General features: G+C 40.5%; 1 protein-coding gene across 4 annotated transcripts; it reads left to right on the forward strand.

Annotated features, from left to right (window-relative positions):
- Window positions 1-34,895: 34,895 nt before the first annotated feature.
- SYPL1 (synaptophysin like 1) lies at window positions 34,896-60,636 on the forward strand. 4 transcript variants are annotated; one of them, XR_010656200.1, is made up of 7 exons: window positions 34,896-34,987; window positions 35,241-35,312; window positions 51,053-51,177; window positions 52,491-52,698; window positions 53,855-53,864; window positions 57,429-57,617; window positions 59,198-60,636. XR_010656200.1 is itself a non-coding variant. In XM_065883794.1 (6 exons), the coding sequence occupies exons 1-6, from the start codon at window positions 34,937-34,939 to the stop codon at window positions 59,330-59,332; spliced, it is 780 nt and encodes a 259-aa protein (XP_065739866.1). In that variant the 5' UTR covers window positions 34,896-34,936; the 3' UTR covers window positions 59,333-60,636. The 4 variants fall into 4 exon arrangements, 3 of the variants coding, with proteins under 3 accessions (XP_065739866.1, XP_065739867.1, XP_065739868.1); XM_065883794.1 differs by lacking the exon at window positions 53,855-53,864; XM_065883795.1 differs by lacking the exons at window positions 53,855-53,864; window positions 57,429-57,617 and having other exon boundaries at window positions 34,937-34,987; window positions 59,198-59,332.
- Window positions 60,637-70,139: the final 9,503 nt, after the last annotated feature.

Consider the following 70,139-nt stretch of genomic DNA (forward strand, 5'->3'; position numbering starts at 1 on the left):
ATATTTTGAGTACAGAATTCTAGTTTGAAAGTTATTTTCTATTAGCAAATTAAAGCTATTGTGCTACTATTTTCTGGTTTCCATTTTTTTCTGTTAAGAATTAGGCTTCTCTAATTGCTGTTCCTTTTTAATATGACTATTTTTCAGATCTCTTTAAACTGGCATTCTATGGTTTGCTTATGATGTATCTTGGAAGATTTATCTATATTACTTGGGATTTCCTGGCCTTCCTGAATATGAGGATTGGTTGCTTTCATCGGATGTGGAGAATTCTCAACCATTGTCTCTTTGAATGTCACCTCATTGACACTGTCTCCTTCTAGAACTCTGGCTGATCATCTGTTAGATCCTCTCTCTCCTCCAAGTCTTGTTACCTGTCTCATTTTTTGTCTGTGTGCCTCTGATCTGCATTACGGATAATTTCTTTGAATTTCTTTTCCAGTTTATCATTTCTCTCTTCAGTTTCCTCTAAAATCTGATATTTAAACCATCCCTGAAATTTTAATTTTTAATGATTATCTTTTTTGTGCTAAAATTCTATTTGTTCCTTTTTCAAATTTACTTACAGTCTCTTTTCCAATCATATTTGCAGGCTTATTTTATTTAAACACATTAGACATAACTATTTTATAGTTTGCATCTGATAAATTACAATATCCAAAGTCTTTCAGGTCTGTTTCTGACATCTATTTTTCCAACTAGACCTCAGTCATGTGCCTCATATCCACCAGCCCCTTCTTTAAAAAAATAATTTTTGACCTTGAACTGCTCACTTACTTAGAAATGAAGAAATTCACTATAGAAAATCTCTGGAGCTGTTGAGGTTGTATTCCTCCAGAAAGGGTTTATGTTTAATTCTACCATTTTCCTAAAGACACAATCAACCATGAACCATTCTTAATTTATATGTTTCACTTTTTTTTTTTTAACCACACAGGTTACATAAATTTGGATCATAACTCTATGAAAACCAGCTTGTCATTAGAGATTCTCACGGGAGACTTTTTATTCCTTCCTCGTGGCAATGTTGAAACAGGCAAGTCTCCTTGCCATCGTCTGTAGCACATCAGGTTTATTTCTTGTTCACACTTACCCTTAGATTGTAACCTGTTGGATTCCCAGCCTTAAGCAAAAGGGTCTCCTAACAAACTTCCCCCTTGGGCATGCCCTAGCCTTATGCCCTATCCCTGAGCCACCCACAGTTATCAAAGAGGAAAGTCAAGATCTCCACCCTTTAGCAGAAATTCTCTGTGCAAGCAAAGGAAACAATAAACAAAATGAAAAGACAACACACAGAATGGGAGAAAATATTTGCAAACAAAGCAACCAACAAGGGATTAATCTCCAAAATATACAAATAGCTCATGCGGCTCAGTATCAAAAAACCAAACAACCCAATCAAAAAATAGGCAGATCTAAGTAGATGCTTCTCCAAAGAAGACATACAGACGGCCAACAAACACATGAAAAGATGCTCAACATCGCTAATTATTAGTGAAACTCAAATCAAAACTACAATGAGGTTATTACCTCACACATGGCAGAATGGCTATCATCAAAAAGTCTATGAATAATAAATGCTGGAGAAGGTATGGAGAAAAAGGAACCCTCCTACACCGTTGGTGGGAATGTAATTTGATACAACCATTATGGAGAACAGTACGGGGGTTCCTTAAAAAACTAAAAATAGAACTTCCATATGATCCAGCAATCCCACTCCTGGGCATATATCCAGAGAAAACCATAATTCAAAAAGATACATGCACCCTAATGTTCATAGCAGCATTATTTACAATAGCCAGAACATGGAAGCAACCAAAATATCCATGGACAGAGAAATGGATAAAGAAGATGTGGTACATATATACAAGGGAATATTACTCAGCCATAAAAAAGAATGAAATAATGCCATCTGCAGCAACATGGATGGACCTAGAGATGGTCATAGTAAGTGAAGTCAGTCAGACAGAAAAAGACAAATATCATATGATATCATTTACATGTGGAATCTAAAAAAAGAATACAAATGAACTTATTTAAACAGAAAGACTCAGACTTCAAAAACAAACTTATGGTTACTAAAGGGGAAAGGTGGGGGGAGTGATAAATTAGGAGTTTGGGATTAATATATACACACTACTACATATAACGTAGGGAATTCCTGGTGGCCCAGTGGTTAGGACTCTGTGCTTCCACTGCAGGGGGCATGGGTTCTATCCCTGATCAGGGAACTAATATCACACGTGTCTCAGGGCTGGGGCCAAAAAAAAAGATAATCAACAAGGACTTAGGGAACTCTACTTAATAATCTATATGGGAAAAGAATCTGAAAAAGAATGGATATATGTATATGTATAACTGAATCACTTTGCTGTACACCTGAAACTAACACAACATTGTAAATCAACTATATTATAACATAAAAAATTTTTTTAAAAAAGAAAGAAACTCTCTGTGCAGAAGCCAGCTTTGTCACTCAATTACCTCACAAGATTCTTGCTTTCTTTTCATTTTTTTGACCCTTGCAGATTTTAGGGAATCTCAACAACATATTTTAAAAATATTTCCCTAGCATTTTGGTGTTTTCCAACTGGAAGATCATTTAGAGTATCTAATCCACCATATGAACAGAGACAGCTATCCCACCCCACAAAGAGTGGGTCACCAAGGGGGTAGGGATCCTTTGATGCTGGGTCCACAAGTGGCCAGTGCCACACAAGGACTGAGCCAGTGTTTCTAGGGCCAGTTTGGGCTCTACGAAGTCCTGCAAGAGATGACTGCTAAGGGGTCGGACTTAGGAGGGTGTGAATATCCAAGGATTACATGTTAGCAGTACCCTTCTCTAAAGAACCACTGCCATGGGAAAGCATCTCCTTATAGATGTAATCTAACTGATAAATGAAATGAAAAAGAAATGATAGTTTCAGAATACCACCATTTCGTAACACCCAACAAATTAGTGGATCTAGATATTGAGAATCAATGGTTACTAACATCACAGTCAAAGGTTAGGAGATAAAAGAAGCTTCACCACCTGGCATCTTGCCAAACAGTTCAAACCCAAGTGGGATCCAGCCTCTGGATCCAGCTGTCAATCTGCAGGGAGCACGGAGGTCAGAGGAATACAAGACATGCCATGCACACGCCATCACAGGGTCAAAGCTACAGGTCAAGGGACTTCACTGGCGGTCCAGTGGTTAAGACACCATGCTTCCACTGCAGGGGGCACTGGTTTGATCCCTGGTCAGGGAACTTAGATCCCGCATGTCTCGGGGTGTGGCCAAAAGAAAAACAAACAAAAAAAGAAACAAAACCCGCGAACTACAGGTCAAGCGGCCCAGGCTCTAACACCGATATATATATTTTTTTTTTTTTGCGGTACGCGGGCCTTTCACTGTTGTAGCCTCTCCCGTTGCGGAGCACAGGCTCCGGACGCACAGGCTCAGCGGCCATGGCTCACGGGCCCAGCCGCTCCGCGGCATGTGGGATCTTCCCGGACCGGGGCACGAACCCACGTCCCCTGCATCGGCAGGCGGAGTCTCAACCACTGCGCCACCAGGGAAGCCCATACCGATAAATTTTAAGGAAAAGAAAAGGATGGAGGGGGAACCTGTAGATTAAAAGTGACTTGATATATCAAATAAACTTTCAAAGGGGAGACACTACTAAACTACAGTGTCTAGAATTACATACCTGGTTGACAAACTAGAAAGACAAACCTGAGGAAGTATGGATAAATGCTATAGAAGAATAATGGTTACTTTCAGGGGGAGGAAGCAGTTGTGTTTGGATGTTTGTTCATACAAGGTGGATATTCACTTTGTAATAATTCATTAAGCTATACTTCTGTAGTTTTCTGTATCTGGTTTCATTTCACAATAAAAATATAAAAGTGGGGGGAAATGATTCCTATCTCAAAATATTATCTCATTGCATAGCCTTTACTGATCCAATCCCACATGAACTATTTGATAGATCTCAGCACTAGTCTCTAAGAAAGCTAAGACAATCTCATTCCACTCTTTTACTAACATATGGGCACAGATATATATATATAGGTCTCTTATACTTGTGTGTGTATGTGTATATATATATATATATATATATGCATGTGTTATGTAAGTGTGTGAGTGTGTGTGTGTGTATAGAGTGACAATAAGTAAATTCAGTTTATTAACCATGAACTTCAAACAATACCAGAATATGGAATAAAGAAAGAAAAAAGAACTACATTCCTACCTGCCTTCCCCAGCTTTTCCCCACCACCCCACATGTGCTCTACTCTCTAGACACACTTGACCACTCTCCAATTCACAGCTCATCCAAGATAGCCCATTCTCCCCTCTGTTGAGACCTGTTCCTATTGTTCATTGTCACTGGAACACTCACACCTCCTCACAGCCTACCTGCATTTGCTGCTTGTCTGAAAACTCTCTGATCTCTAACTGAACCTGAGCACTCCGTCATCTGAGCCCCATCACGGTCTCGTACTGTCTCATGGGACTTACCTTGAGCCGTCTGGTTTTATAATTACTTCCCTTCCTCCTGAATTATGTGATTATAAACTCACTGCAAACAGAAACTGTATAATTCATTCTATGTGTCCCTTTAAGGATGAGCACAATATCTTGTATAGTATAGCCATCAGTAAGCATTTCTTTTAAGTTCAAGAAATTTACTGTCTCTTTTTTCTTTTTCTTTTTTTGCGGTACGCAAACCTCTCACTGTTGTGGCCTCTCCCGTTGCGGAGCACAGGCTCTGGACGCGCAGGCTCAACGTCCATGGCTCACGGGCCCAGCCGCTCCGCAGCATGTGGGATCTTCCCGGACCGGGGCACGAACCCGTGTCCCCTGCATCGGCAGGCAGACTCAACCACTGTGCCACCAGGGAAGCCCCTCTTTTTTCTTGATTGATAGTTAAGTTCAGTTAAAAAGCAACCGTCTTCATCAGTTGCTTGTTAACAGTGATGTTACTCATTCTGTGTAAATATAGCATTGATTTTATTTAGTATTCAGTTATAAGTTACAGAGGTCTGTAACTTGTATGTCAGTTTCTCTGTTATAGACCAAAAAGAAGTATCAAGAATTGACCAAAAGCTCTAGAAAGCTTTGAGAGTAAACTCTAGTGGTGCTGGCAGTAACATTCCAGCAGAGGGCAGAAGAGGGCCGAGCGAAGGGCAGTAACCTGTTGGAGGGCTCCAGTATGCATTTGGGAGATCGATGAAGGGAGGAGGGCATTTTAGTTCGTTTTTTTTTTTTTTTGGGCCGTGGGGCACGCAGAACTTCCCCGACTAGGAATCGAACCCATGCCCCCTGCGTTGGAAGCATAGAGTCTTAACCACTGGACCACCGGGGAAGTCCTGAGTTTCCCATTTCAAGGCAGAAGTTTTCCAGAGTTAGAGAATAAGCAAAGCTAGAATGCTCCACGAGCCTCTTAGATCTCAAAGCGATCACAGCCCTGATGTGATCTGTACTTATTCTAAGTTTAGACTGCAGGGGATGAGGATGGGTTGCGGGGGGAGTGGAGTAGAGGGCTCCGTTTCCTCTTACGTAACATCCTGAAGCAACCTTCCTCCTGATTCAAAACTGGCCTAGAAAACCATCTTCCTTCTAAATCCTGCCTCTCCCTGGGAATTCCTCCTAGGGGCAGCTTCCCTATGCTCTCTAAGAACAGGGCCAGTTCGTGAAGCAGCCTTATGTTTTCTTCCGTGGACTGCCCCCTGCCTTACCTGATTCTGGTCAGCAGGTTCTCTGCAGTTAAGGTCTGTCCCACCCAGGTTTTGAAAGGGACCATCATTATTTTCAGGCCCAGATAATGTATATTCGCACAATTTTTTCCCCATACTTTAAGGAGTACATGTTTAAAAGAGAGATTCCATGACAGTTCTTCTTTCTACACGAAGCCCATCTCTGGCCATTGGGGGTCCCTGGGTCTCACTGCTCAAGGCTCTCCCCACCCCCAAAAAGGGTACAGTGTTCCCTCTAGAAACTGCAATGCCAAGCATGTCTGCAATTTTAGTGACTGTCAAAAGAATGCCAGGGGGCCCAACCATATGTGAATAGAGGGAGCAGGGGAATGACAAATAAGAATCTCCTGCTCCTGTGCTAGCTCTCCTTGATCATCTGTACCGAGACCATCGAGCACTGACAGATGCCAGCGCAGGGGCGGATCAGCTACACTCTGCCCTGAGGGGGAACATGGGGCTGACCAACTGCAGCAAAAGAACCATCTTGCTGAGCAGGCTCTTCCCAGGGGACTCTTTGTGACACCTTTGGTTTTCCCCAGTTTTTCCAAAGTCCACCTTGATCCTAAGATCTCTGGAACACTATAAATTATGGACTTTGCTGCAAAAAAAAAACAGAGTTTTTAGGGACTTCCCTGGCAGTCCAGTGGTTAAAACTCCGTGCTTCCACAGCAGGGGACAGAGGTTAGATTCCTAGTCAGGGAAGAACCCACACACTGCGCACGGGAGTGGCCAAAAAAATAGATAAATAAGCTTTTAGAATATCTGAGACTGCTAGTTGCCTGCCTAGGGCCTAGTCTCTCTCCTTCTTTAGTAACAGACCTCAGGGCTATGTGCCAGGTTGTTTGTCTACCTATATAAATATTTAAATAAAATAAATATTTGTTTATCTATAAATAAATTAACTAAATTAACAAGTCTGAGTCTCTGGTGTGGATTGGATGTCACCAGATACAAGTGCAAGCCTTGGGGTGAGGCCTCTTGGAAGGCATGTCTTCCTCTTCCCTCGTCCAGTCCCAGCCTAAACAAGGACACAATGGCTGAAGGTCCAGCTGTGGTCTTGTGAGCCCAGTGGTGAGGCAGAGACAATAGGAGCTTGGGCACTGAGGATCTCTGGAGCCACCACACCAGCCCTGGACTCCTCCCTCCTTATGCTACTTGAGAGAACAGACGCCTGATTTTCTTGGGTCACTGACATTAGCCTCCACTATCAACTGCAGAAGGCAATGCTGACTGATGTTATAACGAACATCACTGCCAGATATTGAGGATAATTAGACAAAAGACGCCCCCTTAGTCTTTCCCCAATCCAGATAGACATAATATTCCGGTTTTATTTTTTTCCCATATTGCCATGCAAACAACCTTAGCCAGAACCTTTAAGGAGTCGGGGTCGGGGGGAGGTCAGGGGAATCTTTTGGCTCTCACCCTAAAACTGGAAGGAGCCCCACATTTTAGCCGCTGGTCAGTGGCCAACATGTGGAGGTATGTTACAGGTGTGTAAGTGAATGATACTTATTACGTGTATAATACGAGTGAGGCTTGATTCCAAATGCTGATTCTAATGGGAATCCACAAATCCACCCTCATCCCAGACAAGTTAAAGGAAACGTCCTAATAATGTTCCTTCCCTTTTTATTCTAATTACAAAAATAATATAAAAACCCATTTAACTACAGAAATCTGCAGATACATACTACAAATGCAGAAAACAGAAGGATATAAAAAAGCACCAATAATTCCACCCAGAAACAGTAACTTTTATTTATTTATTTTTGCGGTACGCGGGCCTCTCACTGTTGTGGCCTCTCCCGCTGCGGAGCACAGGCTCCGGACGCGCAGCCTCAGCGGCCATGGCTCACGGGCCCAGCTGCTCCGCGGCATGTGGGATCTTCCCGGACCGGGGCATGAACCCATGTCCCCTGCATCGGCAGGCGGACTCTCAACCACTGTGCCACCAGGGAAGCCCAGAAACAGTAACTTTTATGCCATGGAAATAACCTCTCGGATCCTTTGAGACAGACAGATGCACATATCAATACATGCATGTATCGTTAGATAGGATCATGCTATAGGTATAATTGTGTAGCTGCAACCCCTGTTCAGGGCATGGCAAATATCTTTCCATTTTATTGCAACAAGTGCACACTCCTCCGTCCAGCTCCACCCAGATACTGGACCTAGAACTGTCCCTCCCATACCGCCACCTCCCTCTCTGTTTCTAGAAGGGCTTCGGAGGTAGTGGAGACCTTCAGGGGATGGCCCTGAGGCCAGGACAGCCAAAGCCACTTCTCTGCACTGTTACCAACTGGTATGGCTTGGGGGAGGGGCAGGCTGGCTGGCTTGCCCCTCGGCATGTAGGCTGTTCTGGCCGACACCAACTACGCAGTGCAGTTCCTGACCCCAGCCCCTCGACTCCCCTAGGATCACATCTCTGCCCTCCTCCAGGCCCTTAGCCCTCTCCAGTGTGCTCCAGGGCACGCCCCCTCCCTGTCTCTGTCTCTCTCTCTCATTGCTCTCCAGACAGAGGTATAATCTCATTGCTCTGCTCCACAGGGCTCTTTCATGTTGGTTCCCTAATAATAAACTAAACGTACACTCTATGTTTCTCCCTGACATATATAGCAGCCCTAACAACCCTGACTCTCCTTGAAGCGGTGCACACACCCCTGATGTAGGAGAGCTCCCCGGGGCAGTCAATACCCCACTGCACCAATAAGTAAGGAAGGGCTGATCTGAAACTGCTGTTGAACAGGACCCTGGGGCATCACCCTGACTCTCTCCACTTGTAATTTCTATGACCTTGGAAACATTAAGTTCAAAGAATTGAAGGAGTTGAGTGTGCTGGGTAGTTTTCAGCCAAGGACATAAACCAACTGTTTTTTCCCTTCATACTGCTGAATGACAGATAGTAATGTTAGGCCACCTTGCCAATGACTGTGCAAAGAAAAGCCCTCTGCATCTAGAAACACAAGAGGAATGTCGGTCCTCCATTCTCCTATGTGAGTCTCAAAGACCTGGGAGGGAAGAGGAATTCTTCTCAAAAAGAACAATGGCTAACATTTACCAAGCACCTATTCTATGCTAGGAACTTTTCATGTATTATCTCATTTAATCCTCACAAACACCCATGATGTAGATACTATTATTATCCCATTTTACTGATCAGGAAATTGAGGATGGGGATGTTGACTAACTTGCCCAAGGTCACAAGACTAGCAGTTGGTATACCCGAGAAGTGAACCCAAAAACCTGACTCCAGAGCTCATTCTCTCTCCAAGGTGCAGTCCCCAGGGGAGGATGACCTCTCAGTCAGCCATCCATTTCCAAAGATCAGGTGCTTTGTCCTAAAAAGTTCACCAGCTATTTCAGATTCAGTTGCTACACTTCAGCCTGTTCCGAGAAGTAGAATGTAACAAATATGGGGATTCCAAACATCGGACTTGCATGGACTCAAATCAGATACTTATTTAGGACACGGATGGCAAAGTTCCTGGAAAGGACCAACTGGGGATTTAGGTAAATCACTTCTGAGAACATAGCCCAGGAAAGAATAATAACCCCATGATCCTTATTCCAAAAGAGAAGTTCCAAATTGGAGACAGTTCTTGTGCAAAATGTCAAAATCTTAGCCAAGGCATTCTCGAAGTAATATAGAGGGAGAACTTGAACATTTGGATGTCAAAACTTAGTATAAAGCTAGAGTAACTAAGAAAATGTGTTGGTGCAAGGGTAGAAAAATAGAACAATGGACAGAATTGAGATCTCCCAACCCACACACATAGGGACCCTTGGGTCATGACGAAGGTAGCTCTATGGAGTACCTGGGAATGGACCATCTTTTTAATAAACATGGTGTTGTGGGGAGGAAATGAAATCTTCCCTGTACCTCAAACCATACACAAAAAACACTTCCCAGAGGACTTTAGGTCCAATGATTAAAGGCAACTGAGGAGAAAATCTAGAAGAATATCTTTTTGACCCCAGGTTAGGAAAAGTTCCTTAAACAGGTCATAGATATATTGATAAATTGGACATTAAAGTTAAAAACTTAAGCTCGTCAAAAGATATTCTTAACAAAAGTAAAATGGCAAACAACGAAATGGGAAAAGATATTTTCAACTGTTGACAAAGAATGTCACCTGCCGTATCAGTAAGGCCATCAAGCCATCAGCCACTACTGCCTGGACTGTGCACCCTCAGGGGATACAGGATGGAAGAAAACAGGACACCAGTCCTAGAAAGTTAAGGAGCATATCAAAGGAATGATTTCAGTGAGCCCAGACTCTTGCATCTTCCCATACACAGAAAAGTGCTACATTCATTAACTTGAGATGTCTGTTTTTTCTTTAGTTAGAATAATTTTTGATGTTCTGACCACCTGGTTTTTGTTGCAAAACCTCCTGTGTATCCTGGTTCCTCCCTTACCTCTTTGGAACAGTCCCTCAGAGCTATCTGAGGGACTGTCTCCTGGACTTAAGTCCTCGGTTTATCCACCAAATAAAAGATAATTCTCAACTTTTAGGTTGTGCATTTTTTTTCAGTTGACACAACGCATATCTAGAATAAGGAACTCCTACAAATCAGTAAGAAAAAGAGAAACAACAGAGCAGAAAAGTAGGCAAGAGACTTGAATAGACACATCACAAGGGAAGAAATCCAAACGGCCAACAAATATATGGAAAGGTGTTCAGTCTTGTTAGAAATCCAACACATGTGAATTAAAACCACAATGAGACTAGCTTTATCAAGCCTTTACACCTAACTTCCAATGTATAGAAAACACCAGGGAAGAACAAGTGAGACATCAAGAGGCAACATCAGACAAACGCAGAATGTGACGCTTCTTCAAGACAACTTGCCTGGACATATCCAATGACCTGGCAATTCTCCTCCAAGGTATCTACCCTACTTAAATGTGTGTACTTGAGTACAGGGAGACATCGATGAGAATGCTCAGAGCTGATGTATTCATAAAATCCCCAAATTGGTAACAAGCAGATGTCTACAACTAGGTGGATTTGTAAACACCTGTTGATTACTCAATCCAATAATAGTGACAATGAATTAACTACAGCCGTGTGCAACGACGTGCAGGAACCTCACAAACACTACGTTGGTAAAAGCAGTCAGATACAAAGAACACACACTATATGGATCCACTTCTATACACTTAAATCGTTTGATATAAAAATCAAACAACAGTGTCCATGGATGTCTATTTACCTAGTCAAATTTTAAAGAAAAGCAAAGAAGTGAATGACTGTAAGAGTAGGGACAGTGATTATCTTTGAAAGGGGGAACTACAATGGAGAAGGGATAAGCAAGAGAGGTCCAGGGGGCTAGCAGTGTTTTATTGCTTGACTTGTTACATTTACTTTACATAAAAAATTAAATCGTATATTATGTTTAATATACTTTATCTATGAGTGCTATAGCTCACAATGAAGAGATTTAAAGTAAATTGCAAAAACCGTCTGCAGAAAAAATTAAAATCTGGCCTAAAATCTCTCAGTGTCATTGTGCAAAAGTCCTTTGCACCATATTTGCCTGGCAGAAGATGGCTTTTGAAATGAAACCACAGGTTTCTGGACTCCTTCAGGGAAAGCTTTTCCACTGGCCTTGCTACAGAGGAATAGGATAGCTGTCACCAGACTTTGAGTTTTGGTGTCTAGGAAGTAAGCTCAATTATTTCTTTTGGAATTGTGCCCATCCTACGAGAGAGGTAATTCTCATTCCTCCAGCCTATAAGCTTTGTGAGGGAAGATGAAAATCTCCCGTATTTGTTATACACAAGGCCTGGAGCCCAAGGCAAAACAGAGAGGACATCACCCCACTGAGGGGGGCTGGTGCTCAGAAGAAGGTGGTCCCGCCTGCACATTGGGCACCGGGGGTAGAGTGACAGGCTCAGGGGCACAGAACAGGATAACAGATCGGGACCTCAAACCCAGGCCAGATGTATCATCCATGCTCCTAGAAGGAAAGCTTCTCTCCTGTTTCTGTTCCCTTGGAGATCTTCCTTAATGTTTTCATTCATCATTAAGGAATTTTATTCAGCTGTGGGTAATGGAAACCAGTGGAACCAGGTGAGGTTTTCACTTTCTTTCATCTAACAATGAATCTTCAGGTAAGTCGTTGCTGGTGTGGGTTCAATGATTGGGTGGGGTGGGGTGGGGTGGGGGACAGGATACCACTGCTATTCTCTCAGCCTTTTCTTTGTGGCCCCAAACCAGGGCCAGCATTAGGACATGTGGCGCCTTTGTGCAAAGTACAAGAGAGGCGTCCTTCTGAGCAGGTGAAGCAGGACTCACCCCACCCCTGGATGAACGGTTTATTGATGGACACCCCACCAACAAAACCTACTTTTATAGCTGTCGCTATCATACTCATCAAGGTGGTCAAGACATCTCAAATGAACCTCAGGAGTTTTTCATATAGTACTGAAATCTGAATTATATGAAGCCTAGGACCTAAATTCTGAAGTTAAAATGACCACCATCCCAAATCCACAGTGATTGCTGGAAATTAAATAGTTAGAGGTCCATTTCCTGGCAAAACCTAGGCAATGCATCAGATAGGCTCAGGGTTCACTCCGAAGTTGGGTGTGTGAGGAGAAAGGGAGTGTGGCAGGTGTCCCCGCAGAGGCAGGTGCCGAGCTGTTCAGACACAAGTTCAATGGCATGGCAGTTTCAGTGCCTGTGGACATGTACTCTAGGCTATGCAGGGTACAAAATGTCACCTCTGCTGTGGCATCCACTTTTACACTCTGGTCAGCTTGCTCTCGGACCTCAGGGGGGCAAGTTCCTTTGCTAACAGGAAAAAAATCAGGAGGGGAGTGGTGTTCATTGCATACAGGTGGAGATGGGGCTAGTTTGGGGCAGGGAGAGCACACAGAAGGTTAGCATTTGAATCCCCATTCGTCATACGTGTAACTTATAGCCCACCAAAGCTCTAATGGGAAGGAATCTGAGTAACAGGCAGTAACTCGGGGAAGCACACAATATTTTCTCTCTTAAATCCACATCAATCCCTAAAAAGGACTTGAGAGAAGTCCTGTTTGGGTCCATTTCTGGAAACCAAACGTCCACCCTCTCTGTGATTACATTTTACCCTATTTTCAAGCTGATAAGTTAGCCTGTTGCTGTTTCTTTCATGCTGCCAGAAGACAAGGGACAGATCAGAGATAGGAGACCTAATTACATCATAGCATGCAGCGTAAACATCAGCATCACTGCATTGGGCCTCCCCCAGCCTCATGGGAGCAGCCAGATGACATAACCCAGAGGGACACCACGCACGCAGCTGTGTGCACCACAGCCGAGGAACACTGAGCTTGGGGAACCCACTGGTTTTATAGCAAGCAAGCCTGCTTTTTGTCCAGGAGGAGAAAATATCTTGTCTCACAAGGTTACCAACCACATAAACAGGCTGAGAAATGGCTGAGATAATACACCGGTCAGGACTTTGCATTCCGGGCAGGCACAGCCCAGCGTGTGAGCACAAGAAGCCCAGGGAGGACCCTGTCTCCCAACACTGACCACCTCTGTGGCTGGTTAGCCAAAGCCACCTGATTAACAGCCCCACTGGAGCCTCATGGAGGAAAGTGGCAGCTCCCAAAAGAGGGGTTGCAGTCATAAACAAAAACGAAACATAACAAAATCAGGTATGGCCCAAGCCTATTTAGCTGGAGCGGGGTCGTACCTTAACCAGTGTCCCCTTGTGAGCGCACAGCAGATCCCGTCAGGAAATGGAGTGTCCACTGCTCTCTTCCTGCCCTGGCTCTCTCCAGGAATACCCTCTGCCAAGCCCTTTGCTCCTGCTAAACTGTGCGAATGGCCTTGCCGCTGCCTCCTGGGGCCACAGAAGAGCGGCTGCCAGGGGAATCTCCGAGGTCCTCAAACGTGATGTCTGCAGCCACAGGTGGCCACCCAGGGAACACGGAGCTCCCGCCCTTTTCTTTGCATTCCAGTCCATTAGGCGTGGCCAAAACAGTACTCCTTTTTTTTTGTTTGTTTGTTTTTTGCGGTACGCGGGCCTCTCACTGTTGTGGCCTCTCCCTTTGCGGAGCACAGGCTCCGGACGCGCAGGCTCAGCGGCTATGGCTCACGGGCCCAGCCGCTCCGCGGCATGTGGGATCTTCCCGGACCGGGGCACGAGCCCGCGTGTCCTGCATCGGCAGGCGTACTCGCAACCACTGCGCCACCAAGGAAGCCCAAAACAGTATTCTTATTACCCAGGGTCGGACAGCTTTCAAGGAGCAGATTTTGCCGTTCTTATTCCAGCTCTCGGGCCCTCCCCTCAAAGTTGAAAGCAGACGCGGCGCGTGGGGGCGGCGAGGCCTCGGGGAAATGGGCGAGGCCGAGCGCGAGGGAGGGGAGGAGGCCTCCCGCGCTCAGCTCCTAGTGGCCCACACTCTGCGCTCAGCAGGTTAAGGTCAGCTCGTTTGAGGCGCTCTTCCCGGATGACGTTTCTCTCCCGGGAGATTTCTTAGCCTCTGTGTAAGGACTTAGGCTGGTACCTTACAGTTTGTGAGAACTGCCCAAACGCGACAGGGGTGGACTTTACTTAGGTTCAAATTCAACCACGTTAGTATATATAAACACTTTTAATATTTCAGAACATAATTATCTGTTATTTTGCCTTCCTTTTCTCTTCACCTCCTGTACCAGCTGTTACTGATTCTCTTCTCTTTCCTACTTGCAGTGGCTGAAGCCAAAGAGGAAGGGGTAGGGTAGTGTTGTCAGAGTTGGAAACTGTCCGAACTAGTGGAAACAAACCATTTCAGTTCCTTTCCCAATTGCTACCTCAAATCTTGAATTTAAAAAAATTCCTCTTGAGAAATTTAAACATTTCGGCACAGATTCCCGCGGCCCCTAGTTGATGTGCAGCGTCTTTGCAGCCCTCTAGCGGCGGAGGCCTGCGGGCTGTTGGTGCTACCTGTGTTGAGGGGCACGTACATCCACCTGGAGGCAAGTAGCGGAGGGTGAAGTGGACACTGCTGACCGTACTGTGTAGGACATGGACTTTAGGTGACCAGTTTCAACCACACTCACTTCTCTGTGTCCTTGTGACCAATGGATTCTATTTCTAAGAGAGCTAGCAAAGATTAAGTACCTACAGAAGACAGCAAGGCCAAACTTGGCCTCTTTAGCACTATGAGCTATTCTCTAAACTCTAGCCTAACTCCAGAGCAGGGATGGCACACCAGTGTACCTTTCATTACCAACACACAGTGATCAATACTGGCTTCCTAGAGCAGGGATCAGCTTTCCTGCATTTCTGTAAAGGGTCAGATGATAAGTATTTTAGGCTTTTGGACTGTATGGTCTCTGTGGCAGTTACTTAGCTCTGCCACTGGAGTAGGAAAGTGGCCACAGACAATACATAATCAAGTGAGTGTGGCTGTGTCCCAATAAAACTTTATTCATAAAAACAAGCAGTAGGGACTTCCCTGGAGGTCCAGTGGTTAGGACACCATGATTCCACTACATGGAGCACAGGTTCAATCCCTGGTTGGGGAACTAAGATCCAATCCCACGTGCTGCAGGGCGCGACCAAAAACACAAAACAAACAAAAAAACAGGCAGTAGGCAGGATAAGGCCTTCCAGCCATAGTTTGCCAACTTGCCCCCCTTCTAGCAACCACTGACCACTGTGTTGTAACGGAGTATCAAGATGCCTCTAAGCTCAGGGGGAGGGTTGTAATCAGTTAGTGTCTGCGCAGGTGCTGTAAGGAGAGTAAGTTTCTAAATCAGTGGTCCACAAAGTGAGCTGTGCTCCCCCCCAGGATGTGTACCACATGATTCATTGAGTTATGTGAAAAAAATTAGAATTTCTATTTATTTTTATCTAATCTGTTTTCATATTAGACTATTGATCTTGTCTACTTCACCATGGATCCATGGAATTTACAGTGAGTCAGTCCTGTATAATTAGAAGTCAGGCTTACAAATCTCTGAAGAGAATGTCACAGCAGATGTTCCCTCGATTGGCAAGACCTGCCCATTGCCTCTCCCTGCTGGTCCAGTCTGAGCTATGCATGTCTCCCTGGAATTTACCCAAGAGGAGAGAGCTGTGGTTCCTAATTCCTCGAAGGCAGTTTCTTTGGGGAGTATGGTGGACTTGTCATACTAGAGGAGTCTTAGACTCACAGTCTTAAATCTGATCAGTGGCTCAGCTATTGGTCAGAACCCAAAGAAAGGGAACACGCCATCACCCCTGCCCCTGCACGCACGCACACGCACATACGCACGCGCGCACACACACACACACATATACACCATTCACAAGAGCGTTGAACAAGTTGTGCTTCCTTGGCCTCTGGTGGTCTCCCTCTTTCTTGGTAGTCAGACCTGCCATGGACAGGTGAACAGACTGTACACTGCACAAGGGGCCATAAGTAAGGTGGTATCGTTCACATAGTAAATATGGTAGACTTTATTATGTCAATTTTCTGGTATATAGCAGCATCTTGTTCTAACTAGATCAGTACATTATGACAATTTCTGACCAATGAATGTAAAGTATCTTGAGGAAAGGGTGCCTTTTTAATTCCACACTGCATGGGTTAGCAGCAGCCACAACTATATGACACCTCTGGTAGGTAAAGAATAGAGAAGAAGGGAAATACACAGAATACAATCGATTAAAACTCTTCTGAGGCAGAGTTATCTTGGGAGCAGCCTTTACAGTGTGGTGGGAACTTTTCAGAATGAGCCAGTGTTTGAGTGCTGAATCGTGAGCACAAGCCTTTAAGGGTAAGGGCCCAGAGCTGATTGTCTACCCACTAACAGTCTCCTCTACTCGTGACTGGAGGTGAAGGGGCAAAGGCACAGAAATTATTTCTTTCCTCATCCTGACTGCTCTCCTTTCCCACAGAGAAGGGCCAGAAGAGGCTGTCAAAACAGAGGACTAGGGGGCTTCCCTGGTGGCGCAGTGGTTGAGAGTCCGCCTGCCGATGCGGGGGACACGGGTTTGTGCCCCGGTCCGGGAGGATCTCACATGCCGCGGAGCGGCTGGGCCCGTGAGCCATGGCCGCTGAGCCTGCGCGTCCGGAGCCTGTGCTCCGCAACGGGAGAGGCCACAACAGTGAGAGGCCCACGTACCGCAAAAAAAAAACAAAAAAAAAACAGAGGACTGTGTTTTGATGTCAGTCCCACCGAAGCAAGTGCCAAAGTGAGACTCTCCTGAGAGAAGAGCCAGCTGACTCCCCAGTAACCATTCCCCTTTCTCCTGGTAATAGGTCCCACTTCCCCTTCGGGAAATAAAATCTGCCTGTTGTGCAAGGTCTCCAGAATCACCAAACAAAACACCCTGCCTTGTGCTGGCCAGAGGGGTGGTCACGTGACTCCAGCTAGGCCAGTTGTGTCCTCCCTGTAGGGAGTAATGTTATGTGTCAACTTGACTGGGCCGTGGGGTGCCCTGATATTTGGCCAAACATGATTCTGGTTGTTTCTGCGAGGGTCTTTTGGGGTGAGATTAACATTTCAATCAGTTGGAGTAAAACAGATTGGTCTCCATATGTGGGCGGGCCTCCTCCTGAATAGAACAGAACAGAACAAAAGGACCGACCTCCCTGAGTAAGAGAGAACTCTCCAGCATACTACCTCTGGGCTTCCTCTCCAACATCACGCTTCCTGCCTGACAGCCCTTGAACTGAAACACCTGCTGTCCCTGGGTCTCCAACTCCAGTCTGCCAGCCCAGCTGCACATTGGGGTTGCCAGCCTCCATAATCGTGTGAGTCAATTCCTTATTGCAAACCAATCTCTCTCTGCCTCTAGATAGATAGATCGATAGATCGATCGATCCTATTGATTCTGTTTTCCTCTGGAAAACTCTGTCTAATACACTCTCTCTCTGGATTTCGATGCATAAATACAGACACTCAAAAACATAAGAATAGTTGGAGAGCATTCATTCCAGCAGTGGTGTCCTGATGGGAACTGTCAGGGACTGAGTTCCTGCTACCTAAACCCCTCCAGAGATATTCTCATTTTTATCCTTTTCTGAAGCTGGCTCTCAGTCTTCCTAACAATTCTTTGATCCACACTATATCTTCTTTTAGTTCCACAAACATTTACGTATTATAGTCAATAGTCAATGACTACTATGTATTCAAGATACTGTCCTACTGCGGAAACAGAAGTGAACAAGCTAGCCCCTGCGCTCATGGAACCTATTTTCTTTATTTTTTATTTATTTTTTTTTTTGCGGTACGCGGGCCTCTCGTTGTTGTGGCCTCTCCCGTTGCGGAGCACAGGCTCCGGACACGCAGGCTCAGCGGCCATGCCTCACGGGCCCAGCCGCTCCGCGGTATGTGGGATCTTCCCAGACCAGGGCACGAACCCGTGTCCCCCGCATCGGCAGACAGACGCTCAACCAGTGCGCCACCAGGGAATCCCTCCGAACTTATTTTCTAACAAGTCCATTTCTTCTTAAGTAGGTGAACTCTTATTAAAGAGTTGATTTCTTTTGCTTGCCACCAAAGAGTCTTAAGTGATACTAACATTCTCCCTCCAGAGAATGCTAGCTCTGCCCCTTCCCTGGGTCATCTTGGGTAAGCCAGATGCTAGTCCTCCAGAAGAAGTCAGAGGAAAAGATCTCAGCTCTGTGCAGTTCTTGAAAGACACGTCTCTGTGACTACCCCAAGGAAAAACCTGAGAACCGACCAGTGGACTTGTCCAAAATTGGATAGTAAATGGCTCAGCTGGGACACTACATCAGAGCAACTCCTCAACTGGATGCCTTCCATTGAAGCCACCTTCCCTCCTGCTCACGCCGGAGAAGATACAACACAATGAGCATTACATTGCTCGTGCCACTTGTTTCAAGTTTAATCTTCTTCCCCAGAAGCCTTTTTAATGCCCTCCTCTAAGGCCCACAGGATTTATTCTGGGATTAGACAGGAGACAAGATGAGAGAAGCTGATCGAAGTGGCCAGACATAGCTTTCTCCTCAGGTAGCAATAGACAGTTATTAAATACTACTGCAACTCTATCTTTCAGCAAGTAAGCATGCTGTTTGCTTCACTGAGGGCGGCTCGGTGACTATGGCTGAGAATTGTCACAGTTGAGTTTAGCACTCCTGGCAAAATTGGGAGCCAGCCTGCGTATTGCAGTGTCTGAAGGACATGATTCCAGTTGAACAGAACACGCTGGCCGTTAAAAAAAGGACTTGGCCACATAACAACTCATACATAAACTGTGAGGCTGGGGGAGGAACCAAATGAAATAATAGTCACTGAGGGTTCCTGCACACCTGCCCTAGTCACTCAGAGCCTGCACTCACTGGGAACTGCCAGCACACAGAAGCCAGTCCTGCCCTGAAGTCAAATGGCAAAAATAAACAGACGTATTAACCCAGTTAAATCAAGAAACAGGAGTGCACCTTTAAGCACACAGCAATTCAGGTGGCCTCTCCAGGCCAGGCCTCCTCGGGGATTTAGCTTTGTGTTCTAAGTGAATTAACTGTTGTAGATCCAGTGGCTTGAAAGCTGAGACTGAGTTAGGTGTGAATTCCACCCTCACTGATGGGTTTTCACTGCACGTTCACATGTTATGCTCTGTACAGAACACACCAAACTGGTGGTCCCTGACCCCTTCTAAACAGATAACCCACTGCTCGGGCTGGCAAAGTGGTAAGAATTACAAAAGAAAGATTTGGATTTCCACACCAGGAAACACATGAAAACAGGATCATGAGTCTAATCGGAAAGGCCGTCCGGAAAAAAAGAAGAAATCTCACTCCTGGGTGTGTGCAAACAAAGCCATCGGTACAGTTGATACTATAATATACTTCCAGAAAAAAGGATGTGGGAGAACTGAGAGAAAAGGAGGCTGTCTCCTACCCCAGCCCTGCCCTCACCAGCCCTCTGGCCTTGGCAAATTGTTTCTCTTCTTTGTGCCTCTCTTCCCTGTCTTTAAAATTAGTCTGCAATGCCTCTTTCCCTTTCAAACTCACCAAAATGGTGGAAAGTTTAATTGGATGCTTGCGGCAGTTCTTTGTTTCCGATTGTGAAATTCTAGAGCACTAATACCCTCTGTGCTTCACAATCACCTGGGGAGCTTGTAAGAATTACAAGTACCTGGGATTACAATACTAGAGATCCTTGGGTGGTGGGTCCCAGCCACACGTAGATTTTAAAAGCCCTCCAGGTGATCCCAAAGTACAGCCAAGGTTGAGAACCGCGAGCCATGACGGGCAGAAAAGGAGCTCTACTGCTTCCCAGGAGAATGGAGGAAAATGAAAGACACGTGGGTGCTCCCACTTCCTCCAGATCTTCATGGGGTTGGGCAAACCTTCATTCCCAGACCTTCTCTCACCAACTTCCCCCACCCATCTGCCAGCATCGCTTAGGAAGGGAATGAGCTAAATATCTTGAAAAGGTGACTGAGAACTTTTCATGGTTTTTAATTAAAGCAAACTCCTAAGTTGCATTTGAGGGTATGAAGGCCTTTACCTCCAAGAAGTTTATTTTTGGGTTTACTCAGTATTGGAGCGTTTGTAACCAACCAGAGGATCCTACACTCCTCAGTCTGTGGTGCCGTGTTCAGAACAGGCTGCTGCCTTCACACCCGCTGGTGACATTGTACCCGCTGAGCCATAGGTCGTCAGTAAAGGGTATTTGGTGTTAAGCAACCCATCTGCCTACAAAATGCAAACGATTTAGCGTAGAGGATCCATAGTAAGTCCCTTAGTGGGGGACTTAATGCCTCAGTGTGCACTGTTCAGCCCCATTTTTCCTGTCCCCGCACTGGGCTCCATGCCCCTCCTGACTAATGCATTCATGTTGTAGCTCTGCTCTACTGGTCAGTTATGTTTCCCACCAGAACAAGTCCTGGAGGACCCATGGTTCATTCTGTATCCTCCCACAGCCTGTAATTCAGTTCTTTGCCCTTGAGAGCACACTGTTTGCTTCTGCTCTGTTGAATCAAACATTTGGAAAGAGCTGGAAACCTTGAAAGAGAAACCAAAGGACACAGCAAGGTCATAGAGTGGAGTGATTAAGAGCTGGGGAATCAAACAGGCCTGGGTTTGAAGCCTGTCTCCATCACTTACTAGTTATGTGCCTGACATAACATACCTAACCTCTCTGAGCTTCAGTTTTCTCAACTGTAAAATAAGTTTAAAGTCCGTATCATAGGATTGGTATGAGGATTAAATGACATGTACCTGTCATCCTGTGACTACCCCAAATGCCAGCCACCATGCCACTGTTCTTAGTAATAATGTAAGAGTGAGGGGTGCAGAATCAACACAAACAACAGGACTTGGGGTGAGAAAATCTGAGTTTAGACCTGTTCCCTTTCTCTATGATTTTAGACAAGTCATATCACCTCTTTAACCTTCAGTTTCCCCAGTTGCAAAATTGTGATAACAATAGTAATAATAATGCCTACTTCACAGGGTGATTGAAAGGACTAAATGCAATAATGCATGTAGATATGCTTTGCAAACTACAAGCAGCCATATAATATTAGTAATTATTATCCACACCAAATTCTTAACATATTCTGCGTCTAGTCCTGACAACTGACAAAAGGAATAAATGGATTCTCTAAGATTAGAAATGGAAGAAAATGAGGCTTGACTCACACGCCTAAAAAAAGTCCAGGCCAAAGGGTTAGCCCCACAGAGAGTGAAGAGTCTGATTAAAAGGGGCTCCCTACGTCCCTGGTGGCACAGTGGTTTAGAATCCACCAGCCATTGCAGGGGACACGGGTTCAAGCCCTGGTCCAGGAAGATCCCACATGCCGCAGAGCAACTAAGCCCATGAACCATGACTATTGAGCTGTGCTCTAGAGCCCGCGAGCCACAACTACTGAGCCCACGTGCCACAACTACTGAAGCCCACGCACCTAGATCCCATGCTCTGCAACAAGAGAAGCCACTCAATGAGAAGCCGGCACACCACAACGAAGAGTGGCCCCTGCTCACTGCAAATAGAGAAAGCCCGCACACAACAATGAAGACCCAAAGCAGCCAAAAATAAAATTAATTAATTAATTAAAACAAAACAAAACAAAATGTTTAAAAGGGGCTCCTGCGCTGGGCCAATTTCATTCCTGAATGAGCCCTTCCTTTGATTCAGCAACTGCTTACTGTTTACTTACCATATTATCTCATGTTGCCTCAGGAGATATCCTAACATTAAAGTTATTGGTTTTCATAAGCAATGACCTTCGTAAAAGATGGCCCAATATCATGGGGCAAAAACAAAAAAAGTGAGGGCAGAAAATATCATAGTGTATGTTTCTTCTTTTGAGGAGCCTTTTTTCCTGGCTCTTAGGTTTTTTGTTTTGTTTTGTTTTTTGGCTGTGCCACGTGGCATGTGGGATCTTAGTTCCCCGACCAGGGATTAAACCCGAGCCCCCTGCAGTGGAAGCACAGAGTCTTAACCACTGGACCACCACGGAAGTCCCTCTCAGGTTTTTTCAATGTTCAATTTTTTTTTTTTATGTTGCGTTTTGGGTGACACTTTTCTGGTGTTTTATTTTTTACGGGTTCCCCCACCTCTGCTGACTTTGCTAACCTACACTATTTTCCATGGTTACCATAAACAAACATTTCTAATTTGAAAGTTAAAGGCAGGGAACAGCTATGCCAGCAAGAGAGGGGGAAATCAAGGTCCAAATGTATCTTGCTGCCTGTAACAGGCCCTGATGGCTGCTATCAAAGCTGTCCTCCAGTGCACTTGGTTTTTAGTAACAATCAAAATTCAGCCAAAGGAAAGAAGTTCTGGTAGTAGAATTCCAGGCTCCTGAGGGCCCAAGAGGCATCACAGGAACAGGCAGAAAATAATTTCTCCGGTAATACTGGTGTCGATGGTATGAGGTCTTCAAATGACTTCCTACCCCTTGCCCCCTGCCCACTAGAGAAAAATTGCAGCCAAATGCATCTGTAGACGTAGGATGTGAGCCAGGAGGGGGAGGCTGAAGGAAATTTGTGAAGAGCATTCAACACTCCTCCAGAATTTTTTACATGTTTATGGAGGCCACAGGTTTAATTCCAATGGAAGAGAGGCAACCTAGAGATTAGGAATGTTCTCTGTCCTCAGAAAGCCTCTCAGGAGGAGTGTCTCAGAGTTGGAGCATGTGTAAAATATGCATTAATGATAAGGAGATCCCCTTTTGAAAGCTTCTTTCAGCCCCCAAGTAACTTCGTTTTCCCCACAAATTAGGTAAGAAATTAAGAATAAGAAAGGAAAATTTTAAGTTGCTCGAACCTATAAAATTAAAACCTCCACTTCTGCAATACTATATTTTACCAGCAAAAGAGCAGTGTGTGTTTATTTTAGTCGGTGGCAAGTATTCAAACACAAGAACCTTTGGAGGTATTATGAAAGGCATTGCACTTCATTGTATAAGGCAAGCAACTCAGGAAATGGATATTCTTAAATGACCAGAAACAAAGGGGATCCTGAATTCAAGTGATGTCCATCAGCTACCAAGGGGTCCGGCTGACCTAGTCACCCTTTGAGGGGTTCTAGACATGTAAAGGAATGACCAGGTGGACAGGTGGCCAGTGTAGCAAGTCATAAATGGCAAACACATCCTTGAAGTGAATTGGAAATCTGCCATTGGTGACCTCAGATTCTCATGTCCCACTCTGGCTACACTGGTGAAAGATGGCCAGTTCTGCCCGCAACCAAGTAAATATTGGACAAATATTTGAAGAATATTGTTCTGAGGTGGTGGCAGATTATTTGCCTGCTTGAAGCACCCATCTCTGTAAACATAATAGCTTTTCAAACTGAGAATGCAGAGGAGAGGTACAGCCTCAGGACTACGGGTATTGGAAAGGGGGTAAAAATTGTCTTTTCTCCCTCATCCTAACACACAAGTGCCCAGTGCCCTCAGGCTGCCCAGAGTCAGGAAAGGGTGAGGTGGGATGAGGAGACGTGAAGGGGAAGGAAGCTGGGTCTGCCCCTGCACCCCATACTGTCTCAATTCTGCTTGATGCCGTGGGGCAGGATCAAGGGGAATACCACTTTTTTAGGACTTCTTAGGTGCCAAAGATTCTGCTGTTTGCATCATAAACATGATCTCTTTTGAGTTCTCACAACAACCCTTGGAAGCAGTTGTCACTATTCCCATATTCCATATGAGGTTCAAAGGAAGTTAAGGAATTTATCCAAATTCACACAGGATTCAAACCTGGGTCTGATTCTCAAGCCCCTGCTCATATGGGACACGTCTTGTGCACTTTCAGACTCTGTCCGTGCCATCCTGGCTTGGATACTCAGCCACCAGCTCTGGCTCAGTTGCCTCCACAGCACAGGAACTTACTCCACCTGGGGTCAACCAGAGTCTTGCCTGGGAGGGTCAGGACCTGCCCCGTGCTACTGTTGGGCAGCTGGGCCAAGAAGCCACATGCCCTGAGATTTTGGCTTCTTCTCCCACCACTTCTGGACTTAGCTAAAATGCAGGCTGTGAAATCTGGTTTCCCTAACTGCCACCAAAAGGGGCCAGAGAAGCAACCCAGAAGTGGTGCCCAGGGCAAGTTACCTTCCCTTTGGAGAGACCCAGACTGACAATTTTCCTGTCTCTCCTCCCTCCCAAGGACTGCTCCAAGGCACAGACTCTCTGAACATCCTCCCTGAAGACTTCCCGTGTGGCTAGACACACATGTGGACTCACTGGCCCTGTGTCTTCAGAGCTGCTCGCGAAAACGTTCCTGGCATCACTTCCCACCCTTCCCTGCCTCCCTTCCCTTTTCCCTTACCATCATTACTCTGAGACTGAACTTTCTAAGTAAAGCACCAGCACTAGGCTGTTTCCTAGGGAACCCAGGCTTTCTGGTTTTGTTTTCACTTACTGGTGTATTTATTTCATGGTTCTTAATAATGTGATAAGTAGCTGCAAGCCTACCGTTCAAAACAAATGCTAGAACCTTGACATAACCGTCATCTAACCATGTGGTTTCCCATCCCGTTCCCCATCTTTCCCCACACAAATACAGCCATGATCCAGAATTCCTTTGCTATTTCAAATATATAGTTTTATTGCATCTACATATTTTTCTATAAAGTATACTCATATTAGTTGTTCTCAACTTTATAAAAATTATATCATATTGTATACATTTTGAGCATTTACTTTCCTCACTTAATGTTTTGTTTCGTTGCTGGCATTTATCCACATTGCTGAGAATTAGTGTAGTTCATTTGTTTTTATTGCCATAAAATATTCAGTTGTGTGAATATATCACAATTTATCCATCCACTCTCCTGTTGATGGGCATTTGAGTTGTTTCCAGGTTTTTGCATCGTGATCAGTGCAACTATGAACATTCTTTCACATGTTTCTTGCTGTATATCTGCTTGGGTTTCCCCTGGGTCCATCCCTCAGAGTGAATTAATTGTTGGGTCATATGTATATGAATGTTCAACTTTAGGAGATAATGCCAAAGTGTTTTCCAAATTAGCTACACAAATTTGTGCCCTTTCTAATCACACTAAGAGTGTTCTCTAAAATCCAATTTTTATAGTTCCCCTTGCTCTGATAGCTGCCAAAAAATGAGAATTGCTGGCTGACAGGGAAATACCTCATGTCTCTTCTGGTATTTGCATTTTTAAAGAGGATGCTTGGAGAGGCAGTGCTTTAATCCAAAGCAATGAACTTCTCAGGCTGAATACTTCAGGGCGTCTAACTCTAGGTGCTATATCAGATTCACTCACTCAATGCTTCATTGAAACGCTTGAGTTCCGGGGCTGTGCTAGGCGTGAAAATCCACTAGTGGGAGGTACAGGACCTGCCTTCAAACATCTTAAAGTCTGATGTGTGAGAAAGATAAGTAGACTAATTATATTGGACTTGGATGCTATCTTGGTCTTCCTATTTCTTCTTCACAAACTTTCCCAGGTGAATAGAGTAATTCTGGTTGACATAAGGCAGTGGGGGACACAGGAAAGCTTCAAGGAGAGTAGGCAGGTATACACTAATCTTGAAGTTGCGCAAAGACAAGTAGCTTCAAACAGTCCCATCCTGGTTACTTGCTATCGTCAGTCCCCTTCCGCTGTAGATTTCCTGGGAGAGCTTAGCTCTTCCTGACAAGGACAACTGGTTCTATAATGAGCCACAGCCCTGATTGCCCCATCCTCAGAGACTGCTAGAAACCTGGCCTTCTACTCAGCTTCACCCACACAAGAATCTCTTAGAATGGATATATCAATAGTATCAGTTAGGACCTCTCTTCCCCCACTCCCTATCCATTGTTTGCCTCTGCTGGGCTTCATCCTCACGTTGACTCCATGTGGCCGAAAGATGAACTACTGGCTGTCCCACACCTCTAGAGTTCTTAGAGCCTGTGATCCTAGAGAAGGGTATTTTTCTGGATAGCTGGTGAAATACCCAGAAAGACTTCTGACTGGTACAACTTATATCACATACTCTTTCATGAGCCAATCACGGTGACTAGGGAGATAAAATACTCTGACTGACTGAGCCTGGATCACATAGCCATCCTTGGGGGTCAAACCACCTGACCAGGAATACTTTGGAATGAGGGTGGAGGATGTGTTCTCCCAAAAGGATGCTGTCCCTCAGCATTCTATCAACTACAGCACAATTATCCTTCCAATATAAAAATAACATAAGTCATCTTCCTATTTCTAATAGCTTTAGTAATCACATGCATAAAAGGATGTTTAGGACTGTGCCTGCAGCCTACCATAGTATATATTTCAGTCCCCTCTAACAGCTGGGCGAGCGGGGACCACAAGTGGCTCCCCACACTCTACCCTTCAGTTTAGGAGGAATTCTCTTCTCCACTCTGCCTCTTCTCTTTACCTTGGTTACTCCTCTGGAACTGTTGTGAGTTCACTCTCCTACATGGAACATTTTCAGTCACTTTCTTTTTTGTGGGGCTCTGGGTATATTCCTTATTCCTCTCTTTCTTGTCACCAGCATATGACTAAACACCTCTCTGTTTTCCTCTCCTTCAGGACAGTCTATTAGAATTCTCAACCCTGAAATTTCTGGAAATTGGCCAAAGGATGGGCATTGTTGGTGGTGGGGCTAGCAAACAGAAAGTAGGTCTTTTATTTCTTTTAAGTTTTTTTTTTTAATTTATTTTTATTTTTTGGCCGCACTGCATGGTATGTGGAATCTTAGTTCCCCAGCCAGGGATCAAACCCACGTCCCTTGCATTGGAAGCACAGAGCCTTAACCACTGGCCCACCAGGGAAGTCCCTGAAAGTTGGTCTTAATATAAACCTCACAGGCAGCAGTCATCCTCACCGATTTAATTATTAGAATTGGCTCTGAGGAGCCCCTCAGTGCTTAAAATGTTGAGTCTACAGAATATCAAAAGATTCTGCGAGTGTCATCATATTATCCCTGGAAATCCTACATGGAATTTCTTACATAGGCCCTAACTTACAGAGGATCTAAGCCAACAGTAGTTGATTATGTAAATTACGAAGATGGCAGTCATTGCCAACTTATTTCTGTTTTACCACAAATTTTGCAGGGCAGTAAAATTGAAGAACAGAAAACAAGAAATATAAAAAGTATATGTTTTGTGTTCTTCATTGCACATATCACAACTTGAAAAAATATTTTTGTTTACCACTTTTTTCTTTCAGCCTATCTTTCCTTTTAGAAAGTAAACTCTTTGAGGACAAGACTATCTTGTTCCACTTTCTATGACTGAAAATGAGCAAAGTGCCTGGTCCGTATCGGTGATCAATAAATATTGGAAGGAATGGGTATCTCTTCAGGTCTCCTTCTCAAATGATTGGCAGCCATTGAAATTAAATATGCTAAAAAAATTCAGTCTTCCCTAAACTAAATTATGCAGGAATCCAAGTTTGCTTTATTTCTGCTTTCCCATTTTCCTTTTCTTCAACACTGAGCCGCTTCTCCACCATACTTCCCAGGCATTCAGAATCTCTTTTGCAATTCCTTGGCAGCCTGGATCCTTTTCTTTATTTAAGACTGTCCTCCTGGGATGGTGCCCCAGATTCTAAGATTAGTCCTTCTTTCCTACACTCCCATTAAAACTCTCATTTTTCTCACTGCCAGGAGAAAAAAATAATCAGATAATTTTCCATTAAAGTGCTATGCTGTAATAGATTATTTAATGCAATAATTCTCCAGTTTTGGGGGGCGGGTGGTGGCTGGCGCTTTCCTCATTCTCTTAGGGTTATGCCTTGATAACAAAGTCAAAGTCAATAAAGTCCTAGGCTTCTCAACATTTAGTCATTCTAGGAAATGAAATAAAAATGAAGACAAATAAGAAATCAGAAGAACTTAACAACAAACTTTGCTTTTCCCTCAAGAAAAATAACAACAATAATCAAAGAAATTGTTTCAGAAAGGAAAGACCAATTTATTTACCTTGTAAGAAAACTACAAGTGATTGTTGCTTTAAAAAAATTGGGATGGGTGGAGAGCATAAAAAATACAAACCTATGAAGCATAAAGAATGATCACAAGGAGGTTCTCCAAAAGAATACTTTAAATGGCCAACTCTTGAAGTGTATTTAAAGTAAAATTCCATTTACAAAAATTACATTTACAGTTGACTTTCTAGAAAACAAGCTACTGTATAAAACACTTCTTTCTGCCTCCTAGAGAAATTATAAACGAACTTCCATTGCCATCATTCTATCAGCGTCAGATGTTTCCTGGCCAGTCCCTGCTTGGGCCTTTCTTTACCCTTTTGTATCATATTAGAAGATTGGTTTTTGTTGTTGATAAGATGACAGACTTCCTGGGCATGTGACTGGTCAACACTGAAAGTGGTCATTTTGGTGATCTGTTCTGTCTTAATAAATGCTACAGTGTCACTCAGAAGATCATGGTGGTCCTGACACAAAATCGACAGGGCAAGAATCACGAGGGAAGGGTTCCCGTGCATTTCTTTGGGTTTCCTATGTTAGGTACAGGAAGTTCAGATCCTGAGGCGAGCCCGTCCAGCTTGCTAAAAGCAAAGCATTCCATCTGCTCACTTTACTGTTCCACATCTATCAAGCCCTGCTCTTTCCCTGGCAGGAAGTCAGCTCTCTGCACTTCAAACAGAATAAACAAACCATCCATACAGAACTAGTGGACATTCTGGGTTTTGTTTCCCACCTGATTTCAAGGGAGTAAAATACAATACTAAACTTAAAATCTCTGTGTAAAACTTAGGGGGCTCTCTGCTTTCCAGGGAGACAATAAAATATGGAAAAATAACTAATTATGCTAAAAACGGCTCAGAATTGGACTCTAAAATCTCCATATCCACCATGCTACGTAGCCTAGGCTGCCTCTACCCCTCCATCCCTGGATATGATTCTGAGACCAGCCTGTGATATCTTCACGTTTGGCTTCATTCCCAAGTCCTAATTATTGCCAGAAGTACTCCTTTGGAAAAGGGAACCCTCATACACTGTTGGTGGGAATGTAAGTTGATACAGCCACTACGGAGAACAGTATGGAGGTTCCTTAAAAGACTAAAAATAGAACTACCAAACGACCCAGCAATCCCACTACTGGGCATATACCCTGAGAAAACCAGAATTCAAAAAGAGTCATGTACCACAATGTTCATTGCAGCTCTATTTACAATAGCCAGGACATGGAAGCAACCTAAGTGTCCATCAACAGATGAATGGATAAAGAAGATGTGGCACATATATACAATGGAATATTACTCAGCCATAAAAAGAAACGAAATTGAGTTATTTGTAGTGAGGTGGATAGACCTAGAGTCTGTCATACAGAGTGAAGTAAGTCAGAAAGAAAAAAACAAATACCATATGCTAACACATATATATGGAATCTAAAAAAAAAAAAGATCATGAAGAACCTAGGGGCAAGATGGGAATAAAGACACAGACCTACTAGAGAATGGACCTGAGGATGCAGGGAGGGGGAAGGGTAAGCTGGGACAAAGTGAGAGAGTGGTAGTGTATATATGGACAGATATACACTACCAAATGTAAAATAGTTGCATAGCACAGGGAGATCAGCTCGGTGCTTTGTGACCATCTAGAGGGGTGGGATAGGGAGGGTGGGAGGGAGGGAGACGCAAGAGGGAAGAGATACGGGAATATATGTATAGGTATAACTGATTCACTTTGTTATAAAGCAGAAACTAACACACCATTGTAAAGCAATTATACTCTAATAAAAATGTTAAGAAAAAAAAAAAAGAAGTACTCCTTTGATATTATCAACATAAGCAGAGTTGGTGCCTTACAAATACTCCCATCAAACAGAAGTAAGCCAAAGGAAATCAAATGGTAATGCTCCAGCAAAATCTGTAGATCTGACAAAGCCAGGGCAGGAACCAGTGGTCCGGGCATCTAAATCTCGCGCTCTTGCTGCAGGCAGTATAGCGCTGTTGGTGCGAACCTGCTGTCTGCTCTTCCTCATAGTCACCACATCTGGGACCTGAGATCTCATGACCAATAGGGTTGGAAAATATCAGCTCTCTTGAACCTATCTGCTAACGATCTTTCGAGTTTATCTTCTATACTTCTGCTGTAGTGATTTTCCTAAACTGAAATCTGACCATGTTTCTCTCCTTTGCCTCAGAGCAACTCACTGACAGAGAATAAAGTCCAAACTCCTAGCCTGGCATATAAAGCCCTGCCTCCACACTGCTCCCCTTACCCGTATTGAGGTATCTGGTGCCTCAATATACTCCCCTCTCCTCTGCCACCATGCCCTACCTTCTGCTGCACCTCTGTAGGGAACCCCCTCATCTACCTGTGGAACTCCCTTCACATCTCTCAAGCTTCACTTCTTCTATGAGGCCTTTCCCGATAGGCTCTCTTCCCCGTGAGCTTCCCTCTCAGCAAAGTGTGGATCATAATTCCTATACCCTCCCTTCATTCCAGGATCACGTGAAAAAAATGACTATGAACAGTCTCTGAAAAACACAGAACACTATATAAACTCCAGGTTATTATAAAAGTTATTATATAATAAGCCTTTTTTCTTTAGAAACCTAATTACAGTACTTGTGATGATTAGCATGAAATTAGCCTCTACAAAGTAGAATATGTTTCTCGTTTTTCATTGTTTAAATGTGAGCTAAACTTAAAATCGTGATGAGAACTGTGCTTACTTCAGCTACAAATAGATTAAAACTGGACCCGTACAGAGAGGATTAGCATGACCTTTGCCCCACGATTTTCAGTAGTGAAAAATTGCAGTTTCTTTGTTTTCTGGAATTCTATTCCCAGGTTTCATATTTCTTTCATTAATGCAATAGTCTTCCTTAAGCTGGGTGCTTTGTGACCACCTAGAGGGGTGGGATAGGGAGGGTGGGAGGGAGGGAGACACAAGAGGGAAGAGATATGAGAACATATGTATATGTATATGTATAACTGATTCACTTTGTTATAAAGCAGAAACTAACACACCACTGGAAAGCAATTATACTCCAATAAAGATGTTAAAAAAAATAGTCTTCCTTAGAACTCTAATTCTCTTCTCGCCAATAAATAAAAATTTGATTTCCTTAAATGACTTTTGCTTCTCGCATTGAGCCTTTTTTGCTTCTTAACCACCCAGCTGGGAGATTGATCCACCCACTATTTCTGGAACACAGTGATTATAACAGGTAACACTTACTAAGTGCTTACTCTGTACTCATCCATATGATCTCTAAAGATTGTAAAATTTAAACCTCACTACAACTTTCATTTCCTCTGTGCAAAATAAGAATGAAAAAAATAGGGGGAAAAAAAAAGAATGAGAAAATGGAAACTTAGGTAAGATAAACCCCCTGCTGAAAGTCACAAAGTAGAGGTAGGGTTTAAAGCCAGGCGTCTGAGAACACAGACCTGCTGCTAACCACTGAGTTTTACCACATCTCCGAGGGACTGCAGAGCAATGGGAGGGCTCCTTTGCTCTCCAGAAACTTACACTTAGTACAATGGGTGGTGAGGCCCAGCGCTATGAGAGCAGACACCATGCTTTAGGCATGCGCCTGAATCAGTCCTATGCTGCAGTAGGTCACGGCCACAAATTTGGACACCATCACCTAAGAGAGTCAAAGTGGGGCAGATGCTGACACCCAGGCAGCAGCCACAGAGCAGGGGGCTACTGGGCTCAATGCAATTTGTCATATACTGAAAACTTCTCATACATTTTGTCCATTTTCAACAGAATGTAAAATGATTTTGTTTCACACACTTCCCTCCACTCCTGAATACCCCTTCAAGAAGAGCTCATTAGATTAAGTGTGGTATCCCAGATAAGATCCTGAAGCAGTAAAAAGACATTAGTGGGCAATTGGTGAAGTTTGAAAAATTTTGTAGTTCAGAGAACAGTAATATACCAATGTTAATTTCTTTGTTTTGACAAATGTATCTTGGTTATAGAAGGTGTTAGCATTAGGGGAAACTGGCTGAAGTGTATATAGGAACCCTTTGTGTTTTGCAACTAAATCTAAATCTAAAATTATAAATCTAAATCTAAAATCTAAATCTAGATTTAGATCTAAAATTATATTTTAGATCTAAAATTATATTTAAATCTAAAATTACATTTAAAATTGAAAAGACTTCAGTTTAATTATTTTGAGATTAATTTACTGGGTCCATTGAGTCAGTCTACAGTCGCTTGTACAATTTAAACAAATTTAGAGTGATTTCTGGAATTTTCTAAAAATGATTGTTGAATTCATCAGTGAAAAGAACTGTGTTTAAAGGCAAAACTCAGATTTTGAACTCATTGGTATTAAACACTATCTTTTCAGAAAAAAAAAGGATAAACATTGGTTGAGAATGAGTTACTGTCTCATTTTCCCAATAAAATGATCAGAACACTGTATTGCCATTGAGAAACACAAAAGAATGTTATAGTTAGCCAATGATATGATTTCCCTAAACACAGCTTCCTCCTGACTTCTGGCACATCCTTAAATCCCAATATCATAACCTGGCACATGTTTTATAGACAGCAAAGAGAGAGTAAAATAATGACAAATTATGGAGGTAACATAGCCATAATTATACTACCAGAGATAATTCTCAATAATACTACCTCAGCCAAGGAAATTTTGCATTACAAGTATTATTTTCCATTATGGCCCTGGTAGAGGGTGGAAGATGCTGTGCCCAGAACTTCTGTCTCTTTCCTCAGATTTGAAGAACAAATCAGACTATGACCAGTGTTGTAGTCAATGTTATAGAGTCATCTGAACATTCTTCCCAGATTTTGAACAGTTGTGCCTTCAGTGAGATGCTATTGTTTAAACACTCTTGTTTTTCCAGCATTCAAAAAATTCACAACTATCAGGTGGCCCAATCAGATCTCACTTGCTCTGCCAGCCAGTACCAGCTCCTTCTCAGGAAAGTAGGAGCTCCTCTGAGCTCACCCGACTGGCACAAGCAGTGCTGGGCTATACATCACTGAGGGTAACAGCAGTAGCTCACTCCTGCTTGGTTTCGCCCAGTCAGAGCCCGTAAATGAGTTCTGATAAGTGACCAGACACTACTCTTCTGCTACCTTAAGTGATCTCTATCTTTTCCAAACTAGTGGCACATGGCCAAGGAGGAGAGAACTTCTTAATGTTCAAGGTGGCATACTCTGGCACTAAGGGTTTCTTGAAGAGAAACAACCATGCTTTCCACTGGTGGGCATGAACCAGAAGCAGGAGAGAAAGCAAAAAGAGGCAGAAGAGAGGAAACAGAAAGTTAAGCTTCTCTGAGAAAGGGCCAGGCCAATTCTGATTTCTGAGACCTTCAAAAAATGAAAAGAAAAAAAAAAAAAGGAGAAATGCCCAAACTGGGTTACTACGTTACAGTATAAGCTGCAAAGTGAGCATCATTCTGATTTGTCAGCGTACATCTCATGCGAGTCTAATTTGAATCTTTGTGAATATGAAGGCCAGGCCAAATAGCATTGCTATCCACAACCCAACTCCAGTGCCAACCCCAAAGCCTCAACAGAATGGGAGAAAAATGGACTAAAGAGAATACAACGAGAAGAGTAGTAAGGAAATCACTACCTTGGGGCTCCCATAACTGGGTGCCAGGAGAAAAGGTGCAGAAACAAAGTAGAAAATTTTAAAAAAGTGGGGGAAGCAGGAAGACCTGAAGTATCACTTACACTGGTCTCAGGTGCACTGGATACCAATGCATGGTCACCTTCCACTGATTCTGCCCTGAGGGGTGTTTCTGATGCCTTCTTTTTAAGTAAGAGGAATCTGCAGTCATTCAGCAGGTGCCCACTGAACATAAGGCACTGTGCTGGGGATGGAGGAATGGAAGTCAGGATCAAAAGGATAAGGTTGTCTCTGTGGACCAGGAAATTGAAATATATTCTTTGTACTCTCTGGGAAGCAAACAAGGAGGTAAATAGGTCTCAAATGAGAAAGGGTTAGCTTCCTAGAAAGATGGTCAGTAACGAATAACTTCAATGACAAGGAACTTAATTCATAGGTAAGTGCTTGGAAAATGAGTTAGTATATATAGGTAGGTACTTCGAAGTTGGTATATTGAGATTCCATTGCTAAACGCCTTTCTTATTTACTTAGTGTTACGTGGTGTCAACCCCCTTATCAAACACGCCAGAAGGCCAGCATTCCAACTCTCCAATAACTTCCAGGATACTGGGGAAGCCAGTAAGGAGATCACTTCTTCGGGGCTCTGATAACTGGGTGCCAGAAGGGAGGCGTCACCTAAGGCGACTCTCGAAGGGGGAGCAGGCATTAGCCTTCTGTAGAAAGACTCCAAGAGCGCCCCACGGAGAGAACTGGACCGACAGGGTAGGAGAGCTGGGTAACAGGAGACGCCTGTCCGGCGAAGCCTTTTTCCGTTAGGTATAACCTTCATTGTACTTCCTCCAACCCTGACTCCAATGATAACTCTGACAATAAATTTAATTTCTGTAAGAATGTTTGGTGAATCACGGTTCTGAGAGAGACCCTACCGCCAGGTCGCTCAAAGTCCGTTGTTCTGCAATAACTTTCCACCATTTTAATAAAAGGTCCCCAACGCCAGCCTTGAATCGCGGCTTCATCTGTATTAATATTTTATAAATCCAGGTAAAAGTTGGGAACTGTGAAGGGAAGCCAGGAGAAGACAGCTGTTGCCCGGAGAGGCGTGACGAGACCTAACTGAATCCTGGGGTTTCGCGCTGGGCAGCGGCCCCGCTACGCAGGCTTGGGACTGGGCGCGCGCATGCGCGACAGGAACCCGAGCGCCGCGGGCTGGATTTGAGGGAAGGGGGCGCGGAGCACGCAGCATGGCGTCCAACATCTACTTAGTTCGCCTGCAGATCAGCCGGCTGGGCCAGGTGTGGCCCGGGAAGACACCTCCCCTTCCCTGCCTCTGCCCGCCCTTGCCTCCAGCGGCCGCCCCTCTCCGTCTCCGCCCCAGCGCCTCGGCGTGCGGCTCAACCGCCGCCGCCCCGCCCCGCCCCGCGGCCTCCCAGGCCCGCCTCCCGGAGCCCTCCCCGCTTGCCCTTTCTCGCGGCAGGACAGATCTGTCCTGTCGGTCCCCTCCTCCTCCGCCCCGCCGTCCTGATTCTCTTTCCCTCCTTCCCTCAGAGGATGTCCTCCTTCCAGCTCAACCTCAACCCGCTCAAGGAGCCGCTCGGCTTCATCAAGGTCCTCGAGTGGGTGAGTACAGCCTGCGCCCCCCGGGCGGGGAATCGCGCCGCCGTTCCCGCTCCGGTTCCGGCCCGGCCGGCGTCCTCGGCGGGGCGGCTGGGGGCTCCGGGAGACGGGGCACGGCTCGCTCCGCGCGGGGGAGCGAAGCCGCCGTTGTCCCCGAGACGGGACCGGACGGGACTGGAAGCGCGGGGAGGGGACAGGAGGCCGCGGCCTGGGCCTGCGCGGGGCGGGGACGCCGCGGTCGGCGTCGAATCACGGGTCCCTCGGCTGCCTCCGTCCCAGGCGGAGCCGCCCTGCCACACCGAAGCTCACCTCTGGGTATCCCTCGGGGAGTGGTGGTTTAAATTTCTCTTTGGCTTCACTGCTTTCCGCAAGGGAAGAAAAAACTTCCTCTTGCGGTCTAACCGAAACCCGGCGGGCCGGAGTAGCACCGCGGCCGGCGCTGCCTCTGCGCCTCCGGTAGAGCTCGTGCATTTCTGCCCCGTGCGGACTGGAGGCCGCGTTCCGTCGAAAGCTGGTGTGCCTTCCCCAAGTGATCTGACGAGCTCTCGGGTCTTAATTTGCTTTTAAGATTGGCCCCAAGTTAAAAATGGATAAAAATAAACTGTGGGTCAGGGAAGCGGGCGGGGGTGGGCGGAGTAGGGGAGAAGGTCTAAGCAAAATGCGTTGTTAGTCCGGTCTACTGAAACACAAGTTAGGAATCGCCATCCAGTTTGTTTTAGGTATTTCCCAGCAACATCCTGCAGTCAGCTCTTAGTCCTTCCCTGGGAACATTCTCAGTCATTAGCATCAAAGCAGATTTATTACTTCGACCTTGGTGATGATCAGTCACTTTGGAGGAGTTGGTGAATACACCAGGCACTGCACAGTGCCTTCGGAGTTGGTGGCCTAGGACATATTCCGGTGGTGGTTTTCAGGCCCGTATTAATAGGCAGCTGGCATCTGTCCAGCGTGCAGGCAAGTTGCTTGTTTAGCCAGCAGCATTTACATCCGTAACTCTTCAACCCCGTATGTTAGTGATAAAGTGGTGAAGAGTAAGAACTTAGGATTTTCTGTTTTAAATAACCTGCGAGGATGTTTTTAAAAGTAACACAGAAACTCACATTCTCTAATGGGTGCTCAATCTGATTTCCTTCCTGCACCCAAGGGTTCCTACGTTTCCCCCAAAGTTTTACTTGGTGTTTTCTGAAAGCTGAAATAGTGCTAATTTCACACAAATGTTTACTTTAAAGACACCTAAATGTATATATTTAGGGTTCTGTTAAGCCTAAGCCTAGATTTAAATATAAAGAAGATTCTTATTTGAGTATATAAAAATTTTAAATTGCAGGATGAAAAACACATTTAACTGAGCTAATCAAATATCAGGTTTAAGAAAAAGTCTTATTATACCTAGTAGTTTAATATCATTGAGGATTATAATTAAATTTATAATTAACTTAAAATTTCACTTAAATAAATGAAGAGGCAGTTGTTTATATTTATGCTTATATTATTCGTCAGTTTTTTTAAATGTAGACTTAATTTTTTTCTTAATATTTTCCTTAATATTTTAAAACAGTGATAAGTTTATTAGTGATTATAGGTCTGACATATTTTGAAAAATGTCCTTTTTAAGCTTTAGGAAATACTACTTTCAGTTTGAACAACTTACTATTACACAAGAGAATCTTTTATGAAAAGAGTATTCGTTGTTCATGGTGTAGAGAATATTCAAATATTTGAGTGTGTATTATATACAGGTGCTGAGCTAAGCACTAGCACTAGACCATGTGAATAAAACATGGTCTTTTCCTCATGACCTAATAAGAAAGACATGAAAACTAATATGAATATGCCATATGGCCAATACTATAATAAAGGTATAGGCAAAGTGTAGTAGGTGAAAGGAAGGAGAAATCGATTGCTTGGAGGTGCTAGAGAGAATTTCAGATGAAAGAACACTTGAAGGATGAGTACTTGTTCACTTGGGGAATGGTTGGGGAGTGGCTTTCCAGGCAAAGAGAATCTTACATTCAGTGGTGTGAAAAGTTGAAGCAGCATAACCCTATTTGCGAATTTAAAAGTAATTGGGGTTGACTAGAACGTATACCGGGAGGGAGGGTGTGGTTTGAGATGATTCTGAAAGGTTTCAAAGGGCTTGCAGAATAGTTTGGAGTTTATCCTATGGGCCAGTGGTTCTTAATCCTTTGGGTTAACCTTTGATAATCTGGGCCCTTTCCTTAAGAAAATGCATATGTGCAGGTACAGAATTTGGGGTTGTTTATCGTACAGCTTCCATCTACGCCCAGAATTCCTACCGTGTAGGGTGGATTCACTCATTCAAGAGTAAATAAACAAGTGAATAATATAATTAGATTTGCCTTTTAGAAGTTTTTATTTTGTCAGCAGTGTGCGGAATGAATTGGAGAGGAAAGGTCATGATTGAAGAAAGGGAAATCTGTTGTTTGAAACATAATGAAGGCCTAAAACTAATTGCAGTGGGACTAGAAAAGAGAGGTTTAGAAATTAGAATATATTTGTAGGGTGAAGAAAAGAGAGGGCTGTAAGATGACTGCCATATTTCTGACTCGGATGAGTAGTGGCACATCTGTCTAAGACAGATCACTAAGGAGAAGCAGCAGGTGTTTGGTGGAAGGTCAGTAAGGTTTTGAATGATTGAGTTTGTGGTCTCTTTAGAGCATATAAGTGGAGGTATCCTGTAGGCAGTTAGATACATGGATCTAGAGTTTAGAAGACAAGTATGGGCTGGAGATTCAGCAGGTATTTGGCAGCAAAGGAAAAAGGTATTGTTAGGAAGTTGGAGAGAAATAACATCTTAGCATCACTATTAGACATATTTCAAGAAGAGAGTACTCAGCAATATTAGGTGCAATAGGTTAAGAAAAATAATTACTAAAATGCATCCCTTGATTCGGGTAATCAAGAGGCTTTAGTAAGAGCAGTTTCGGTAAAATCAGAAACCAGATGGTAGTAGACTGAATGGATGTATGGTAAGAAAGAGAAGACAGTGAGAGTAGATCACTATTTGACTGTGAAGATGGGAGAGATTGAGTGGTAACCTATTTTAAAGATGGGAATGAGTGAATGTGTGTGTGCGCTGTAGAGAAGAGACTTGTGAATAGAAGGTTTAAAACAGAAGCAGAGAGGCATAAGACAAGGTTCTAGAGGAGAAAGGCTCATAGTAGGAATTTTTAAATGTGTTTTGAATGAACTGTTCAAGTTTCATAAGGTGTTGATTGAGATTACCTCTAAAAATAGTCAATAAATACATTTACAAACAAATCTAAAATCTAGATAAAGGCTGCTTACTATCCATATAACTAGAAGAATAATTCCCCAAATCAGCTTACCTTTAGCAATGTTCTAGAAGATGTTAGACTAAGATATAACCTGATAATATGTAACTTTCAAGGGGTCACAAATATGAAGGCCTCATAGACTTGAAGGCAAGTACCCAGTAAATATTTATTGACAAAATAAAAATACAGTCACCAAAGCAGAAGCATTTCTATTTTGCTTCTAAACTGTAGCCACCATGCCTATATATATATATATATATATATATATATATATATATATATATATGAATCTACTTCTGGCCCTTAGTTACAGTGCCTGGCAGTGACATTGCCTTAGTTCTGTTTGTGTAATAAGTACTCAGTAAAGGTTGAATTTTTGTTGTACTTATATGGGAATAGCAGTACTTCACAGGGCTGTTGGAATGACTGAGTTATAAATATGTGACTAATGATAATGTATTTGAACAGTTCTTAGTAGGTTCTTCAGAACTGAAATGCTATGTTTCTAGGAAGACTAGATCCAGACAGTGGATACAATTTGAGCCCTATATGACTAACATATCTTCCGGTGCTTCAAGATCACTAAGTTCTCATTTATATATTTTAAACTTTAGAAATGGTTATTGTAGACTTTTCATTTGTTTGTGTGTTTTCCTGCTTTTAGCAGCCTGTCAAGGTAATAAGATAAAATTTAGGTGAGATTAGATGCCCCATGTGTAGGAGTTGAACATGGAAGTAAAAGGCAAGGGTTAATGTTATCAAAGCAGCTTTTTCAATTATTTAATATTTTTCTAGTAAATTTTAATTTGGATCTTACTTTGTAGTCAGTTATCACTAGTATTTAGATTAAAGTTTTTCATTAAAATGACTATCTCCTTTTAATATTGAACACTGTGTTTTGGACTTTCTTGCTACTTAGGGTGAACACTGGTCAAATGTTTAGCTCTAAATAAGTCTAAGTAATATGCTTTCCTAATTCTACACACACAAAATTGTGGAAGAGATACTGTTTGGGAGTATATAAAGGAATTATAGACTAATTAAGTTGAATTTTAGAATTATGAATATTTTTGTGCTGGCCAAGTTTACTCTCAGTGTTAACAGGAGATATTTACTGAGTTCAGTATATGTTCTAGGGCTTTACCTGTATTTTCTCATTTAATTTTCTGACAACCTATGAGGGTTGTTATCTCTATATTACATGTTACCGTTGTCATCTCCATGTTACTGAGGCTTAGAGAAATTAAGTAATGTACTCAGATCCCATGATTGTGATTACTACATCCTGGACTCAAACAGTCTGTTCTTAGTCTTTTCAGTAACTTACCTTTGTGTTTCTGATTGGTCTTTTAATAAATTAACGAAGAGATTACCCAAAATTTCAGGCTTAAGAAACAAAAACATAAGGTACCTGAAGTAATTTTTTTCTTGTTACATGCATGTTTATAACAGGATCTTAGGAGGAGTTAAAAACAAGTAGGGTTTTCTTGATTCATTTATCAAGTTTGAATTTTTTTCTGATTTTATACTTATAATTAATGAGCAAATTCAAAAGAACATTTAAAAACATTACTTTGGGGTAAATTATTATCCAGGAAAATTAGTGTGAAAAACGATGAGTAAGAAAACCCATAACCGTTTGAGCATTACATATATCAATTTGTTTAAAAAACAAACTTTCAGAAATATGTACTAGTTTATCTAAAATACTCTAAAAGTTTAGTCATCCCAAGTAGATTATAGGATTTTTACAAACAGGGACCATGTTTTATTCTAATTTTGTGGTTATAACATAGCACAGAGGAGCAGCCTAGAAAATACAAATGATATTACAGAGTATAGGGGATGAGGCATACTCAGAATGATGTTTTTTTCATCCATTTGCTTAATACTTAAATTTTTAGGCTATCAGTCTATGGCACAGACTACCTTTTAAGAAACTGATCTTTCACTTAACCTTGCCATTTGTGTTCACTTTTTTCCCCTATTGTAGAAAGGGAAAAAAGGATTTCAAATGGCATTTTGTGCCTACCAGGACTCTATATACATGTAAAACTTGTAATAGACTTACTGACTTACCACTATGCCTTTGCTCTCTGTTTCTTCTACCCAGAATCCTCTTAGTGTTTGCCTTGAGCCCTCTCATGGGATATACTAGATGTTTTTTTCATAGACTATATATATATATATATATATATATATGTTGTCAGTGGTTTTAGAATGTACATATATACACATACACACTCACTTCACACATACAAATAGCAATCTCTTATAAAACATTAAAGGGAAAATTAAGATAACAACAGTGCTTTAATACAGTGGTTCTCAAAACACTTTGGTCTGAGAACCCCTTTATACTCCTAAATATTGAGTGCCTCAAAGAGCTTTTGTTTATGGGGTTGTATCGATTGATACTTACCATGTTAGAAATTTAAGCTGAGACATTTAAAAAAATTTTTTTTAAATAACGATAATTAATCACTTGAAAGTTTGATTACATCAATGGCAACAAATGCTGCTGGTTTTCCTTGAAGTGAAAGGCTCATCTTTTTCAAGAAAAAGATCTGACAAATACGCAAGTCTGAATACCTATATTTTGTTTATTATTTTTTCAAGTAAAAATAGTATTTAACGAAAAAAGTGACTAGTTCAGCAAACAACTCAGTTGTTTAAATGCTTTCCCTGCAGACCACCATTGTATTTAGGTATGCCGTAAAAGTGGGGTTTTTTGTTCCGAGTGGATTTGCTAGATCATATGGCAGCTCTATTTTTAGTTTTGTTTTTTTTCTCACCCCCGCGGGCCTCTCACTGTCGCGGCCTCTCCTGCTGTGGAGCACAGGCTCCAGATGCGCAGGGTCAACAGCCGTGGCCCACGGGCCCAGCCGCCGCGCAGCATGTGGGATCCTCCCGGACCAGGGCACAAACCCGCGTCCCCTGCATTGGCAGGTGGATTCCCAAACACTGCGCCACCAGGGAAGCCCTATTTCTAGTTTTTTAAGGAACCTCCATACTGTTTTCTATAGTGGCTGCACCAGTCTACATTCCCACAACAATGTAGGAGGGTTCTCTTTTCTCCACACCCTCCCCAGTATTTATTATTTGTAGACTTTTTGATGACTGTTGTTCTGACTGGTGTGAGGTGATACGTCATTGTCCTTTTGATTTGAGGTTCCCTGATAATTAGCATGAGCATCTTGTCATGTGCCTATCAGCCATCTGTATGTCTTCTTTGGAGAAGTGTCTATTTAGGTCTTTTCCCCATTTTTTGATTGGGTTGTTTGTTGTTTTGTTGTATGAGCTGTTTGTATATTTTGGAAATTAAGCCCTTGTCGGTTGCATCGTTTGCAAATATTTTCTCCCAGTCTGTAGGTTGTCTTTTCAGTAATAAAAGTATTTGCGCATCCTACTTCATCACACAGAATATTAAGAAGACTCAAATGTCAGGATTTAATAAAAATAACAATTTTTCTGCTTCATCGAAGGCATTCTTAAGTAAAACTGGCTTTTTTTCTTTAACTGCAAATGCATGGCAGTGAAATAACAGTTTGATGCTCTTGCTGATTCTTACTAAAGCCCAGCAGTTTTACCCACCAATGCTTTTGCGCAAATCAGCGCAAATGTCAATGTAGTATAAAAAGCAAAAAATGTTGTAATAATATTGTAAAAATATTTTTGACCTCATGGACTCCTTGAAAGAGTCTTGGGTATTCCCTGGGGTCCACAGACCACACATTGAGAATTGCTTTTCTAATACAGGATAAACATCATTGGGGACCAGCAATGGAATGGAAATATGGGTGGGAGAAGGACTGTTCCCGGATCTGGGAAATAAATCTGAGAAAAAGCTTCAACCTATTGTTTGGCTTTATAACTTTCATGGAGTGGAGTACTTAAAGAAGTAGAGAGAGAGAGAAATGGCCCCCTAACAAAGACCTGAATCAACCTACCTGCTTAAGGTCTGGATTTGTGTTAACTGCAGTATTCTCCTATGTTGGTAGTTTGCGGTCCCATTATAGAATAAGGTATTTGTGGAGTAGGGCAGGGGTCCCCAACCCCAGCAGGAGGTGAGCGGTGGGCAGGCGAGCGAAGCTTCATCTTCCACTCCCTGTCGCTTGCATTGCCACCTGAGCCATCATCCCACCCCCCCACACACACCACCCCCGTCCAGGGAAAAATTGTCTGCCACGAAACCGGTCCCTGGTGCCAAAAAGCTTGGGGACCAATGGAGTAGGGGATTAAGAAGGCCTGGTAGAAATGACCAAAAAACTACTGGGCAGGGAGATGACTTATAAAACCACTAGACCAGGATGGGGAAGCGGGGAATAACATACTCTCAAGTTGAGCTTACATCAAATATCCTAAAATACATGAAGAAAACTAATGTTTGCTTAAAAGCTCAAATTATATCAGTGGCAACAAATACTATCAGTTTTCTGTGAAGTGACAGACTCACTTCAAGACAGCCATCCAGATCAACAATCGGAATATTGATTCGCTCCAAAAGACATAAAAATAATAGAACTGTTTGAAATGATTTTAAAATAAGTATATTTAGGTTCCTCAGAGATTTCTAGTTCCATACTCAGGTTGACAATTGTTTAAGAATAAAGGTGACATAAAGATGTTTTCAACAGTAATAATTGAGCTAGCAAAAATCTTCTAGCTATTTATTTCAGCAGGAACTCAAGTTTACTTTTCATGATCCAAATTCTTAAGGGTTTTGGAAACTGTACTAGAAGGCTATTTAGAGCTTTCTATGATTGTACTTTCCAAGCAGAGGGAAATAATAGAAGAGTGAAATTGAAGAACTTTGAAACTGACTTCACTGCTCAGTGCACAGTGGGAGTAAACTGAAATATTAACATCAATAACAAAATGTTTTTTAAAATGAATATCTTTGGTAAATGCTTCAGACTTTGATTTAGAAAAATCAATACCTTGGCTCTAGGCATTCTAATCTGACTGATTGTAAAGGCAAACATGCTATGGTAGTTCATTTAAGTACTGAATGATCATTTGATTTAGTAAAACAGCATGCATTTGATTTGGCACATAAACCCTCATATACAATATACTTTTCGATCTATTAATATTTCTGAAGATTTCAATTATATCATTTTCCTGAACAGATTAATCATGAAATTAAATAGCAGTGAGGACCCTGCAACTAGAAACGTGAAAGATACCCATAAATTAGATGAGTACCAGTGTTCCCCAGTAGAACCCTCTGTGAGCTGAGCAGGGTCTGAGAATAGGAACTAGGGACTCTGGCTGACTCTGTCACTGTAAGATTTTATACACAAAGCCCTAGTATGCATCTATAATTTAGATGCATGTTTTACTATGTCATTATCTTAAGGCATATTATTTATATACACTCAGGGTAAATTTCATTCATATTTCAAATTTTAAAAAATCCTTATTTCAGATATTTGTCTAATAATTTCTTTTTCTCTTCTTTTTCTTTCTTCTTTTTTTTCTTTTTTTTTGCCAACTTCTGATCTGATTAAGTAGAATCTGTTTTTACCTGGTAATGTGGCTCATGAATGCAGCTCATAGAGGGTATTAATGCTTCTGCTTTCTGTTTTGGACATGAGGTTTTGTATTATCACTCAGTAGTTTTAGTAAAGACTTTTTTTTTTTCTTGCGGTACGTGGGCCTCTCACTGTTGAGGCCTCTCCTGTTGCGGAGCACAGGCTCCGGACGCGCAGGCTCAGCAGCCATGGCTCATGGGCCTAGCCACTCCGCAGCATGTGGGATCTTCCCGGACTGGGGCACGAACGCGTGTCCCCTGCATCTGCAGGTGGACTCTCAACCACTGCGCCACCAGGGAAGCCCCTGTGAAGACATTTTTAAACCACCAGTCCATTTTGTGAAGGTTAGTTTGGTTAAAAGTAAATAATTTATTCCATAAAGACACTTAGCCAGGGACACTCACATTATTAAATGAATTCTAAAAGTGGAAGAATAGGTGAAGGTATCACTGTCTGTCCTTCCCTGTTATAGGACTTCCTTACCTTTAGGATACCCAGCATACTGCCCCGACACCTGACTCTCTGACATACAGACCCAGCATGGGTTTCAGCAGTATGTTAATTTTAGTAAAACTTTATTTCCTTGTTTAAGTCTAAAAGTAGATATAAATAGGCATATTTTCTTCTTGTACACCAGTTAGATGAGTACTCCAGTCTATTTTAGAGAGTAGTATTCTAGAGGACCAGATATTAGATATAGAATATAGATAGTCTAGATATCTAAATTAGTGAGGCATGTCTTGTGTCACTAATGTGGGTCCAGTGGGCAGAGAGATAAGTAGAACTTGAGGCTGTCATAATGAATATGGAACCTTTTGACCTGAATAGAAGCTTGCTGTCATCCTGTCCCTGGATTCTTACTAGTTACTGTGCAGGTGGAATTTCATATCAGCAGTTTCAGTCATTCTTTATGGGATAGAGAGAGAAGGGGGAATTAGTTTCATAAGTGGCAAGGAAATATAAATCAGCATACTAGAACACCTCATTTTAGACTAGAAGTACAAACTGAAGTGCTGCTAGGAACCCCTCATAAAGTAAATGAGTGAAACAAGTGTTTGGGAGAAAAAAGAATAGTGGAAGTTCATTGATTACTGGTAACTAACACACATCCTGAGTGTTGTAGGGACAATAGAGTGACAGCAGTCTGGAAAGCACATACCCTGTCTTAGGTGTCATCTGTCATGCATTTCCATGTGATTGTTGCTTTATGGGGATATAGGTCTGATACTGGCATATCTTTATCCGCACCCACACAGGAAATCCAAATGTTTATGTGCAGCATGCTGATATGAAAATATTGACAACAAATTCACATTTTTCATGAATACTGGGAAAACCACAATCTATCTTCTGGCCAGGTTTCACCCATGGGCTGCCAGTATATAACTTCTGATCGAAATCAGAGTACTAGTGCAATATAGGGAGAGGTGAGATGTTTGGGTAGTTTACTCTCAGATTGTTTGTACTTCATTTAGTAAAAAGTGTGTACCTTATCCCTTTTTTCCCATAATATAAAGACCAAAATGGCAAACATGACATTTATTTATCCTCATAACAAAAAGACAAGCTTGAAATAATGAGTATTTAAGACTTGAAATATGGTTTTATTTGTACATTATTGGCAATTGATTTTTTTTCCTTTAAGCAGTTATTTAGTGAGCATTTGGTGTATGTCAGGCCTACTAGGTAGGCACTGAAAATCCTGAATAAAAGCAAATGCAAAGACATGACAGTCTGCCAAGGGAGAGATAAAGGCAGTAGTCTTAAAAGCAATAAGCTGTGGTACAGTGTGCCATTTATATACTAATTTTTGTATTAAATGGGAAACTAGTTTTTATCATTTTTGCTTTTGGGTTTTTGTTTTGTTTTGTTTTTCTAATAAGGCAAGATACACAAGAAAAATGCCTATAATAGAAGTAGTGAACTCAAGTCTATCTATTCAGCCCAGGAGACAGAATAGTACCACCACAAGGAACTGGGCAGGACCTTAAAGGATGAGCTTGTTGGAGAACCAGGGTGGGGGCAGAGGTGGGGAATCCTGGCAGAATAAATACACATATCCAAGACATAAATACTTGGTGTGTTTCAGGAACAGTAAGTACAGTATATAGTGCAGTGTGACAGAGTTGTACAGGACCTGGCAGGGAGTATAGCATATAAATCTAGAAGGATAAAGTTGAGGCTACCTCAGCCCTGCCTCTTATGCCAAATTAAGAAGTTTGGGCCTATGGGCTTCCCTGGTGGCGTGGTGGTTGAGAATCTGCCTGCTAATGCAGGGGACACGGGTTCGAGCCGTGGTCTGGGAGGATCCCACATGCTGCGGAGCAATTAGGCCCGTGCGCCACAACTACTGAGCCTGCGCGTCTGGAGCCTATGCTCTGCAACAAGAAAGGCCGCGATAGTGAGAGGCCCGCGCACCGCGATGAAGAGCGGCCCCCACTTGCGCCAACTAGAGAAAGCCCTCGCACAGAAACGAAGACCCAACACAGCAAAAAAAAAAAAAAAAAATTAATTAACTAATAAACTCCTACCCCCCAACATCTTCTTAAAAAAAAAAGAAGTTTGGGCCTAAAAAGATCTGGAAAGCCATTGAGGAAATCTCTTCAAACAGGGGGGTGACATGACCAGATTTTTATTTCATATCAGTGTGACATCACTCTAAACAGCTCTGTCCGATAGAAACAGTGCAAACTACAAATGCCAGCCATACAGTAACTTTAAGCATCTTACTAGCCACACTAAAAGAGTGAAAAGAAACAGGTGAAATTAATTTTAATAATACATTTTACTTAACCCAGTATATCCAAAATATTATTGTTTCAACAATATAAACAATTATTGATGAGATATTTTACATTCTTTTTTCATACCAAGTCTTCATAAACCATGGTATATTTTACACTTACAGCCATCTCATTTCAGACTAGCCATTTTTAAAGTGCTCAGTAGCCACATGTGGCTTATGGCACCTTACTGGACACTGCAGCTCTAAAGCCCATAGGAAAAGATGAATGGTGTTGGGAATGAGTTTAAAAGTGAAAGGAGGAGTCTGTGGGGTTAGTCCCAGGGAAAAATGGCGCGGGCCTGAACAAAGAGTGGCAGGAGTGATGTAGACAAGTAAACAGAGCTTTTAAAAGAATGGCATTATACCCTGTGTAATCTTTTTTTTTTAATTCCTTTTTTTTAATAGAAATTTATTTATTTATTTATTTTGGGCTGCGTTGGATCTTCGTTGCTGTGCGCAGGCTTTCTCTAGTTGCAGCGAGGAGGGGCTACTCTTTCATTGTGGTGCGCAGGCTTCTCATTGCGTGGCTTCTCTTATTGCAGAGCTCGGGCTCTAGGCGCGCGGGCTTCAGTAGTTGTGGCACGCGGGCTCAGTAGTTGTGGCTCGTGAGCTCTAGAGTGCAGGCTCAGTAGTTGTGGTGCACGGGCTTAGTTGCTCCACGGCATGTGGGATCTCCCGGACCAGGGCTCGAACCCGTGTCCCCTGCATTGGCAGGCGGATTCTTAACCACTGCGCCACCAGAGAATACCCCCTGTGTAGTCTTAGGCAACTTTTTTTCTTTCCCACTCAGCGTTAGGTTTCTACAATTCATCCTTGTTGAAGTAGGTAGCTGTACATTTTCATTGCTATGTAACTTCCCATTGTAAGTACTGTATATCAATACATTTTATCTACTTTCCTGTTGCTTCCCCTCCCCATATTTTGATACTATAAACAACGTTACTGTGAACATTCTTGTGCACATCATGTAGTACGCATGAGCAAGAGTCTCTGTTAGGTCTGTAAACATAGATACTAATCGTTTGTGACATTATCACAAATACTTTCTCCTAGTTTATAGCTTGTTTTACATTCAGAAGCTGACTTGATTTTTAAAAAACCCTCTTTTTCTGTAGTTGAATTTAACAGTCTCTATGGTTAGCTTTTTTTTTTCCTCAAGAAATTCTTCCCTTCTTTGTGATCACAAGTTTTCTTTTATGTTGTCTTCATAATTTTTAGACTCACGTTTTACGGTTAAGACTTTAGCCCATCTGGACCGTCCTTCCTTGTGTTAGTTATCGATTTCAAATAACAAATTACCCCAAGCTTAGCACTTAAAACTATAGACAGTTTATCATCTCACAGTTTCTGTGGGTCAGGAATCTGGCAGTGGCTTAGCTGAGTTGTTGCAGCTCAGGGTCTCCCAGGAGGTTGGCTGGGGTTGCAGTCATCTCACGCCCCCCTCTAGTTCACTAATATGACTGTTGGCAAGCCTCAGACAGTATACTTTCAAGGTCCCTCACCTGGTTGATGGTAGTCCTCGGTTCCTTACCACACGAGTCTGTGAGTTGCCTGAGTATCCTCCCAACATGGCAGCTGGCTTCCCCCAGAGCAGGTGATTCAAGGGAGTGAGAAATGAAGACAGAAGCTGTAATCTCTATTACCTTACCTCAGAAAGGACATCCCAGTCCTTCTACCATATTCTGTTCACTAGAAGCAAGTCACTGTGTCCTATCCATATTTAAGGGGGGATAATTAATCTCCACCTCTTGAGGGGAGGAGTATCAAGGAGTTTGTGGTGACATCTTTAAAACCACCATTCTCTTTTCCTTAGTGCCCTACAATGCCAGTTCTGTTAGCTATAATTTGTCTATACACACAGATCTATTTCTGGCCTCTTTATTCCATTGATTCAATTTGTGTATCCTGTTTCTTTTTTCTAATTCTAAACGTGGGTACATACCCAAGACTCATTTCCTGGCCTTCTGTTTTCACTCTGTGTATTCATGCACATTTATGCTAAGAGGGTATCTATTCTTCTTTCTTTATTTTTTAACTCTTTTAACTGAAGATTCCAAACTATGTGCTGACATTATACCAAACTCTTCATATCTATAACCAGATTCCTTTTCATATATCTCTTCTTCATGGAAAAAAAATTTCGTGGATGGTTATGATCCTGATTATGGCCTGATTCAAGGTCCTGGATTAATCCATGAGAGGCATTATATCAGTGTTCAACAGTATAGGCTTTGATACCAGACCTGTACTGAATTTTATCTATTTGCTGGATGTCTGTTACCTTGAGCAAAACAAAGTTCCTGCCCTCTTTGAGTTTACATCCTAGAGAAAAGTGGGCAAACAAATAATGAAGTACTGTCAGGCACTGGTAATTACAATTGAGGAAAAATAGAGCAGTACAAATAAAGAGAATAGATAGTGTGGAGTGGGAGGGGCACTGTTATTTAACATAGTGAGGTTAGGGAAAGGCCTGGCCTCTCTGATAAGGTCACATTGGAACAGGAAGCTGTGAAGTAGGAAGTTAGCCATGTGTTCCAGGCAGAGGGAATAGTTCAGTGCAAGGGTTCTGTAGGAGTTTATCCCATGTCTTTAATGAATAGTAAAGAGATTTGGCAGGGGAAAAAGTAGCAACGTGAGATGAGAAATGTTAAAGGAGGAAAGGATCTTGTAGACCATTATATGAACATTGATTTTATTTGGAGAGAACTCAGAAGCCATTGGAGAGTTTTGAGCAGACAATAAAGTTTTCTGCCATATATATATATATATTTTTTTTTTTTTTTTTTTTTTTTTTTGCGGTACGCGGACCTCTCACTGTTGCGGCCTCTCCCGTTGCGGAGCACAGGCTCTGGACATGCAGGCTCAGCGTCCATGGCTCATGGGCCCAGCCGCTCCGCGGCATGTGGGATCTTCCTGGAACAGGGCACAAACCCGTGTCCCCTGCATCAGCAGGCGGACTCTCAACCACTGCGCCACCAGGGAAGCCCTTCTGCCTTATATTTTTAAAAGATGACGCTGGCTGATGTGTTGACAGTAGACTGAAGCAGGGGCAGGGACAGAAGTAGGGAGCATCAGTTTCAAAGGCATAATTCAGGCAAGAGGTGATAGTTTTGATCAGGATGTTGTGATGGTGGTGGTAAAAAGTGATCAAATTCCAAACATATTTTATAAATAGAGCCATCAGCATTTGCTGAAGGATTGAGCTCTTGGTCACTACACTGTATCTGGGCTTTTTGTTTGTTTTGTTTTGTAGAAAATTCGTAAGATACAAATAGAAAAAGGAATTATCTTATGTCTTCTGTTCAGAGGTGACCACTTAAAATTTTAATGCATAGACTTTTTAATTTTTGTTGTGTGTGTATGCATAGATGTAGGCTCATGCTCAACGCATTGCTTAAACAAACTTTATGTGTATTGAACCATTTTCTTTATCGTTAGATATTTCCCAACATTTTAATGACTGCATAATGTTCCCTTGTGGAATTGAATTACAGTATATTTGATTCCCTGTCAATATTTAGGATGCTTTCAGTTTTTTTCCTGTTTGAATAGAATTTGAGAAAACACCATTACATTTCTTTAAGCATATTTATGACCAGGAAAACAAATTTCCAGCTACTTTTTGAGACCTCGAAATACCCACAAGTGAAGCTTATAAGCTCATGAAATAAGATCTCTTCTTTGCTTGTAGTCTCTTGGCTTTATAGTTACCCTTAGGTTCCAAATAAAATACCTCCAATTTACCCCCTTTTGATTTTGATACTAAGAAATAAGACTTCCTCTGAATTTCATACTAATATTTAGTGGGTACACTGTAATTTGAGCAAATGTATTTTTTTTTGACTTCTTTATTGGAGTATAATTGCTTTACAATGGTGTGTTAAAATGTATTGTTATATGGGCTGTTATACCAGTTTCTGTGTTATACTCAGGGGAAAATAAAATCACATTTGTTGAGAGTTGCAAATAAATTTTTAAATAATTTGTACAATCTTAATTTGTAAATAAGAATTCTAAGAATGTTAGCGAGCTAATTTTTAATAATCACTATATTTAAAATTTTAATGACCTATGTTTGGGTACAGTAATGCTTCTTTTCTTTTTTGGTCTCACTTTGTGTAGATTGCTTCTATCTTTGCTTTTGCCACCTGTGGAGGTTTTAAGGGCAAAACAGAAATTCAAGTGGCTTGTCAAACTAGTAAACCTGACAATAAAACGATTACAGCTACTTTTGGTTATCCATTCAGGTGAGTTATTTGTTTGTTTTTATGGTTTAACAACTCTTTTTGACTCATTAAAATTTCCAACAACTTACTGATCTTGGGGGTAGAAATTTTTTAATTGCATGCTCACTTGTAAGTAGTGATCATTGCTATTGAAAGTGTGGTGCGTGGGACCAGTATCTGTCTGCAGACTATTTTCCTGGACTGTGATGAAATAAATACAGAAAATGACAGTAGGCATTAAGAAACTTTCATATGATGTTGCCTTGACACTTTTATTCTATCATCCCACAGTGGACTGGAAATTTCAAAACAAAACAAGCCTGCTCTATCACCTTAGTTTGAGAGGCCATGTTGTGGAAGCAAACACAACTTATGAAAAATCCAAATATCTCATGTATTTGCAATTACTAAATAATAATGTGCATTATATAGCTTTAAGACATGTATTTATATAAAGTGAAGAGCTCCTTGTGTTTCTTTCACTAGCATAAAACTTTATTTTCTGAATATTTATTTTATGACTATTTTGTTTGTAAGTTGTGTTTGACCTCAGTATTCATTAAAAGGTTTATTAGGTGTGTCCTGTGTTTAAGTCAGGGTGTGAATCCTCTTCCACTTACTAACTACTTACTTGACCTCTCCAGGACTCAATTTTTCTGTTCAATAAATTTAAATCTTCTAAGGTTGCTTTGATGATTAAATAAAATCTTACATTAAAGATATGTCAAATAGCAAGGGCTTGGTAATCAGTCATTTCCTCTCCATCTCTCAATCCTTCTCTTATAAAATTCCATTACAAGGAACAGTTACAGCCTCTTTGGTGATAAGTGCTTTTGTGATTTATGGATAGGGAAAATTAAAGACTTTGTGGAGTTAGCAGCTAATTAATGCAGAGTTAAAATGTGAATCATTACAATTGATTCTCCTGGTGCTAGTAACACAGACTCTCCCTCCTAGAATGGAATATCATGTCTCAAATTGTAAACCATTTTGTAACAACGCTGTTAATCTGCTAAGTTTTTATTACAGTAAGATAGTATCTGGGTGTGAAAGTGTTTAATTCAGTCTATATTCAGTCTATCATAACCAATTATGAGGTATAATTTATGATTTATGTACATTTCTTATGAAATTTTTAATTTACTTAAATATTTGAATTTTTCATTTTTTTAAAAGAATGTTTTAATATATTTGGGGAGTATTTTTGTGAAATGTTATTTCAATATTCTGCCTTTCTAATACTTCTGTATTAGAAATACAGAAGATGTATTTCTGTCTCTGTTGGAAGAGTCCAAGTAATTCATAAATTTATTTGAGACTTTTTTTTTTAATAGGTTGAATGAAGCATCATTTCAGACACCTCAAGGTGTAAATGTGTGTGATGTAGATTGGAAAAGTCATGTCCTTATTGGAGATTACTCTTCTGCTGCACAATTCTATGTTACTTTTGCAGTCTTTGTCTTCCTGTACTGCATTGCTGCTCTTCTGCTCTATGTTGGTTACACGAACCTGTATCGTGATAGTCGAAAACTTCCCATGATTGTAAGTAATCACTTTCTTTTTATAAAAAAATAATTTATATAAGATATAAGTATACATTATATTTGAATTTAAATATGGATTTTCTTACACTGGAAAAAAGAGTTCTTGGCATAAACCAAGTTTCATTGTGTTTTGACCTGTGCTTGCCAAGAGGTTGAGCTTGCTCTCCTCGTCATGTTTAACCCAATTCTTGTAGCCTGTTTGCAGCACTTTCTCTGTACTCTCTAGAGTACAGAGGTTTTTTTGTTTGTTTCTGAACCTGGAAAGAACTCAAATATGTGATAGAGCATATTAGGTTGCAAGTAGCAGAGAAATTAAGTAGAAATTAATGCCTTTGATTCGAAGAATTGCTGACCATGCTAGTAGTCCCATAACTGTGTTCCTATTTCTTATCTTTTTTCTCTCTTCTCAAAGAGACGCCCTTTATGCCTTAATTCAACTTAATAGTCTATATCAGAAATCCACAAACTATAGCACACAAGTTAAATGTGACTCACTGTTTTTGGTTTTTTTTTTTTTTTCAAATAAGGGGTTTTTGGAACAGAGCTATACCCAAATAATTTACAGATAGTCTATGACTGCTTTCATGCTATAGTGTCAGAGTTAAGTCATTGTGACAGAGATCAAAAATATTTACTGTCTAGCCCTTTTCAGGAAAAGTTTGCTGACTCCTGGTCTGTGTTCTTAAATTCTTTAATTTACAATCTGACCCAGGTAATTCTATAAGAATTATAGAATTTGGCATTAGTGGCATTCATGAGCTAATTTTGAATCTTTAAAATGGCAACAAAGGATTTGGATTTGAAGTCCTGATACCTTTTTTGGCTTCAGGGTCTACTGAGCTAGATATAAAAATAATCTCTGAGACTTAGTTAGTAAAATTGCCCTGGATTATTGGTGGCCAATCCAGAGATAAGCTGTGGTTTTAAACTGGACCTCCACTACCAAAGAATAACTACAAAGTCAGTATTAGTGTTACTGACTTGAAGGGACAACAGAGGTGTTTTCGTGATACTGGTCATTTATATCCTGAGAAAACACTGACCACTGACATCTGCTTATTATTTGTGAAGTTACTTGAAAGGGTAGGCCAAATTATTAAATAACAGGTTTTATTTATTTACTTATTTTTAATTTTTGCTGCCTGGATCATAAGAATGCAGATGGTAAGTAAGGAATAAAACAATATTTTACCCTTCATATTTATTCCACTTCATATATCGGAGAAGAAATTCTCAAACCTGACATTTTCATAAAATATTTCTTGGTTGTTAGGTGCCTTTCAAAAAGATAGACATCACCTTTTTTTTTTTTAATTTATTTTATTTTTGGCTGCATTGGGTCTTTGTTGCTGTGTGCAGGCTTTCTCTAGTTGCGAGCAGGGGCTACTCTTCGTTGCGGTGCGCAGGCTTCTTATTGCGGTGGCTTCTCTTGTTGTGGAGCACGGGCTCTAGGTGCGCAGTCTTCAGTTGTTGTGGCGCACGGGCTTAGTTGCTCTGTGGCATGTGGGATATTCCTGGACCAGGGCTCGAACCCGTGTCCCCTACATTGGCAGACGGATTCTCAACCACTGCGCCACCAGGGAAGCCCCGACATCAACTTTTTTACTTTGCAGTGCCTAATCAACAGAAATTATGTATCAGTAATTTATAACTTCTGTGAACTTTACAAGCCTTATTTTAAAAAAACTATGGTGATCATATAGTTATTATATTTTGTTAAAATTCTTTATAGTTTAAATTCCAAATGAAGACATTTCTTGCCAGTTTGTCATTATCCCAACAAATTTAAGTTAAATCTAGCAATGAGCTTTTTATTTCTTGTATTCTGTTTAGTAAGCTTTAAAAATATGACACTTTAAAAAAAAATAAATTTATTTATTTATTTATTTTGACTGCCTTGGGTCTTCGTTGCTGCACGTGGGCTTTCTTTAGTTGTGGTGAGCGGGGGCTACTCTTCGTTGCGGTGCACAGGCTTCTCATTGCAGTGGCTTCTCCTGTTGCGGAGCGTGGGCTCTAGGCACGCGGGCTTCAGTAGTCGTGGCATACAGGCTCAGCAGTTGTGGTACGCGGGCTCTAGAACACAGGCTCAGTAGTTGTGGCGCACGGGCTTCGTTGCTCCGCGGCTTGTGGGATCTTCCCGAACCAGGGCCCGAACGCGTGTCCCCTGCATTGGCAGGTGGATTCTTAACCCCTGTGCCATCAGGGAAGCCCTAAAAATATGACACTTTTTAAAGCAGCATTCAGGTCTATTTTTGTAGAGGGTTTTTCTGTCTAATAAAACTATAAAACTGATCTAGTTGTATCATTCAGAGCATCAAAAGTAACTTTCCACCTCAGAGTAATCAATTAGTGGTCATACAGAGGAATAATCCAGAATTAGTTCTGTAAGTGGTTTTTTTGTTGGTATAATGTATGGTGGATACTTCTTGTTTGTAAAAGTCCAGCCTCTAAATTAAATTTTGGATTCTACTTTTAATTTAACTGTATAAATATAAAAAAATTTTTTTTGTGATAACTAAATTTTTAACTATAGCCAAATACGACATGGATTTTTTTTTTTTAAAGTGCTATTTGTTAATGAGGGTATGCTCTTTTATCAATGTTCTCAATTCTCTGCTAAGGTATTTCTAGGAGAATTTCAACTGTGACATTTAAAAATCAACTTTAGTTTTTAAGTAAATGTAGCACTTTTTTATGGTAAGTAGGAGGAGCGTAAGGGTTCTAGGCCATGTGGAGGGTCGGAAATAGCATAAAGTGAAACTAAACAAAGATAGGGTGTCCCAAATCATAAAGACCTGTTATGAGTCATATCCTAACTTATTGGTAGTACTAGGGCTGTCACAGGCAGGTTGTGCATTGCATAACTCCACAACTAACTAGAGTCCTGAGTCGCACAGACTGTCTTCAGAGGCCCACATTTCTCCCACTTCCCCTCACCCTAAGATTACTTCGTGCATCATTTTCAGAAAAGTACCTGCTTTTGAAATACAAGAATGTCATGCCTTAAGCCATCAACGACGTGGACATAAAGAGCATAATCAGAAAAAAACAGTGTATTTTTAATTAGGAATTTGGAAGGAAGAAACCTAAAACTTAAGAGGATTTGACATCTGTTGGTCAAAACTATGAACTTTAGCCCAGAGAGAACTTGTTTAACATGTGATAACCTCATACTAATTATTAGTTCTTCAAAAGGCATTGTATTTCTAGCAAGTGCTTAGAAAATGTTTACCTGCAGCACAAAGTACAGCAGAGTACAGCAGCAAGAAAGGGAGTACTCCCCCAGTGCAAAATATTTAAGCTATAATGTTTCTATTTTCTCTTTGATATACATTTTTTAAGAGGGCCAGTAGCAGTGGGGAGCTCAAATGCAAAATGCAAATACATTGTACCACCATGCTTGTAAAATTAGTCATTGTTTTGGTTCTCTAATTACAAGACGTTTATTCAGTGCCATCTTGACGCGGTGGACAAGCTATATATATCACAGTTTCTATATCTCATACATGACCACTGGTATTTATCCGACATAAATGACTAAAAGTTCGTTGGCAAAAGTAATTTAAAACTAACCAGATTTATTTAAAAAACAAAACAATTCTGTGATAAGCTCCAAAACCCATTTCTGAGCTTGGAAAGATTTTTGCTGCAGATATATAAGAACTCATAGTCTTGAGCATATCTGAATGCTTAAAATACATAACATTAAAAGATACAAATTTTATATTGTTCCCACTTTGGTTGTTAATTTAAAGGAAGACCAAATGAGGTGGAACTTATACTTTACACTATCCAAATGCGGGCTTTAAAAAAGTGTTACTTAGATCTTTGTAGCCAGTACTAGTTGACAGAATTCTAGTTCCCCAGCAGAATAGATTAAGGAAAATAAATTTTTTTCTTTATCTTATTAGTTCAGTAAAAGATTATCCAAAATATTAAAAACTTCAGTCTTATTCTTGGAATGTAATAAGTGGCAAAGACTTTCTTAGAAAACGTAGTGACAAGGTGTCTTGAGAGAGATTTTTTTTGTTGTCCCTTTCTTAATATAATGTGTATTCTTAAAATTTTGTGGTCATGAATTTAAAAAGAGACTAGTTATCCAGGATGTGTGCTTTTCACGATTTCATTATTAGAGGTAGATTTAACTAAAGTTAGAGGTTTGCCAGAGCAGTATGAGGAAGCAGGTGAAGGGTAAGGGAATTGAGAGTATATGTAAGAGATTATAATGAAAGACCTCAGAATATAAATTAAAGAGGGAAATAAGATGAGATTGTAGGTCTCAGTGAGGTCAAAGGATTTTTGAGGTTGGGGTGCCAGAGGGAGTAAGCTAGAAAGAGAGAGGTGATATTGGAGAGGGGGTGATTAAAACAGAGATGATGGAGGTATACAGTTATTAGTGATAACAGGATCCAATATATGATCCTGAGAGGGAGAGGCTTAGATAAGTTGTGGTGAGGGCTGTGTAAAACTTTGATTTCTCCATGTGAAAATCTGACTCCTCAGGAGATAACTAATTCTTGTTTACTGTTGTATCTCAGGCACTGGGCTGGCAATAGTAAACAGCAATGTTTGCTGTGTTGACTGTGGCCTTTTTGATGAAGTATGTCATGAAGGCCATTTCTCAGTACCATAGGGTTCATTGTGATCTCAATTCCTTCATTATGGATTTGAAATTTAGTATCTTTAAATTAACTGTTCATTATTAATTCATACTTATTTTTGCTTTAGGACTTTGTTGTTACTCTTGTTGCCACTTTTTTGTGGTTGGTGAGCACTTCAGCCTGGGCTAAAGCTCTTACAGATATTAAAACAGCTACCGGTCGCAATATTGTCCAGGAACTTCTGCCTTGTAATCAACAAGGAGTGATATGTCATTTTGGCTCTGTGACTAGTATGGGATCCCTAAATGTATCGGTGGTAAGTATGCAGTGTTTATAAAATATGTTATTTCACTTATTAGAAAAAACCTTATTAGTGATTTAAGAAAACAGTAGTTTTTAATAAATCTCTGGATGAATGTATTTTATTTTTACCAGCCTTATCAGAATCCTAGTTATCATATAGTCTTTACCTTTATAACACAAAAGTTTGTAAAGAAAGTTATTACTTGTAAACAGGTTTGAACAAGATCATGGTTGAGTCTTTCTTTTCATTAACATTGATTAGGCAAGACTTTGACCCAAAAGGCACTAATAATAGTCACTAACATTTACTAAGACTGTGTGCTAAGGTCATTACACTCATATCTTATTTAAGTTATCCAACAATTCTGAGAGGAATGTGGAAAGTGGTATTACTGTCTTCATTTTACAACTGGGAAAAAACGTAGCTCATATGTTAATTCAGCCAAGGTGATGCAACTAGTAAGTTGGCAAAGCCAAGGTTTGAACCAGATCTGACTTTAAAGCAAGCCCCTTCTCTAATCTGATTTGCTTTGGGTGTATGAAAAAAATACTTTTAGAGTTCCTGAAAAAATCCTAAAATTTTGGTCTATTTAAATTTAAATCTTATTTTGTCTGTTATTTTATCCAAATACAGATACATCATTAGTATAACAAGGGTATTATTTTTAGGGAGGTCTCATGTCTTTTCAGGAAAATATTTTTCCAGCGGATAAAATCAGTCCTGCCTTATAAAGCAATTTGATCAAACTTCTGTTTTATAACTTTGTAATCTAAAAGTCTTTTTTTTGCATATATATTGACAGTGATCTGAGATGGACAGTTTCAGAAATGTTGTTTTTATATCCAAATATACAAAAAGAGAGAAAGCAGTTGGCCTTCAGTAATATGATAGTGCTCAAGCTTTTTACCTCACTCTTACCTCATAAGTCACTATTATTCTTGTATTTATAAAAAACTGAAAATAGGGTATCTTCAGTTTGTTCATTTCTGAGACTTTCATCTTGTCAGATTTATACCTAGGAAGGCTAATTTCTTTTAGGTTGACTAATGCAGGATGTGAAGTAAAATTCTTCTGTGACTCCTTTTCTCTTCTGGCTGCAGCTGTGGAAGTAAGGGAGATGGTAGTAGGGGGATAAAGTAGGGAAATAGGAAAAGATGCACAAAGGATGTTTATAACCATTCAGATGGGAGAAAAGTAAAAGCCCTCCCAAAGAAGGAACCATGGATTCCTGTGTTCCTCTTCACCTGGAAGCACTGAAGTCTAAATATAAAGTAATAAAAGGAAGGTTTTAGTTACTTTTCTCAAATTTAATCCCATCTTGTAATAATGAGCATGCAAAAATAAGGTATCTTTTAGTCATGATTTTATATGTTACAAATTTAGAAATTTCATTGGGAATAAGTCATTATGTATCCAAATCTGGCATTGAAATGCAAAATCTTCCTTTTTTAATTCCACTTTATGTGTAGTTCAAACTTTAAATGTAATAATGGTATACAGCCTGTAGATATTTAATATTTACAGGAAAACAAAGATAGTTATGAAATTTTAATTATATACTAGATTTTCATGTTTATTTTTCTCTTTCTTAGATCTTTGGCTTTCTGAATATGATACTTTGGGGAGGAAATGCATGGTTTGTGTACAAGGAGACCAGCTTACACAGTCCCTCAAATACTTCTACTTCCCATAGCCAAGGAGGTATTCCTCCTCCAACTGGAATATAATTGAAGGGAGAAGTACAGTACACTGTTTGAAATAGATGTCTATACTATGACCTGTTGCCAACATCTTGAGAAGCATTTTTTGTTTCTAATAAAAGTAATGGCTTTTTCAATAAATTGGTGGGTTTAAAATTTTGCTGCTTTTTTACATAAAGCTTGTGCCTTTCCTAGAAATTTAAGATGTAAATGTATTCTCACATGTGAATTTGAAAATTCTGGGGCCTATTATGAGATGATACACATTTTTAAATGAACAATAATTTCTTCACTAAGTTGTTTGCCTTCCAAAGTGTTTACACCTTAAGCCTTAACATACATCTTCACTGAGAAAAGAGTTATATTGTTATATCATAATAGGAAGAAAATCTCTATTGGAATATACACTACTGTAAGTTTGTACGGATCATATTCCTAAGACCTGTCTTTGTTTAAGAAGGTCTTGATTACGTAAATCATATTTAGAAAAAACATTTAGTTCACAGTTTATATCTGAACATTGTTTATATGTTATGAAAATTTTTTAATACAAAGGCTGCATGTATGTTTTATTTCTGTTTTTCTAAATGACCTACAGTACTTGACAGGTGTACTAAAGTTGTTTTGGGAGTGGGGTTTAGAAATTTCTATTAGATTTATAGTTAATTTAGTAATTCTCTTGCATGAGGTGTAAGCTTCCATTATGCTGTTTATTTAATAGATTGGCTATATAAGTAGAACGTGGTTCACCGAGATGTTTTGATATGTATGGGCATTACTCCTAGTGATATTTGTTTGCTGTCCTTTGTTGGTCATACTCCTTCAGTGCAGGCTGAGGCCTCATCTCCTTGTAAGTACAGTAAAATAATCTACCTTCTTTTGCGGACTCTATTCATAGGGTTACAAAAAATGAAGGTTGCCTTTTACTTTTGAAACATTTAACATTTATATTCAATGAAGTTGCTATTTTGAGTTTAGTATTGGTATTGTGAAAATGAATGCAATTTGGATCTCATGTTTCTTAATGTTATTCTTATTTCACAAATGGATAATTAAGGAATTATACATAATAAACAGGGAACCTAAGTGGGCTCTATTATGGGTGTGCTGTCTTTGCTCACACATTTGGGTATCTTCTGAATATAGGGCTTATTCACATTTTGCTACCTAATATTTTTGCTGTACAGGGCCAGATTTCCTACTACCACATAATTGTTTATATGTGAAGCACATCTTACTATTGCCTTATTTTTGTTGCTTTTGTTCATGACAAGCATTGTCAATATGAGAATGTATATCTTTTATGCAACCAGCTTAATAAAGAAGTTAAAGGAAAGAGTGCACTGATTGTTATATTACAAAGGAACTTTCCTCTTAAAGGCATGAGCAATGCAAAATGGAATGGATTTACAAAGCAAGAAATAGAATATCACAATAGTTTTTTTTTTTTAATATTTGGCAAGAAATAAAAGAAAAAATGCTTTGGAGACACTGGTTCTATCCTTTTTTCTTTCAATCTCATTTTTAAAATGCTTATTTGTAACTTTCAGATTAAGTTTTACTGATAAACCTTTTCTAATTGACTGTCCAGTTGGCAGCAAAGATTCTTGATTAAGAGTGTATGCTCTGGAGCCAAACTGCCTGAATTTGAATCTTGGCTTCACCACTTACTAGCTCATTAACTTCAGGCAAATTACTTATCCTCTGTATGCCTCAGTTTGCTTATCTGAAAAACAGGAATAAGAATGCTAACCTCACAGAGTATTTATGAGGTTGAAGTGAGTTAATAAATATAAAGTCCTTGGAACAGTGTTTAGCATTACTTTATAAATTTTGCCTATGACTACTAAATTCTGATAGCATGTAAGATAGAGATTCTTGAGTCCACAGGGCTAAGGTGGGGGGAGGGTGGTGGTCGTGGGCAGAGAGGTAGGATGAGCTTCAGGATTACATGGGTCTCCCTTTATATTCCTCAGAGTCCTAGATGTTTTGATGTATATTTTTCTGTTGATGTTAGATGTACATAAAGTTAATGACATTAAATGTTAATAGCTAATGAGGTCACAGTAGATCTAGGAAAGAGTCGATTCTGTTGCCTTTCACTCTCTGATTTTGAGTCAACATTACAGGGTTAAGTGATTTATAGGATAACTTCCAGGACAGAAGCAATAAAAGCTTTGACTTACTAGGTGATAGGTTGCAAAGAATTTTTTGTAAACAGCGTTATTACTAATGTTTTTGTGAATTGAAGTCACTTGGATAAAAATACTTAATTTTTAGTCTACTGTAAATGTTAAGGTCAGTTGCTTGTTATGTACTTTATGTTTCACACTTAATTTAAAAATTTTAAATTGTGTAGCATTTAAGATGGGTAAGTATAAGAAATAGTATATAACCAAGTCTCCACCACTAAAGAAAACAGATGTTAACATTTTGTTTTATTTATGTCAGATTTGGTTTTGTCTTTTTAAGGAAATAAAACATTACAGATACAGCCTTTTCCTTACTGAAGTAGATTTTTCTCACCTTTCACTATTAGAAATAGCACAAATAGCACTGAAATAAATACTTTTGCAAAACGTGTGAAGGCTTCTCTAGGACATATCACTAGAAGTAGAACTGTTGGAATGTGAGGTATTCACATTTTCAGTTGTAACCTAGGTATTACAGAATTGTTCAATAAGGTGCATGCATCGTATCAGTTTAGTCTCCCACTAACAATATGTAAGAGTCCCTGTGGCCCTGTATTCTTGTCCATGCTTGATGTTATTGTACTGTTGCCAGTATGATGGATTTGAGATAGTGTCTTTGATGTTTTTAAATTTGTATTTCTTAGATTGCTATTTGAGTTTGGTGGTCCCTTTCTGTATTTATTGGCCACTTAGGTTTGCCCTACTCTGCACTGCCTATTCATATCCTTTGCCAATTTTTCTGTTGTGGTTGTCATTTTCATATTGATGTGAGTTGCTCTTTATTCTGGATACTAATCCTTTGCAGATGTCTTCTTCTGTCCATAGCTTGTATTTTCACTTTGTGATTTTTGTCATACAAAAGTTTATCGTAATACTGATTTCACTGTCTTCATGGTTTGTGCTTTTTGTGTCTTAAGAAGTCCTCTTCTCACCATCACAAAGATATCCACCCCTGTTTTCTTCTGAAAATGTTAGTTTTTAGGTTTTTAAGCCATTGGGAGTATATTTTTGTATATAGTTTGAGGTAGGGATCTAATTTTTATAATTTTTAATATTCATACCCAGCTTTCATAGTACCCTTTATTTAAAAGTTCATCTTTTGGGCCTTTCTCACCTTTTGAGATGGCCCACACTCTGTCTGTGGAGTGTTTCTCTCTAAATAAACCCACTTCTTACCTAAAAAAGAAAAAAATTTTTTAAAAGTTCTTTTTGTTCCCTCTTTCATTTATCGTTTCCATATTAGTTGTAGCTCTTTATGTTCTATACCAATATCATATCAGCTCTGTCGCCCTTTAATTATGTTACTTTATGGAAAGAATTACCATCTGAGAGGATAAGCGCCACAGCACCATCATTATTGTTATTGACAGTGGTCTTGGCTGTCCTGAGCCCTATACCCTTTCATAGAAATTTTAGGATCAGCTGGGCAAGTTCCTAAAAACCTTCGGGGTTTCAGTTGAAAAGAATTGCATTGAATTTATAGATCAATTTGGGAGAATTGTCATATTTATAATGCCAAGGCTTTGTACTTATGAGCAAAGTATATCTCTCCATTTATGTCTTTTATGTCCTTCAATAAAGTTATAATTTTCTGCATAAAGACCTAGATTTACTTTGTGTCTTGGTTACTATTATACATAGTAACACTTAAGTTATATTCTAAATTAAATTGTAATTTTTACTGCTGGTGTACAGGATTTCTCTATTATCTATTGATTTTCTACAAGGCAGTCTTTCTATACCTCTTGGTAATTTTAATAATTTGTATATTCTCCTACTTTTTCTGTGGATAATTATATCATCTGCAAACAATGATTGTTTTGTTTCTTCATTGTGTTTGGAAGTTAGAGTAAGTCATTTTTCTCCTATTATCTTTCTCTAATTATAGTTACATTATACTTGTGATTGGAATCCATGAAAGAAAGAAAACTATATAGTCACTTGAAAATATAATAGCTGCCATTTTGTTTCAGTGTAGTAAACTTAACCACAAAACTGCAAATTTACACCATATTGTATATTGGTCATTCTAGTGATATGTAAAATTTGATCAATATCAACAATTCTTGTGTGGTGGAATGGACAAATAGATGGAAAATACTTATCAGTTAAACTGATTAAGATAATACTAATATATTTTATAATATTGTCATACAGAGTCTATTTCTTAACTGTTACAATTTGGATTTTACGTGTATAAGAATAATAATTACAAGTGAAGCCTTGCTTGCTAGTCAAATTTGAAAAATATAGCTGTTTAGATTTTTTTTTGTTTTTGGCTGCACCATGTGGCATGCAGAATCTTGATTCCCTGGCCAGGGATCGAACCCATGCCCCCTCCAGTGGAAGCACAGAGTCTTAACCACTGGACTACCAGGGAAGTCCCCAGCTCTTTAGAGCTTTAAAAACAGTTTTATTCAGATATAATTGATATACAGTAAACGCATATCTAAAGAACACAATTCAATAAGTATTGGATTGGCCGAAAAGTTCATTCGGGTTTTCCTGTAACCTTACAGAAAAACCCGAAATGAAATTTTTGGCCAACCCAATATGTATATGTGTATTATTTTATTTAAATATACGTGTATATATGAAACTGTCACCACATCAAGGTAATGAACCTATTATCTATCACCCTTCAATATTTTCTCATTCTCCTTGATAATCCCTCTCACCCATCCATCCCACATATTTCCCAGCAACCAAAGATCTTTAACTGTTAGTTTGCATCTTCTAGAGTTGTATGTAAATGGATTCATACAACATGTATTCTTCTTGTTGGACTTCTCTCACTAAGCATAATTATTTTAGATCCATGTTGTGTATATCAACAGCTCATTCTTTTTATAGCTGTTATTCCACTGTGTGGATATACCACATATGGTTTATACCTTCACCTGCTGGTAGATATTTGGGCTGTTGCCAGTTTGGGGCTAATACAAATAAAGTTGTTACGAACATTTATATAAAAGTCTTTGTATGAACATATGCTTCTCTTGGTAAACAGCTAGGAGTGGGTGGGATAGCAGAATCATATGGTTGAAGTGTTTAACTTTTTAAGAAACTGCTGCAGTGTTCTGCCATTTTAAATTCCCACCAGCAGTGTGAACGTTCAGTTACTTCACATCTTCGTCAACACTTGGTATGGTCAGTCTTTTTCATTTTAGTCATTCTAATAGGTGTGTATATCTTTGTGATCCTAATTTGCATTTCTGTAATGGTTAATGTGCTTATTTGCCATTTGTATATCTTTGGTGAAGTACCTATTCAAAACTTTTGCCTACTTTTATTTGTTTTTTATTGAGCTTTGAGAGTTCTTTAAAAGAATACAGTATAGATACAAATCCATTATTGGACTTGTCATTTCATTCTTATTCGAAGGGCAGTTTTAAATATTGATGAATTCAACTTGATCATGTGTAGATTGTGCTCTTGGTGTTGTATCTATGAAATCTTTGTATAACCCAAGGTCATAAATATCTTCTATTTTTTTCTCTAGTAGCTTTATTGTTTTTGGTTTTACATTTTGGACTGCGGTTCATTTTGAGTTGATTTTTGTACGTGATACAAGATATTGACCAAAGTTCCTTTTTTTTTTTGGCCTATGAGTATCTGATGGTACTGGCACCATTAGTTGAAAAGCTATGCTTTCTCCACCAAATTGCCTTTGTATGTTTGTAAAATAATTAGTTGTTCATATACGTATGGGTCATTTTGCACTATGTTCCACTGACCCATATCTTGATACAAATACCACAGTCTTGATTATTGTGGCTTTTATAATAAGTCTTGAAATCAGGTAGGCCTAGCCCTGCAACTTTGTTTTTCTTTTTCCAGTTGTTTCTGCTATTTGAGGTCTTTTACATTTCCATATGAATTTTATTTTATTTATTTTTTAATAAATAAATTTATTTTTGGCTGTATTGGGTCCTCGTTGCAGTGTGCGGGCTTCTCATTGTGGTGGCTTCTCTTGTTGCAGAACACGGGCTGTAGGCGCATGGGCCTCAGTAGTTGCAGCACACGGGCTCAGTAGTTGTGGCTCACAGGCTTAGTTGCTCCACGGCATGTGAACCCGTGTCCCCTGAATTGGCAGGCGGATTCTTAACCACTGCGCCACCAGGGAAGCCCCCATATGAATTTTAGAATTGTCTTGTCAGTTTCTACAAAAAAGCCCTCATGGGGATTTCATTGAAATTGTGTTGATTCTGTAGATCAATGTGGGAAGAATTGGTATCTTAATACTGAGCCTTTCAACTCATGCACATAATACAGCTCTCCATTTATATGGGTCTTTAATTTCTCTCAGGAGTGTTTTGTAGTTTTCAGTGTACAGATTCTGTACGTGTTTTGTCAGATTTATCCCTAAGAAGTTAATATTTTTGATGCCATTATAATCAATATTTTTATATAGAAATATAATTTATTTTTGTATATTGATCTTATATGCTGCAGCCTTGCTAAATTCACTTATTCTAATGGATATGAACTATCTCATGTGTTTCCAAGGGATAGCTTTGATTCCCTGTCACACACTGATAGTCTTTGGGTATTCACAGTACCCCATTAACCATCATCATAACCCCAGGAGATTGAAGTGACAGATTCATCATTGGTTCTGCTGAAGCTTCATTTCCTTGATGGGAAGATCACTTCCAAATGGGCCATGCTTTTAAGGATCACCTTTTTAGAGAGGGAAATATTTAATCTGATTTGGCCACTGTTTAGCAGCCATCAGCATCAATTTGGAGCCTGAAGAAATGCAGAATTTCAGGCCACACTTCATATCTACTGAACCAGAATCTGCACTTAACAAGTTCCTCCAGTGATTTTGTATGTATATTAAAGTTTGAGTAGTATCGCTTCCTACTGACAAAAAGTACCTTCTGGACAGAGCTGAAAAACTAGATTTGGCAATAATTTACAGAAAGGAGTCTCAAGCCATTATCCCACAAGGGGAATGTAAAGTCTGTCCTGACCATTACCAGATTGTTTTAAGAACTAGAGGAATTGATTTACATTAAGTTAAAGTCCTTTTACACTATGTGTTGGTGTATCATCAGAACTGAGAAGGGAGGTATATGACCGTGGTAGAGATCTCAGATGAATGAATAGGGCCTTAATCACAGTATCATTCTCAAGGGCCTGGGCGGTTCTCTGCTTTTCCTTGACTCCATTACACTTGATTCTTGTAGCTCCATAACCACACACTAGATCTCTTTACCCTAATTGCCCCTCCTCTGAAATCTTTCTTACCAAACCAGCCATCTTTCTAGTTCCCTCATTCTAATTCCTATTGCATCTGTTCTTTGATCTTATCAGAATTGCTGGTCAGTCTCCTGACTTTCTGGCCACCTTTACTGGTTTCACTTTCTTCCCTATCTAGCTACTCCACTCTCATGCCAGCATCCTCTACTTCCTTGCCTAGCAGAAGCCCAACCACAGATCATTCTTTCAGCTTTCTCTGTTCCTACATTAAGACTGCAGAATATTGCTGGACAAAACCATTCAGCTGTGCAGATTGATCTTACTATAAATGTCTGGAATTTTACTAGGTCTCCTTAGCAACCCTTCTTAGGCAGCTCTCCCATTCTTCACCATTTGTATGCATTTCCTGAGGCTTCTATAACAAATTACTACAAACATGATGGCTTGGCACAAAAATTTATTCTCTCACAGTTCTGGAGGGCAGAAGTCCAAAATCTTTTCATCTGTGAAATAAAGGTGTCTGCCCTCTAGAGGCTCTGGAGAAGAATCCACTCCTTGCCTCTTGCATCTTCTGGTGGTTGCCAGCTTCCTTGACTTGTGGCCACGTCACTCCCATGTCTGTCTCCATCTTCACATTGCCTTCTCTTGCGTGTCTGTGTGAAATCTCCCTCTTCCTCTCATAAGGACACTTAACGATGGCATTTAGGGCCCACTGGATAAATCCAGAGTAATCTCAAGATTCTTAATCACAACTGCAAAGACCCTTTTTCCAGGGTAACGTTTATAAACTCCAAGGATTAGTATTTGATATTCAACCTACTGTACCATTCAAAAATAATTCTGTTATGAAATACAGCACATATACAAAAGTATATGAAAATGTACAGTTGTCCAACCAAGAAACAGAACATTCCAATGCTCCTCAAAGTCTACCCCTCCGTGATTGGATCTGCAGTTGTAAATATTACACCAATCTCTTCCTTTAGCTTTTACTATTTTAAATAATTTGTGGTTTTGATTGTCTGCTTTTGAAATTTATAAAAATAAAATCATGGGGGTATTTTTTGCTCGCTGTCTTTGACATTTTTGAAATGTATCCATGTTGATGAATTTAGCTGTAGTTTATTCATCCTCACTGATGTAGTTTCATTGTATAAATATACCACAGTTCGTGTATGCATCCCATTGATGGACTTTTTGATTGTTTGGAGTTTTTGCTATTATGAATAATACAGTGGAGTTGCTGGGCTGTAGTGTGTATGCCTGTTCAATTTGGGTAATGCTAGACCATTTCTCAGATGGTTACACCAGTTTACATCCCCTCCAGTGGTGGATGAAGGAGCCTGTTGTTTGTCTTACCAACACTTGGAGTTGCTTCACTGTTTAGTTTTTGCCAATTTGGTGAGTGTGAAATATTTCACCCTGGTTTTAATATCCCTGATTATGAGTGAGGTTAAACATCACTTTTTAATGTTCATATTCTTCTTTCTGTGAAATTACTGGTTTTGGTTGTTTCTATTTTTACCCTATTGATTTATTTTGATTTTATAATGTTCTGGATACTGTTCCTTTTGGTTTTACTAAACGAGGACCCTTTGCAGGTTTTGAGCCGAGGAGTAATTTTGACTTTTAAAAGGAATAACTAAGCAGTTTATTAATGACATATCAGTATAATAGCTAGCCCTGAAATATACCATCTTATAAACAGTGACTTAGAATAAAAGGAGATGTCAGAAATCAGTGGATTATGGAAGCATCATTCACTAATTGGTATTGAGAGAATTGGACATTTAGGGGAAAAGCAAGTTAGATTCTCAATATTATTCCCCCAAATAAATTTCAAATTGATTAAAAAAGTAAATGCGGGCTTCCCTGGTGGTGCAGTGGTTGAGAGTCCCCCTGCCGATGCAGGAGACATGGGTTCGTGACCTGGTCCGGGAAGATCCCCCATGCCGCTGAGCGGCTGGGCCCATGAGCCATGGCCGCTGAGCCTGCGCGTCCGGAGCCTGTGCTCTGCAACAGGAGAGGCCACAATAGTGAGAGGCCCGTGTATCGCAAAAAAAAAAAAAAAAAAAAAAAAGTAAATGCACAACATTTAAAGTAGAAACATAAATGGCTAATAACATTTCTGGAAAACAGTTTCATCCAACAAATATTGATCTGCTAAGTGCTGGGCCCTTTGCTAGATGCAGGGATACAAACATGATGGATATACTGTTCCTGCAGTTAAGGAGCCCATATTCTGCTGGGCTATTTCATGATATATACCTAGAGTCTTGAAATTACAAAAGGTAAACTGTTTTCTCACTCTAGAGTCAGCTATGTAAAAGTGCAGGGGTAACAAATGACACTGACGATTACAACCGGTTAAGACTTCGAATTTGCATTCTACCGTGAATGTTTTCATACTTCTGGTCCTGGCTCACTTTGAGCCTCTTAAATCAAATGATCAGTGATGTGATTTCTACTCTTCCCTCCCTGATAAGAGGAGAGTCTTGGATTTGGTCCAGAATGGTGCTCTGAGATCAGGAAGTACACAAGGTTGACCTGTGGGTTAAGGAAGTAACTTGCAGCTTTTTTGCAATGTTATTATTTGTTTTTATAATTTCACAGAAAGGCCTAAGACATTTTAAAATCTTGCAAGATATCCAAGTGATACTAGCCAAACTGCCCATCTTGGTTTCTGGGCAATATCCCCAAGATATGGTAGAGCCTACTCATTACCAACCAAATATCCATTCTGACTTGCTATATCAAATGAACAGAACTCCTTTTGCCCTTTGCCACCAGCTAAAAGACTGTATTTCCCAGCTCTCTTGCAGCTATGAGTAGCTTGATGGCTAAGTTCTCGCAAACTGAGTGAAAACAGAATGTTGTGTGAAACGGCAAATATTTCACTAGAATCCAATCTTAAATAAAACTACTGCAACAAAAATCATGCTAAGTAGGAAAACATTGGAAGTTTTCTTTTGAAAATCAGGAAACAAGTGCTCTCATCACTTCAGTACTTTATAGACACCCTCTACAGCACAATAAGTCAAGAAAAATAAATTTAAACACATAATGGTTGAAAAGGAAATAAAACTGTCATTATTTACAGATAAATGTCTACATAGGAATCCCCCAAAGAATGTAAAAATAAATTAGACATAATAGAAGACTTTGATATGATGAATACAAAAAATACAATTTCATTTCTATATATCAGACACAAACAAAATATTACTTTAAAATATTAATACTGATTTACAATCAGCATAAAATTATAAATTCCAGGGGAAAAACTCTAACAAAAGTTGTGCAAATTTTATACAGAGGAAAATTATAAAATTTTAGAGCCAAAGACCAAGGTTAAGCAAGATATTACTGAAGAAGGAACATAATGAGGGAGTGCTTATCCTCGAAGATACAATGGTTTATTATAAAGTTATAGT

Source organism: Phocoena phocoena, chromosome 9 (assembly GCF_963924675.1).
Source record: "Phocoena phocoena chromosome 9, mPhoPho1.1, whole genome shotgun sequence".
NCBI classification, from domain to species: Eukaryota; Metazoa; Chordata; class Mammalia; order Artiodactyla; family Phocoenidae; genus Phocoena; species Phocoena phocoena.

Bases quoted from the DNA above. Each gene is read 5' to 3' on its own strand.
- SYPL1 (XM_065883794.1), top strand. From the start codon at position 34,937: ATGGCGTCCAACATCTACTTAGTTCGCCTGCAGATCAGCCGGCTGGGC. The intron at 35,313-51,052 runs GTGAGTACAGCC...CACTTTGTGTAG, and splicing joins TCATCAAGGTCCTCGAGTGG to ATTGCTTCTATCTTTGCTTT. The intron at 57,618-59,197 runs GTAAGTATGCAG...TCTCTTTCTTAG, and splicing joins GATCCCTAAATGTATCGGTG to ATCTTTGGCTTTCTGAATAT.